The 60,772-nt window shown below is 46.7% G+C and overlaps 1 protein-coding gene across 2 annotated transcripts; it reads left to right on the forward strand.

The window, feature by feature from the left end:
* The first annotated feature begins 797 nt into the window (after positions 1 to 797).
* LOC135375163 (uncharacterized) lies at positions 798 to 43,072 on the forward strand. Of its 2 annotated transcripts, none has more exons than XM_064607889.1 (7): positions 798 to 888; positions 16,472 to 16,551; positions 30,691 to 30,783; positions 37,657 to 37,741; positions 39,770 to 39,816; positions 40,464 to 40,550; positions 42,905 to 43,072. In XM_064607889.1, the coding sequence occupies exons 1-7, from the start codon at positions 834 to 836 to the stop codon at positions 42,971 to 42,973; spliced, it is 516 nt and encodes a 171-aa protein (XP_064463959.1). In that variant the 5' UTR covers positions 798 to 833; the 3' UTR covers positions 42,974 to 43,072. The 2 variants fall into 2 exon arrangements, with proteins under 2 accessions (XP_064463959.1, XP_064463958.1); XM_064607888.1 differs by lacking the exons at positions 798 to 888; positions 16,472 to 16,551 and adding exons at positions 19,153 to 19,267; positions 28,682 to 28,761 and having other exon boundaries at positions 42,905 to 43,070.
* The last annotated feature ends 17,700 nt before the right edge of the window (positions 43,073 to 60,772 follow it).

The raw sequence follows: 60,772 nt of genomic DNA on the forward strand, positions 1-60,772 counted from the left end.
TTCGCATGCCACTCCTTCTACGACATTTTTAATGTCAGAAGTATTCTAAATAAACAAATAAAATAAATTTGCAGGTTAAACAGAACTGATTCACTCCTTCATGAAATGCAGTTGTCGGTCGACTGGAACAAGGTTGGGACAAGTAGGAAACCATTGTCAGTCAAGCGAGACCATTCCACTGAATGAAACCCCCGAGACACGGGATAGAAACGTGACACGGGGGTTTCATTCAGTAAAATGTTTCACGAAGTATCCTGTTCACCCCTGCCTCACCCCTATTGAAGTGAAACCACGTCACTCTGAAATGGTCCGCGTAGGACCACTTTCTTACTCAAATGGATCCACCTGCGGTTCCAGCTCAAATTTCTAATATTGTCTATATAATGTGCTAATGTCGTCTTCCACGTTAATTGGAATATTGCAGTTCTGCTCCGTAGAATATCAAACAGTAATGATACAACGTCTAGCAAGACATAAGAGACGTTCGAAGAATAGTGCATTAGGACTCGAATCTTACTTCTCCACTTACGAAAAAACCTGTCGCTCTCTATAATAAGACTGCCAAGAGATGTTTCTACGTTTCTGAGGAAATCAAGCAATCATTCTACGTAAGAGACCCGGGTGAGTGACAACCCTCATTGTACACCACATTTATGACGAAATAATATAACTCTAACGTCAAATCATGTATTTCCTTTTTTATGTGTCTCGGTTGGTGTTCGCAGAACTTAATATTTGATATTATGATATGTACTCCCATTATCAACGTAGTGTTGCTATATAAAACGCATGACGTGGTAAACTCACGTACACTTCCAACAGAGGCAGGAAAAATGAGTCCCACTTTCGTCCAGGGTTTGCTGGCCTTCCTCACGTGCTTGTGGTTCAGTAAGTAAAACCTCACTTAATCCTTAGTGGTGCCCACACATCTTTCACCTCAGTAAGCAGTTGCACGTAAAGAGCAAGTATATTAGGCAAAGCAAGTGACCATGTTATGCGTAAAAGCTGTTGGCAGACTAGACTACACAAAGGAAATCATCCTGGTCAACGGCGACTGCCGACTATCGTCAACGCATATGGTATGCATTACATCCCGGCAATGAGTAATGCTACTGCATAAGATTTTGCGGTGGTGTAACTAGTAATACAGCTGTAATGCCATTATACATTAACAAGTCTACTACGAGCATTGTGTTTGCGCTAGAACGCGTGTTATTTTTCCGGGACAACAACAACAACAACAATAAATGAAGAAGTGATGATGACATGGGATGTTTCCCCGTGGTAGCCACAGGACACTACCCCATTTCACAGTGGTTAATATGAGAGGATGAATTATGGTGAGAATGAAGCAACGACAGGTCGGAGTTCTGTTTAGAGCTCTTCAAGGAGTCCAGTGGCCTGCATGAAAACGAAAAGGGAGCGAAGAGCCCGGCACTGATGTTCAGGGGAGCTCCATGGGCCAAGTACTCCCGTATTTTTCCGGGAACTAATATGTATATATATATATATATATACGTATATGTGTGTGTGTGAGAGAGAGAGAGCTTGTTTGTTTCCAGGAACATACCGGTTCCAAAAATGAAAAGAAACAACTTTAGAGAGCCCTCTGACGGCTTTTTCATTTATTTTTGCTTACTCATAATCACATACTGCAGCTTACAATTGCAGGCCCTAGCAGGAGCGAGATAAAAAGCTTGCTTAACTGCAACTCTCGTATACAACCACCAATGATATTCCAGTCCCTAACACATTGTGGATAAAAGTTACTTGCAAGCAACAAACATTACGGGAGTTGCCTATACGTGATAGTATGCATGACGGGAGTTGCCTCAGGGCAGGAGCCGCCGATATTACGAACAGAGGCAGTTCTTCTTCTGGGCACCGTCCTCATTATTGGCATGATATTTAAAGGATTAGGTGTGACGTGTTAAAGGTTCATGCGAATTGTGGGTCAGCAGCCCGGAGGGAAGAAAGGTCCGTACGGGTTTCTACGGCCGGAGCGAATGGCCGCTTTGTTAGAGTGTGGAGGGATTATGTGAACGAAGTGATCTTGGCTTGGGAGGTTCACGTACACGGGGACGAAACGGGACAACAGGCAGGAATTGGTAGGCATTCCGGAAGATAAGGAGGTTAGTGGTTACGTGAGGAAAATTCCAGAGCGAGCAAAGCATTTTTTTAAAACATATATTTGTAATAAAAAGTTGTGGCATGCAATAAAGAAAGCAAAAAGCAGTGACCATGCAGAACACAACAGATGATAAAGGGGATAGAAGGGAAAGGTCTGAGCATATTTTATTTGTGAAGTGTTTCTAGGGTGCCTTGTGATTTGTGATACCAAACGGGTGACGAGCGCTGAACTTGTATATGAGATAAGACTCCCTATTACGTCTGTCACGTGTGGATCTGAACCCGGTTTCTAGAATATATAGTTTAATGCTGTCAAAGTTGTGACCAGGAACGTTTAACTGTTCGGCGACTGCTTTGGGGAGTTTGTTGGACGTGTCGGTTCTGTGTCCGGTAAGGCGGTTGTTCATTTGTTGGCCGGATTCACCAGTCATTGCATAGAGCAGTCGCCGCATTCAATGCAGTATATGACATTGGAGCTTGTGCATGTGAATGCGTGGTTAACGGGGTGGGTGTAATTGCTCGCAGTCCTTTTGATGGACCCGGCGTCGGGAAAGTGGCGCCCCCATCGCCCGGCAGCAGCCGCAGTAGCCCCCTCCTGCACCAACGGTTGGGTCGCCGCAGGAGGGAGACCCCCACGTATAGCTGTGCGTGGCTTTCCCGTGTCTGGGGAAAGGGGGATCCTGGCGGTTGAGTGGACCCTGAGGTTGTTTTGGACCCTTCGGGGCCCCTCTGGGAAAGCAACACACCGCTTTGGCCCCTGCTTCCCATAGTCGGGTGGTCCTGGAAGGCCCGGCTAGGATTATTCAGTTAGTCGCCATCTCCCTTTTCATTACTTTCTCTTCCTTGGTCTCCTTCTTTCTCTCCTTTTCCTCTTTTCACCATCCTTGGCGGCAAGGGTCAACCTTGGGCAGTCTTTCACTCTCCAGAAGCTGCACTTGGGTATAGTGCAGAGGCAAGTGTTAGCGTGTGGGACACGTTCCCTCGTTGGGCTCGTTGGTGGGCGACACACCTCCTGCACTGAATCAGTCTTCTCTTTTATGGATTCTTCCCGTACAAAAAAACATGATCAGCGCCAAAAGAGGCGCTGCACCGATGCACCAGCTATGCAAATCCTCGACTTGACTCCTGAACCTTGGTTTGCGAAGTTCCTCATAGTCCACTCGGAAGATGAGACCAAACCTATGGCTAAGGTATCACCATTCACGATTGCAAGAGAGTAAGAAAAGACAATAGGGAAATCTTATAATGCTCGAAAGCTGACCACAGGAGATCTACAAATTGAAGTGACCACAAGGCAACAAAGTTCCGCTCTCCTTTCACTTGACAAAATTGCTGATATATCAGTCACTGTGACCACACACCGAACACTTAACATCGTGAAGGGCGTCATCTCAGAGTCTCAACTCCTTGACTGCTCAGACACTGAGATCGAGGAAGGACTTAAAGACCAAGGCGTTGTGACAGCAAGGAGAATTGTGATGCGTCGGGATGGTAAAGACATCCCGACGAAACACATTGTCCTTTCCTTTCAATTGCACAGGCTTCCTCAGACCATCAAAGCAGGGTATCTTAATTGCCATGTACGTCCGTATATCCCGAATCCGCGACGCTGTTTCAAGTGCCAGCGTTTTGGACATGGGTCGCAGGTCTGTCGAGGACAGGCGATCTGTCCAAAATGTGCTGGCATGGACCACTCTGCAGAATCCTGTGCAAACGAAGTCCGCTGTTCGAACTGCAATGGGAGCCACCCTGTCTACTCCAGGTCCTGCCCCCGTTGGCAGGAAGAGAAGGAAGTACTCAAAGTAAAAGTGACGCAGAATATCTCGTATAAAGACGCAAAAACACAGGTAGAATTTGCCAAAAAAGGCACGTTCTCCGAAGTGGTGCGCCGGGGAGTGGCACCACTGCGGAAATCTGTGGAGACGCAGACTTCTGGGTCTCCACCCCACACTCCCTCCACACAAGAAAAGCCTGCGGAGAGCTTGCTTCCGCTGGCACCAGCTGCTCAGGTGGGCAGCCGGGAAGTAGCGGCCACAACCTCTACGGAGGTTGATGGCGAGCTGTCAGTTTGGGACGGGCTCACAGGGGGCTCATCCCAGGCTGCCACACACACGATGGATGTTGACGATGATGACTGCATGTCGCAGAAATCATCGTCAAGCCTTCCCCCCAATCCTTCCCCTTGGAAGGAACAAAGAACGAGAAAAGGAGGCCGAGGCAGGGGCAGTACGTCCCTAGGGAAACACAAGCAGCCCCCCCAAGGGTTACACCTCCTACATAATGTACCGACTCTCTTTGTTCTTATTCATCACTACTTTCATTATGGGACAGGTAATCTTTCAGTGGAACTGTCGAGGCCTCTACACTAACATAGATGATGTACACGATCTCTTTGAAAAATACACTGCAGCTTGCTTCTGTTTACAGGAAACCTACCTTCAGGAACAAAGTTTCAATCCCTTCCGCAGACATACTATTTTTAGGAAGGACCGTACAAATACCACACGTGCGTCTGGAGGTGTGGCTATAGTCCTTCCGCAATCTGTGTCTGTAAAACAAATCCCACTTGTTACAGGGTTGGAAGCAGTTGCTGTTCAAGTGTGCCTCGATAGGGTTTTCACTATATGTTCACTGTACCTTCCCCCATCAGAATTAATAGAACAAAGAGATTTTGAAAACTTGTGTAATCAACTCCCACAGCCATTCATGATTCTGGGCGACCTGAATGCCCACAATCCTTTATGGGGCAGCGCAAGACTGGATACGCGAGGAAAAATGTTGGAGAGAGTTCTTCTTTCAAAGTCCCTTTGCATTTTGAACACTGGGCTGCCTACATACGTCAACTCCTCAACACAAAGTTTTTCTTGCTTGGACATTTCACTGTGCAGTCCTTCCCTCTTCCATTGTCTGGACTGGACCGTGGACCAGAATCCTCGTGGAAGTGACCACTTCCCGGTAGTTTTGAAATTTCGTGGTCCTACAAATTCCATCTCGACGCGACCGCGAAGGTGGAAACTTCAAGAGGCTGACTGGAGCATTTTCCAGAACGAGGCAAAGCTTGTTTCTTCATATTTTGAACACATGTCTATTGAAGAGGCAAACGAGTTTGTCACAACGGCCATCATAAATGCCGCTGAACAGTCTGTCCCGCAGACATCTGGCCGGCTCCCCAAGCGTCCCAAACCTTGGTGGACGGATGAATGCACACAGACACGAAAGCAACAAAACAGAGCATGGGGTATCTTCCGCAGATACCCCACTCCTGAAAACCTCCTGACATTCAAGAGGGCACGAGCCAGGGCAAAATGGACCAGAAAACAAGCAAAACGGACGTCGTGGCGTAACTTTGTCTCTTCGTTAACGCGCACAACACCGTCAAAGGTTGTGTGGGATAGACTTCGAAAAATTAAGGGTGATTACACTAGTTTTTCCATTCCCCTGCTTCAGGTTAATGGCATACCGTGTCAGAGCCTAGAAGAGCAGGCTAACGTCCTTGGTCAACATTTCTCTGACGTATCGAGCTCCTCACATTATGATAGAAACTTCCTGCGTATCAAGGAGCAAGCCGAAAGGCAAACAATTCCAATTACGGGTGGTGACAACTACAAGTACAACCAGCCTTTTACCATGGTAGAACTCCAACGAGTGCTGGCTTCAGTAAAAGTCAGCGCTCCTGGACCAGACCGCATTGCATATCCAATGCTTAGTCATTTGTCCGATGATTCCAAAGAGCATCTATTGAAGTTCTTCAACACGGTCTGGGACAAGGGACAGATGCCATCAGCATGGAAAGTAGCCACAGTCATTCCTTTTTTAAAGCCCGGGAAAGATGCGTCCAGTCCAACAAGTTACCGACCTGTTGCGTTAACTAGCTGCCTCGGTAAGACATTCGAAAGAATGGTCAATAACCGGCTGACGTACTATCTAGAGGACAATAACTACTTTAATAACTACCAGTGTGGTTTTAGACCTGCACGTTCAACGTTGGACCATCTAGTTAGACTAGAATCCACAATTCGTGAGGCGTTTGTGAGACGGCATCACTGTGTGTCAGTGTTTTTTGACCTCCAAAAAGCGTATGATACCACCTGGCGCTACGGTATTATCAGGGATCTCTATGCGCTTGGCATTCGAGGGCGACTCCTACGTTGCCTGATGAATTTCCTCCAGGGAAGGACGTTTAGGGTCCGACTGGGGACAACTCTTTCACGTCCTTTCATCCAGGAAAATGGAGTTCCCCAAGGCTGTGTGCTTAGTGTTACTCTCTTTATTATAAAAATGAATTCAATAGCTGCTGCAATTCCCCCGTCCATTTCCTATTGCTTATATGTTGATGACGTCCAGATTTCTTATTCGTCAACAAACCTGAGTACATGCGAAAGGCAGCTCCAACTTACAATTAACAAATTGGTTAAATGGGCAAGTCAAAACGGATTTAGTTTCTCACCCGAGAAAACTGTTTGTGTTCTATTTTCATGGAGAAGGGGTCTGTACCCAGACCCGATACTATCCATCAATGGTCAAAACCTGCCCGTACGCACTGAACAGAAGTTCCTCGGTGTTGTGTTTGACAGAAAGCTTACTTTTGGGGCACACGTACATCAGGAACTTGAAAAACAAATGCTTAAAGTCCACAAATATACTCAAGGTAATATCCCACAGATCGTGGGGTGCTGATCGGGAAACACTCCTTCGCATTTACCGGTCTGTAGTCCGCTCTAAAATGGATTACGGATGCCCTGCTTATGGGTCAGCACAACCGTCCACGCTAAAGGTTCTCGACACAGTACACCACCTTGGTTTGCGACTGGCGCTGGGGGCTTTCCGAACCACCCCTGTTTATAGTCTGTACGCAGAGGCAAATGAGTGGTCGTTAGGGAGGCGAAGGTCTTATATTACCTTGTCCTATGGTTTGAGAATAAGAGGCCACCCTCAGCATCCTTCGTTTCCTTCAGTGACACGGAGCAACTTCAAACAGCTGTTTCTTAATAAACCCAGAGCTGTGCCACCTTTCAGCATTCGTGTACAACGAGACGTCGAATGTTATGGCTTTTTCAGTTACAACTCACCTTCCTTGGCTGCCAGTAAGTTGACTCCTCCCTGGCAACCACCAGTTGCATATGATGTTTCACTTGCAAAGTTTAATAAAAGGGAAACACCCACCACAGAAATCCAGCAGGAATTTCTGATTCTCAAGGAGAGCTTTGGAGACCACACCGAGATATATACTAACGCTTCAAAGTCTTCCACAGGAGTGTCATGTGCTATGGTATGTGGCTCGTGCACAAAGGCACATTGCCTAAACAATGTCTTTTCAATTTTTACTGCAGAACTCTATGGTATCATCATAGCACTGAACCATGTTTTACAAACACACATGACACACACATTAATCTACACAGACTCTTTGAGTTCGTTTCGTGCCATCTGCAGTATTCAATCACATAAAAACCTCCTGTCAAGACGCGCACAATTCCTGGCCAGCATTATACAAGAAAAAGGGTTCCAGCTGAGACTGTGCTGGGTACCCAGCCATGTCGGAATTTCCGGCAATGAGAAAGTAGACCGCGGTGCATCTGCTGCTATAGGCAACGATATAACTCCTTTTGAGATTCCACTTAATGACTTGCTGCAGCAACTGAAGGAAGCCATCCACACGGATTGGCAAGCTTTTGGGGATAAGCAGATAACAAACAAACTGCACACAGTAAAACCTCGCCTATGCAAACCTACACAAGATTTTGAAAACCGCCACCATGAAGTTTTATCGAGCCGTTTGAGGATTGGGCACAGTTTTTTAACTCATGGGCATTTGCTACGAAGGGACGACACGCCTCAGTGCCCTCACTGTGGAACAGACCTATCTATCATACATCTACTCATAACATGCCCACTTTTAGAACATCATCGCCACCTACACTTTCCATTCTTTTACAAATACAAGGTCCCTCTTCACCCTGCTCTTCTACTCGGTGATGAACCTCTAGTCGATTTTAGCCATATATACAAGTTTTTAAGAGACACTGGGTATTTAAAGCACATCTAGGCTCATATATATTGTTTTATTTTATTTTATTATTATTTTTTAATTGAAATAATCCTTTTAAACTACTAACCATCCATACCATTGTCTTGGCGCACTATGGCCTTCGTCGCTAATGCGCCAAAAAAACCTTAATCATCATCATCATCCTTTTGATGGAGTTAGCGTGTTGACCGTGCTTGCATGTTTTGCAGCGCGGGAGGTTGCAGGGGCGTGTTCCAGTGTACTGGGCGTTTGTTTTACTGATTTTTGTACTGATAATACATGAGAACTGCATAAAATTCCGTGTGCGAGAACAACTTGGCGACGAAGTACAGGTCCCGACAAAGGTTTACGGAACACTGGTGTGGCGTATATCGTCACCTGAGCGACATGGTCGCTGCAAACATTAGCAGATAGACTTACAAACAGGTGACCGGGTACTCGATGCACCTCTCAGTACGTGTGTCCACTCCCGTTCGCCGCTAGGGTGTCGCTGAGATCAAGAAATACGTCGCTCTGGTGTTCCGTAAACTTTTGTCGGGATCTGGTCCAGGGAAGGATACATATTGCCTGTTGTAATGTGGTGTCAAGATGGGAGAGTGCAGGGGATCATATCTAGATCAGATAACAACGGACATCATTTGCGTTCGCGGTCTCCGATTTAATGATGTGTGATTTGTTGAAATGTTTCTGTAACCTATATCCCTAGATTGGTCGCATGAAGGTTTTCAACGCAATTAAGTTATTTTCCCGGGTTCGAATCCAGGTGCCAGCTGTGCTGTCTAGGGTTTTCCCTGGGTTTTCCTCAGACGCTTTCAGACATATGTGGGCACAGTTCCCCTAGAAGTCGGCCCAGGACGCACATTCCCCCAGGGCGTCAGTCCCCAAGGGCCCCGAACACGGCGAGCCCTTTCACCATCTATATTTATCTAATGTGCCCCTACAGGGGGAGGGGCGAACACCCTCCGGGTTAGGTGCGTTCGGTCTCGTCAGTTGAAGGTCTTAATGTCCTTTAAAGGGACGGTCTCGTATCCCCTTTCATAAAGTGTACCATTTGATTGCCCTTTCTCGAAAATTGAATACTGCTAATTTACCCGACAAAACACGCCACAGTAAGCCGATTTCACCAGCCTCTGTGCGCATGCGCGCGCAATACGGGGGAATTCCACGGACGTCATATTTGTAGTTCTTTCCGCGCTGCTCCAACGTAAACATAGAGGTGCTCCGACTCGCACCTGTCTTGACTCGCTTTTGCATGCGGTGGGTTTGTTCATAATTTGCACAGGTTGACATTGTACGCTTGGCCCCAGTCCGTACCAGTAGACACCACTTGCGGCTGCACATTGGCGACATCAAGAAATCAGCTGTCACAGCCTGCGCGATGCTCAAACAGGTGTGTGCTTTGTTTGGGAGTGGTATTCGCATGATGTATGAATCTATTATTTTTTCATCGATGGTTTTATTAACAGCACTGTGCCGCCATATCAGGCAGGCAGACCTCTTGGCTATCCCATTACACACGCACACTGTCGATTCCGCGAGTAATAAACGCGAATACCTCGTTGCTGCTTCTGTTTGAAGAGAACGCGCCAGTTATACTAATCGGCATGATAGACTCTTTCAACCTCTACTTCTGCATTTTCCAGGTGCAGCGACGGAAGTCTACTTCACCCTCCCTTTGTAGGTCACTACGGCAGTGGGAAAACGAAGGAGGATGGACTTGTTCCACACGCAGCCTGAAACTGTTCTTTGGGAAGAAGCATATATACCAGTACGAGAACTGTTTTATTGTAATACACGATTATGAACCCTTGATACCCTACTATCAAACATTGGATTGGAAAACATTGGCTTTCTTGTAGGTAAACTGGAAAGCATGGAGCCGGAAAGCACAAGGATGATGGCTTGCGGCTCTTCACGTCTGATCACGTTCAGGAGCTGGAGCTTTTCGAAGACCATTGTAGCCCAGATACACTGGTCCGGACCGATATACTTGCAAGCATGCAGACCTCTGTTACCTACGGAGTGAGGCAGTGATTGACAAAGCAACTGGAAATATCCACTGGAGGGCCTGTAAGTGTAGTGCGGGTGGTCTCGGAGTCTGCAAACATGTTTGCTGTTGCCTCTATGCTCTAGTGTATGTCACAACACATGAAGGCTTTTCCCAAACGCAAGTCATGTACTGAAGGCCCAAGGCTGAAGTTACTCTTCTCTTCCTATGAGCTGTTCTCTGATGTTCCGCTGCCGAAGGAGCATTGTTCGGGGGTCATCATTTGTCTCTGGTGGAGGTCCGTAATTGTGATCCCTGCCCTGCTCTGGGTAGGATGTCACGTGATCTGTGAATGGATCAGGTTACGAAGTCCTTTCTTCAGCCTCGTTCATGGCCTCATCCTCAACCAACTCGGGCTCCTAATAATAAATGAGCGAGACTATGTGTTTATAGGTCACCACAAAAGCATATATGATATATCAAAATCCTATATTAAAAAAATATTACCAATTGCTGTGACTCTTTTTTTTTTCTGCAACCGTATCGAGAAACTCTGTCAACAAGGGCTATAGTGGAAACACTGTTGGGGTATGGGGTATGTCTTCGCGCCATTCTTGAAGTGAAGACTACAGACTCGATGACCATCTGTAGGTACGAACTCAGAGTACCTGCAAGCAGAAGAGTACCCCATAGAAGTACTATGACTATCTGCTTACACTATACAACAGCAAGTATTAACAGAATTACAAAACACAAACACGCAGCAATACAAATGTCAACTGAAACATAAGTCGGAGGAGTGCAAATATGGAGGCAATGCAATCACAAGAGGACAAAAAAAAAAAAGGTTATCTTGACAGGGGAATAATAAATCTGACTTCATACAGTACCTCCTGGATGACATGTAGGATGGCCTGTTCACAGTATTATCACAAGGGTGGCCAGCTGTGGTAGTTGGTTAAAGTTCAACGTGGTGTTCATTGCAGCCAAAACAGACACACACTCAGACAGAGAACGCACAACACAAACTGCAAACTCTCAACTAAACTTTAATCGCAGTGCAGAGACAAATTTAAACAGTCATAGACAGGAAGAAGCAGATAACAATCCGGAAAAGGTACCAAGGTAGAACAATATCTAAGGACATGAGTCAGACAAGTTCAGGTACACGTGCCCTCATGATATCAAGTCAAGAGCTACTAAGGGCAAGAGTGAACGAAAGGTTATTTTATAAACTGAGATATTCCAGCTCCGCTTGGGACAGGCCTATGGAAGGCTGGCTTACACAATTGTCTGCGCTCTACGCTGCGGAAAGCAGTGAAATGGCTAAAAAGAAAGCATCTTTCGCTGTAATAGTATCCTCCTGGTAGACGTTGGTCCTTCAACAGTTGACTTAGCCATGGGTAGGGCGCTCGGCACATTGTCGTGTTGTCCATTCTTTCACAGGGCCCCCGTCACTACAGGAGTGCACACACATACATAGGCGCCGAGTTTATATTTTGCCTGGGGGGGGGGGGGGGCGCAGTTGGCTTCGGTCCAAGAGCGAAGGTAAAACAACAATTTATTTCGGAATGATAGGAGATGATGCCAAGGTACAATGTGTATATCTGTAAGGGGAATGACAAGAACACAGATTCCCTGATGAGCCCTTCCTGGTTATGCGGGCGTATGCGGTATACCGTCGGTACGGTACGGTACGGTACGATAATGCGGTACGGTACTGTCTAGTATTTCTGTAACGCGTTTTGAGTATACTCATTCCAAAACTCGCAGTGATCTGTGTCTGATTCCATCGCCCAGAAAGAATAAATGTGGTTGTTGTAGGTAGGTTGCTGTAACTGTCCCTAGAAAGACTAGGGACTGGTGTGCGTCTCGCAGTTTTTGTTCGATTTCTACACTGAAATCACGAGTGAAACGAAATCAGACTGGGAACAATTTCAACGCCGTGTTGAAAATGTGTTCCTTCGCACTGCGGACCGTCCTATGAACTGACCTGCAATGGCATCAAGGATTAATTTGCAGGTTAGTTCTTTGTCGCTAGGCACTGGCCTTCCACAACGCTGGCGATGTCACAGTGTATCACGGCAAAGGAGACAAACGGACAAACTGCTTCGGAAACAAGCGGCGTCCCCCTAACCACCAACCACCAAGACGCCGACCGTTGCACGATGTGATGCAATCTGCAGAAATGACACAGCTGCGAACTTGGGAACATTGGTATCCGCCACGCTTCTATCCGCCACACTCTTTCGCAAGGCACTCAACGAACAAGACATACGTCCACTTTTCTTTCAGTGAACACGTGCGGGAATCTTGTTTTCTTTGTCTTGTTGTTGTCATTTGTTGTCTTTTTGTTGTTGTTAACGTTTCGGTGGTGTGGCCATGGAGGTAAGAAACTAAGGAGATGCCCTAAGCGCCTCTCCCAATGCAAGCGAGCGTGCTGTGACCCGCGCATGGCATTGTGGTTAGTTGCCCACACACGTGACCCATAAACGTCACGGCAAGACGTCATAAAACATGGCGTCCTCCATGTCCGCCGCGTATCTTACCTGAATACAGAGACGAGCTGCGGCCGAATAACTTGTTTCCGCTTTCATAACATCTTAGAAGTTATTACACCCGTTGAAACACAAGATAGATCATCTCAGTGTGGAAGCAATGGATCACTAAATCGCTAGAAGACGTACGTACGTCATCGTGACATTGCCTGCCTTCTCTTCTGTTTTGCTCAACTTTTGTTGTGATTTATCACGCGGCAAATGTTGAAACAACCCATAACCTTCAAAGTATTGTGCGAATGGACTCCTTGAAGGTAAGACGTTTGTTGAAGATGAGGTTTGCTAAACTTCCAATCCTCCGAGCAGACCGCCATAACGCCGGAACATGTGGGGATCACGTGACCGGGCAACTAGATGGGCGTGGTATTGCCAGGAGCGACCGCTAGAGGGGTCCCACGGCCCTCCGATCTTATAGCCCTCTCCTTAGTTTCTTACCTCCATGTGTGGCGGATAAGGCTGGCAGACAATTAACAACAGCAGCAAAATATGCGCCTCTTCTCCGTCCCTTATCCGCCTCGGGTCCTAGAGTGTAGTAACGAGAACCACTGTGAACGGCTTGGAACGAAATCGTTCGCTTCAACGCCGTTATCGCGTGAGTCCAGCATCACGGCTGGGAACGCTATGCATTAGTGTAGCGTTTATCTGTCGTCACGGCCGCGTATTATCAACCATTGGCAAGCTAGATGCTGCAGAAACTATAGTGTCTCAAGAGAAGTCAGTGAAAATGTTAGCCCGCTCCAGGGCTCCAGCCTCAGAACATAAATTTCCATCGTGTACGATAGTGTCGTTACAAGGGCTTTTCTTGACGCCTTCATGTCGCTGTCCTTCCCATGTACACAGGCCTCCCTGTTTCACAGCTCTTAAAGCGTTCAATGCAGTCCTGTGGAATTTTTTCGCTTCATGCGCTTGAAATCTCTCGAGAGCTTTCTTCCAGTTGGGGATCCCATTTGCCACAAAAGTCCGTTCGGGATCCTTGTCTCTTGGCGTGTTCGGAAAAGGCGCGTTCATCTGCGAAGCAGCGCGGCAAGCTGCACAGAACGCCTTTTCTTTGATGAAAGATGAAAGTCACTGAAAAGGTTAGCCAGCTGTAGGGATCGATTTCTTAGGCAATTTGAGGCTTTGTTTGTATCTGTCCCTTCTATGTCGTTCCAGCCTCAGAACATCAGTTTATCGCCTTTTCTTTGACGGTATCATATGAGAGCCACAGATAAAGAGTCTCCCAGCTGGGCTGGTAGCGTCGCCCTTTTCTTCCCCGAAGGCATTCATTTGGGGCAGTAGCTTGATTGGAAGAAGTCGTTACGGCACCGCCTGAAGAGCTGCCGCTATCCTCGGTGGTGCGAAGTCCGTACGTCCAAGCTTCCGGAGGAAGCACCGCTCTGTCCGCCACGGTCTTCACCCGAAGGTGCACGCTTCTTCATCAGATATCGTTCCATCGGCGTGCGACTTCTGGCACATGTAAAACCAAACAAGTCCCGGTTACACTACATCGTGTGTACCTCGTGTAGCTGAGTCTTGCTAGAAAGCGCCCTGTCTAATGACACCGTGTCGTGGCGATTCATAAAAACGCCCCGGGCGGTGGACCCCTGCCACAAAAGAAAAAGTCAATGACTTTCTGTTTTGGAACGTGGATGACAGGCACTTAATGAATTTGAAAAAGTAGAAAAATGTATGCTGCGCAAGATTCACACCATAGTGGTCAGTTATCTGGCGTGCAGACTGTTCAGTTAAACAACGACCACCACCAATACCGGGGTGACACCGCGCGAGTTGTAGGCCACGAAAAAAGCCTGGGAAAAATTTTAGACGCGGTAGAGCCGCGGAAAACGCGAGTCGTAGTGCAGCCCCTTTATATATGACACGGGTATGCTAGCGAGTTAACAAAAGATATCAAGTGAGACTAACCGCTAAATAATAAAAAAGCGCCGCGGTAAAGTCTCTCCACGACACTTGAAGTTTAACCCTACAGGGCATGGTGACCACGATGTAACCTCAAAACATCACCGAAACAATGCCTCACAGTTGTAAGGGAATGCAAGGGGGCGTGGTTCAACCTGCATTTGTCTACACAGGTTGAACCATGCAAGTCGGGGGCGGGGATGCTAATACTCACGCATTTCTGTCGCATGAATCCCATCGATCGCCCTAAATTTTTCATTTCTTTGGGTTGTTGACGGTATGCGAGCAAGAGTGCACGCAGTGTCATGAAGGAAGCCGGAAAGAGTCGGTTCCTTCGGAGACGCAATACGACATTAAGCGGAGATTTGTTTTAAAAAAATAACTTTTTGTTGCGTTAAATTGGGTTGCTGTTGCCTTTCGCGACGTGCGCTTTCTTTTTTGTTGTGCAGTAGTGTGATAGAGAGCGTCAAGTTAGGGTGCCTAACCACTCGGCGGGAGCATGGCCCTCAGAAGAGTTTCGAGGGGCTGAAGGCCCGCAGCCCCCGCGCAGTCGGCTCCTATACGCACACTACGTCGTTTGTGGGTGTCGTGGTGTGTCTCTCCCTTTGTGCTCATCGTGCGCGCAAAACTTTTTCAGTTATGTACCAGCCACCCCAAGTATCTACGTTAGTAACTACTACACTGTCCAGCTCCAACTCCAAGCCAGACATTTACCCCTTAGTGGACTGAAGCTCCAAGTCTTGAAACAGCAGCCACAGTGCAGCCAACAGCGCGCTCCGGGAGAATAGGAACCTACTTGCAAGAGTTTGACTGTCGATAAAATTCTTGGTGTTGAATGACCTTGTAGAAAAGTGGAGGTTTGTTGTAATTTGGAGTAAATGTAAAAGTGTTTCGGCGCGGGGAGTTCTATTTGTTAGACATGAAACGTTAGCCAGAAATGTCGGCTTATTTACTAGAGCTGTCTCTTTCGAAGTACAAAAAAAAAAAAAAAAAGTGGGGCAGGTTTTATATACCATTGCTGTACAGCGTTACCCTCATGTCACCCTCTTGTTATGGTACGGCGTCTTTACTCTTTCTTGAGACACACAAGGGGAGGACCTCGATATTCCCGGTTGTGAAATCCCCGATCTCGGAATTCCCGTTCTCGAAACAAGGAAAGTCAAGGAGAATGCTCGACTGCTTCGTAAGATGATATGCCGTGTTTAAAACATGCCATCACTGTTTGACCGCTCAAATTCACTGGTTTTCGATGTCTGTACAAGTCGTTTTAGCGAACGAACGAAATACACATTTTAGTAACCGTCCCAAGCAGCACAATGTACTGAAAGTCTAGTGCAATAGGGCTGCACGGTATGTGTCTTATCAGTGTTTTTTAGTTTCACGAGTTTGTTCAAGGCCTTCCACCTACCCGTCCACCCCTATTGCACTCGACTTGCGGTGGGGGACTGTGCTGCTTGGGGGTCGCTTACCAGGGTGGACACGACGGAGCAGCATGTTGGTTAGTTTACTATTAGGCTAGTCCAAGTTCGGTGTTTGAATTTTCATGTCCAGGTTAGTATAAGTTCGTCGTTGACAGATTCCACCGCGCGACTGGGCATTTTATAATCAGATAACGTGTATTTACAGTTGTTTATTCTGCAACGAGGATTTCGATCGCTTTATTTCGAGGTGCACCCCACGGAAGGAATGCGGGTGAAGCTGCGAAAAGCAGCGACGTGCTCGCCTTTATGTAAAGTTGTGTCCTAATAAAACAAGTACTGACAGCACTCCAAATACTGTAACAGCGAGCCCACACTTTCCCTTCGAGCACTTTGGCACTAAACGGCGACTAAGAGTTTGAATTTTAACTAAGTGAGATTTCATTCTCCGCAGCAACGGTTCCTGTGGACGCAAATGCGCAGTGCATCGGTTTGGACTGGTTGGGACTCTGCGCGGAGTACAAACATATCAGAGTAAGTACAGCTGCTACACTTACAACGAACACAATGGACAATGCGGAACACGAGAGACACGCTATGCTTTCAACTAGGTTTGTTACAGTAACAAAGTATGAAAATAATAGAATTTCGTTTAGCTTTTAATCGAAGGTGGTGCACCGTGTTGTTTATCTGTAAGGAGCGCTCCTTTGCTCACGCAGTTATCTCCTTATTGTGTTATCTTTTTTGTTTCAACTACGTGGCGTGTGAGCAAGTCCCATTAAGAATTATCTTCTCATCATCACTCATGTATAGTTGCTGTTGCTCCCATTAAGACGGCGTCCTGTCACTCCAACGTACATGTCTTGCCAGTTGCCACACGATAAAGGGATTCAGTATAGAGCTTCCGGCACACATTCTGCGCACTTATTTGTGTGTTTCGTTCTGTGTGTGTGTGTGTCTGTTCTGGGTAGCGAGCTGAGTCTACCAGCTTACTATATGGCTTCACACACGCGTTCTGTCATATGAATAATTAGTAGTAGTAAATTAGCAGTGTGACAATTAACTGGCTGGGAGTTGTGTTGTTCCGTTCTTGCACGTCTATTGGGCCGCCCTTATGTAATGTGTTCGGGCCTTTAAGGGGATCAATAAATGAAATCTTATAAAATATCCCCCTCTTGCGCGAACAGGCTACAACTCCCTTTACGTAGGGGTCCTTTAAAGCTTAATAACTGCGTTTGCATGGCTGACACTAGGCACCGTCGGTCTCCTTCGAGTGTTTCTCGCAGCGTACGCTGCCAGGATTGTGGCACTAGCGGTTCAGAGAGAAACTAGAGAACAATGCACATACACCGCACATTTGCTATATTTTAAATTGCTGATTTAATTGAATTTAATTTCAATACGAATTGTACACAATATGTACAATATGTAATGTACAATACAAATACACAAAAAATATATGTGTATTTCCATCACACCGTCCCGTGGGTACGTCTGGTAATAGTAATTGGGGGCTCTTCGTCACGAGAGAACTATATGGATGTATCTGACAGCGAAATTTACAATTAATTATTTCAAACTCTCATGCATGCGCTTCGGGCAGGATGTCACGATTTTCGCCTTCGGGGAATCGCGTTACTAAACAAGACACAGATTCAGCGTTTTTACGTGATACTCCTGAAAACTAGTAATTATATAGTTTTATAATTTTATCTTACTTTCGTGACGCATACAGAGAGATTATATTTTGCGAGAATGCGATCTGAGACGCGTAAACTGCAATGGCATGAATTACGTGGGAATCCCAAGACGTGAGATGGAGCCTGGCGATCCCCTTTAATACAATACATTAATGTGCGAGACTTGTGCTACATAGTTCCTCTTTTACAGTACAATGGATCATTGGCTACCTGCAGCCATATGTGCGCTCCACAGAAGCCATTATCGTGCTACCGTAATGAGTGGGAGCAAGAGCCATGTCTTGTACGTATGTGCTGTGGTGCTGTTACTTGTTTTACAGGGCGTGTGATCCACGATATGTCTACGGCATTCCTCGTGTAGGAAGGTGGAACACTGCTAAACGCTATGTGACGATACCTTTCTGTCTGTAAAATGCAGTGCGGAATTCAGATGGGGAATTAGTCAAGTAGAATCCCTTTGAACGGACCCATGTACACTTCTTTACAGTCCCATTTACTGGGAAAATGCGGTTTATAGTATTAAATGCTGTCTTGGATTGCTTCCTGAAGTGCACACCTTCTAAATAACCCTTACACACGTTGTTGTAGGAAACAAAGTTCACGCAGAAGAGGAAACGTATCCCGAAACATAAACTTGCTGCTTTTTTAACAGCGTTTTCTGAATGACACTGTCCATTCCTGAGAGACTGTGCAGGAAGACCTCAGAATCTTAGTGTTCAGCCCTCAGAATCTTTTCGTTCAGAATCAGAAGCGTTTCGTCCATCTGCTAGCCTCCCTTTTTTTTTACTTCGCATAGAACATTCCTCCACCTAGGCTGCGTTAGAGTTACTCTACCAATCACGAACGCAAAGCCTTTAGTGCATGATTTATATCTGTGGCGCAAGTATTCTTCGTTGTGCGCTGCAGAACGAAGGTTGTTTCCATTTAACCGTGTTGTCCTTAATAACATGTTTAGGTGTTTTTTTTTCTTCTAAATAGACACCACTTTCTTACTCAAATGGATCCACCTGCGGTTCCAGCTCAAATTTCTAATATCGTCTATATAATGGGCCAATGTCGTCTTCCACTTTAATTGGAATATTGCAGGTCTTCTCGGTAGAATATCAAACAGTAATGATACAACGTCTAGCAAGACCTAGGAGGCGTTCGAAGAATAGTGCATTAGGACTCGAATCTTACTTCTCCACTTACGAAAAAACCTGTCGCTCTCTATAATAAGACTGCCAAGAGATGTTTCTACGTTTCTGAGGAAATCAAGCAATCATTCTACGTAAGAGACCCGGGTGAGTGACAACCCTCTTTGTACATCACATCTATGACGAAATAATATAACTCTAACGTCAAATCATGTATTTCCTTTTTTATGTGTCTCGGTTGGTGTTCGCAGAACTTAATATTTGATATTATGATATGTACTCCCATTATCAACGTAGTGTTGCTATATAAAATGCATGACGTGGTAAACCCACGTACACTTCCAACAGAGGCAGGAAAAATGAGTCCCACTTTCGTCCAGGGTTTGCTGGCCTTCCTCACGTGCTTGTGGTTCAGTAAGTAAAACCTCTCTTAATCCTTAGTGGTGCCCACACATCTTTCACCTCAGTAAGCAGTTGCACGTAAAGAGCAAGTATATTAGGCAAAGCAAGTGACCATGTTATGCGTAAAAGCTGTCGCAGACTAGACTACACAAAGGAAATCATCCTGGTCAACGGCGACTGCCGACTATGGTCAATGCATATGGTATGCATTACATCCCGGTAATGAGTAATGCTACTGCATAAGATTTTGCGGTGGTGTAACTAGTAATACAGCTGTAATGCCATTATACATTAACAAGTCTACTACGAGCATTGTGTTTGCGCTAGAACGCGTGTTATTTTTCCGGGAACTAATATGTATATATATATATACGTATATGTGTGTGTGTGTGAGAGAGAGACAGCTTGTTTGTTTCCAGGAACATACCGGTTCCAAAAACGAAAAGAAACAACTTTAGAGAGCCCTCTGACGGCTTTTTCATTTATTTTTGCTTACTCATAATCACATACTGCAGCCTACAATTGCAGGCTGTAGCAGGAGCGAGATAAAAAGCTTGCTTAACTGCAACTCTCGTATACAACCACCAATGATATTCCAGTCACTAACACATTGTGGATAAAAGTTACTTGCAACAAACAACTCTATACATGACGGGAGTTGCCTCAGGACAGGAGCCGCCGATATTTCGAACCGAGGCTGTTCTTCTGCTGGGCACCGTCCTCATCATTGGCATGGTATTCAAAGGGTTAAGTGTGACGTGTTAAAGGTTCATGCCAATTGTGGGTAATCATCAGCAGCCCGGAGGGAACAAAGGTCCGTACGGGTTCCTACAGCCGGAGTGAATGGCCGCTTTGTTACAGTGTCGAGGGGATTATGCGAACGAAGTGATCTTGGCTTGGGAGGTTCACGTACACGGGGACGAAACGGGACAACAGGCAGGAATTGGCAGGCATTCCGAAAGATAAGGAGGTTAATGGTTCCGTGAGGAAAATTCCAGAGCGAGCAAAAAAAATTTTAAAACATATATTTGTAATAAAAAGTTGTGGCATGCAATAAAGAAAGCAAAAAGCAGTGACCATGCAGAACATAACAGATGATAAAGGGGATAGAAGGGAAAGGTCTGAGCATAATTTATTTGTGAAGTGTTTCTAGGGTGCCTTGTGATTTGTTGATACCAAACGGGTGAAGAGCGTTGAACTTGTATATGAGATAAGACTCCCTATCACGTCTGTCACGTGTGTATCTGAACCCGATTTCTAGAATATATAGTTTAACGTTGTCAAAGTTGTGACTAGGAATGTTCGGCGACTGCTTTGGGGAGTTTGTTGGACGTGTCGGTTCTGTGTCCGGTAAGGCGGTTGTTCATTTGTTGGCCGGTTTCACCGATGCATTGCATAGAGCAGCCGCCGCATTCAATGCAGTATATGACATTGGAGCTTGTGCATGTGAATGCTTGGTTAACGGGGTGGGTGTAACTGCTGGCAGTGTTTTTGATGGAGTTAGCGTGTTGAACGTGCTTGCATGTTTTGCAGCGCGGGAAGTTGCAGGGGCGTGTTCCGGTGTACTGAGTGTTTGTTTTACTGATTTTGGCACTGATAATACATGCGTACTGCATAAAATTCCGTGTGCGAAGAACAACTTGGTGACGAAGAACAACTTGGTGACGAAGAACAACTTGGTGACGAAGTACAGGTACCAACAAAGGTTTACGGAACACTGGAGGGGTGTATAACAGTCATCCGAGCGACACGATCGCTGCAAACAGGAGCAGATAGACTTGCAAACAGGTGACGGGGTACTCGATGCACCTCTCAGTAAGTGTGTCCGCTCCCGTTCGCCGCTAGGGTGTCGCTGAGATCAAGAAATACGTCGCTCTGGTGTTCCGTAAGCTTTTGTCGGGATCTGGTGCAGGAAAGGATACATATTGCCTGTTGTGATGTGGTGTCAAGATGGGAGAGTGCAGGGGATCATATCTAGATGAGACAAAACGGGCAGCATTTGCGTTCGCGGTCTCTGCTTTAATGATGTGTGATTTGTTGAAATGTTTCTGTAACATATATCCCTATATCCCTATGCTGGTCGCATGAAGGTTTTCAACGCAATTAAGTTATTTTCCCGCGTTCGAACCCCAGTGCCAGCTGTGCTGTCTAGGGTTTTCCTTGTGTTTTCCTCAGACGCTTTCAGACATATGTCGGCACAGTTCCCCTAGAAGTCGGCCCAGGACACACATTCCCCCAGGGCGTCAGTCCCCAAGGGCCCCGAACACGTTGAGCCCTTTCACAAGCACCACCACCACGTTATTTTTCATCTATATTTATCTAATGTGCCCCTACAGGAGGAGGGGCGAACACCCTTCGAGGTAGGGGCGTTCGGTCTCGACAGTTGAAGGTCCTAATGTCCTTTAAAGGGACGGTCTCGTACCCCCTTCCCCTTTCATAAAGTGTACCATTTGATTGCCCTTTCTCGAAAATTGAATACTGCTAATTTACCCGACAAAACACGCCACAGTAAGCCGATTTCACCAGCCTCTGTGCACATGCGCGCGCAATACGGGGGAATTCCACGGACGTCATATTTGTAGTTCTTTCCGCGCTGCTCCAACGTAAACATTGAGGTGCTCCGACCCGCACCTGTCTTGACTCGCTTTTGTATGCGGTGGGTTTGTTCATAATTTGCACAGGTTGACATTGTACGCTTGGCCCCAGTCCGTACCAGTAGACACCACTTGCGGCTGCACATTGGCGACATCAAGAAATCAGCTGTCACAGCCTGCGCGATGCTCAAACAGGTGTGTGCTTTGTTTGGGAGTGGTATTCGCATGATGTATGAATCTATTATTTTTTCATCGATGGTTTTATTAACACCACTGTGCCGCCATATCAGGCAGGCAGACCTCTTGGCTATCCCATTACACACGCACACTGTCGATTCCGCGAGCTTTCGGCTGTTTAGCCATCGCAAGATACATTCCGCTGCGCACTTGCGAATGTAGCAGTGACCGGCACATAAAAAATGCGGTGCTACACGACGAAATGGAGAAATAATAAACGCGAATACCTCGTTGCTGCTTCTGTTTGAAGAGAACGCGCCAGTTATACTAATCGGCATGATAAACTATTTCAACCTCTACTTCTGCATTTTCCAGGTGCAACGACACAAGCCTACTTCACCCTCCCTTTATAGGTCACTACGGCAGTGGGAAAACGAAGGAGGATGGACTTGTTCCACACGCAGCCTGAAACTGTTCTTTGGGAAGAAGCATGTATACCAGTACGAGAACTGTTTTATTGTAATACAGGATTATGGACCCTTAATACGTGCCATACTATCAAACATAGGAAAGTATCATTTTTAATATTTCAATGATGCGCTTTCTTGTAGGTAAACTGAAAAGCATGGAGCCGGAAAGCACAAGGATGATGGCTTGCGGCTCTTCACGTCTGATCACGTTCAGGAGCTGGAGTTTTTCGAAGACCATTGTAGCCCAGATACACTGGTCCGGACCGATATACTTGCAAGCATGCAGACCTCTGTTACCTACGGAGTGAGGCAGTGATTGACAAAGCAACTGGAAATATCCACTGGAGGGCCTGTAAGTGTAGTGCGGGTGGTCTCGGAGTCTGCAAACATGTTTGCTGTTGCCTCTATGCTCTAGTGTATGTCACAACACATGAAGGCTTTTCCCAAACGCAAGTCATGCACTGAAGGCCCAAGGCTGAAGTTACTCTTCTCTTCCTATGAGCTGTTCTCTGATGTTCCGCTGCCGAAGGAGCATTGTTCGGGGGTCATCATTTGTCTCTGGTGGAGGTCCGTAATTGTGATCCCTGCCCTGCTCTGGGTAGGATGTCACGTCATCTGTGAATGGATCAGGTTACGAAGTCCTTTCTTCAGCCTCGTTCATGGCCTCATCCTCAACCAACTCGGGCTCCTAATAATAAATGAGCGAGACTATGTGTTTATAGGTCACCACAAAAGCATATATGATATATCAAAATCCTATATTAAAAAATATTACCAATTGCTGTGACTCTTCTTTTTTCTGCAACCGTATCGAGAAACTCTGTCAACAAGGGCTTTAGTGGAAACACTGTTGGGGTATGGGGTATGTCTTCGCGCCATTCTTGAAGTGAAGACTACAGACTCGATGACCATCTGTAGGTACGAACTCACAGTACCTGCAAGCAAAAGTACTATGACTATCTATGACTATGACTATGTAAAATGTGGACTAGAAACTCTATACTAGACGGAGCGTGGACATTACGGCGGATGTGAACGGCGCGCTCGGTCCTGCGTTGTCGCGGTCGAGACGCTCACCCCGGTGAGCTTTTGCGGTGCGCTCGCACATTCTGTGGTGCAATCGTACCGTTTCCTTTCTTTTCTCTTTTCTGCTTTGGGGTGTACCGTCTTTCTTTTTTTGGGGGTAGCAGAATTCGCTTGCGCGAATTCAACCTCCCCTTGTTATTTTACCAACCACCACCACCACCACTATGACTATCTGCTTACACTATACAACAGCAAGTATTAACAGAATTACAAAACTCAAACATGCAGCAATACAAATGTCAACTGAAACATAAGTCGCAGGAGTGCAAATATGGAGGCAATGCAATCACAAGAGGACAAAAAAAAAGGTTATCTTGACAGGGGAATAATAAATCTGACTTCATACAGTACCTCCTGGATGACATGTAGGATGGCCTGTTCACAGTCTTATCACAAGGGTGGCAAGCTGTGGTAGTTGGTTAAAGTTCAACGTGGTGTTCATTGCAGCCAAAACGGACACACACTCAGACAGAGAACGCACAACACAAACTGCAAACTCTCAACTAAACTTTAATCGCAGTGCACAGACAAATTTAAACAGTCATAGACAGGAAGAAGCAGATAACAATCCGGAAAAGGCACCAAGGTAGAACAATATCTAAGGACATGAGTCAGACAAGTTCAGGTACACGCGCCCTCATGATATCAAGTCAAGAGCTACTAAGGGCAAGAGTGAACGAAAGGTTATTTTATAAACTGAGATATTCCAGTTCCGCTTGGGACAGGCCTATGGAAGGCTGGCTTACACAATTGTCTGCGCTCTACGCTGCGGAAAGCAGTGAAATGGCTAAAAAGAAAGCATCTTTCGCTGTAATAGTATCCTCCTGGTAGACGTTGGTCCTTCAACAGTTGACTTAGCCATGGGTAGGGCGCTCGGCACATTGTCGTGTTGTCCATTCTTTCACAGGGCCCCCGTCACTACAGGGGTGCACACACATACATAGGCGCCGAGTTTATATTTTGCCTGGGGGGGGGGGGGCGCAGTTGGCTCCGGTCCAAGAGCGAAGGTAAAACAACAATTTATTTCGGGATGATAGGAGATGATGCCAAGGTACAATGTGTATATCTGTAAGGGGAATGACAAGAACACAGATTCCCTGATGAGCCCTTCCTGGTTATGCGGGCGTATGCGGTATACTGTCGGTACGGTACGGTACGATAATGCGGTACGGTACTGTCTAGTATTTCTGTAACGCGTTTTGAGTATACTCATTCCAAAACTCGCAGTGATCTGTGTCTGATTGCATCGGCCAGAAAGAATAAATGTGGTTGTTGTAGGCAGGTTGCAGTAACTGTCCCTAGAAACACTAGGGACTGGTGTGCGTCTCGCAATTTTTATTCGATTTCTATACTGAAATCACGAGTGAAACGAAATCAGACTGGGAACAATTTCTACGCCGTGTTGAAAATGTGTTCCTTCGCACTGCGGACCGTCCTATGAACTCACCTGCAATGGCATCAAGGATAAATTTGCGGGTGAGTTCTTTGTCGCTAGACACTGGCCTTCCACAACGACGGCTATGTCACAGTCTATCACGGCCAAGGAGACAAACCGACAAACTGCTTCGGAAACAAGCGGCGTCCCCCTAACCACCAACCACCAAGACGCCGACCGTTGCACGATGTGATGCAATCTGCAGAAATGACACAGCTGCGAACTTGGGAACATTGGTATCCGCCACGCTTCTATCCGCCACACTCTTTCGCAAGGCACTCAACGAACAAGACATACGTCCACTTTTCTTTCAGTGAACACGTGCGGGAATCTTGTTTTCTTTGTCTTGTTGTTGTCATTTGTTGTCTTTTTGTTGTTGTTAACGTTTCGGTGGTGTGGCGGATAAGGCTGGCAGACAATTAACAACAGCAGCAAAATATGCGCCTCTTATCCGTCCCTTATCCGCCACGGGTCCTAGAGTGTAGTAACGAGAACCACTGTGAACGGCTTGGAACGAAATCGTTCGCTTCAACGCCGTTATCGCGTGAGTCCGGGATCACTCTCCTTGCGTCGGCAGTTTGACGTTGATGTTCAAATTGCTGCTGCACATTCGCGCTTGCTTTCTGGAACGTTATGCATTAGTGTAGCGTTTATCTGTCGTCACGGCCGCGTATTATCAACCATTGGCAAGCTAGATGCTGCAGAAACTATAGTGTCTCAAGAGAAGTCAGTGAAAAGGTTAGCCCGCTCCAGGGCTCCAGCCTCAGAACATAAATTTCCATCGTGTACGATAGTGTCGTTACAAGGGCTTTTCTTGACGCATTCATGTCGCTGCCCTTCCCTTGTCCACAGGCCAACACGACATTTGCTCCCTGTTTCACAGCTCTTAAAGCGTTCAATGCAGTCCTGTGGAAATTTTTCGCTTCATGCGCTTGAAATCTCTCGAGAGCTTTCTTCCAGTTGGAGATCCCACTTGCCACAAAAGTCCCGTTCAGGATCCTTGTCTCTTGGCGTGTTCGGAAAAGGCACGTTTATCTCCGAAGCAGTGCGGCAAGCTGCACAGAACGCATTTTCTTTGACGGTATCATATGAGAGCCACAGATAAAGAGTCTCCCAGCTGGGCTGGTAGCGTCGCCCTTTTCTTCCCCGAAGGCATTCATTTGGGGCAGTAGCTTGATTGGAAGAAGTCGTTACGGCACCGCCTGAAGAGCTGCCGCTATCCTCGGTGGTGCGAAGTCCGTAGGTCCAAGCTTCCGGAGGAAGCACCGCTCTGTCCGCCACGGTCTTCACCCGAAGGTGCACGCTTCTTCATCAGATATCGTTCCATCGACGTGCGACTTCTGGCACATGTAAAACCAAACAAGTCCCGGTTACACTACATCGTGTGTACCTCGTGTAGCTGAGTCTTGCTAGAAAGCGCCCTGTCTAATGACACCGTGTCGTGGCGATTCATAAAAACGCCCCGGGCAGTGGACCCCTGCCACAAAAGAAAAATAAATGACTTTCTGTTTTGGAACGTGGATGACAGACACTTAATGAATTTGAAAAAGTAGAAAAATGTATGCTGCGCAAGATTCACACCATCGCGGTCGGTTATCAGGCATGCAGACTGTTCAGTTGAACCACGACCACCACCACTACCGGGAGGTGACTCCGCGCGAGTTGTAGGCCACGAAAAAAGCCTGGGAAAATATTTTAGACACGGTAGTGCCACGGTGAAAACGCGAGTCGCAGTGCAGCCCCTTTATATATGACACGGGTATGCTAGCGAGCTAATAAAGATATCAAGTGAGACTAACCGCTAAATAATAAAAAAGCGCCGCGGTAAAGTCTCTCCACGACACTTGAAGTTTAACCCTACAGGGCATGGTGACCATGATGTAACCTCAAAACATTACCGAAACAATGCCTCACAGTTGTAAGGGAATGCAAGGGGGCGTGGTTCAACCTGCATTTGTCATACACAGGTTGAACCATGCAAGTCGGGGGCGGGGATGCTAATACTCACGCATTTCTGTCGCATGAATCCCATCGATCGCCCTAAATTTTTCATTTCTTTGGGTTGTTGACGGTATGCGAGCAAGAGTGCACGCAGTGTCATGAAGGAAGCCGGAAAGAGTCGGTTCCTTCGGAGACGCAATACGACATTAAGCGGAGATTTGTTTAAAAAAAATAACTTTTTGTTGCGTTAAATTGGGTTGCTGTTGCCTTTCGCGACGTGCGCTTTCTTTTTTGTTGTGCAGTAGTGTGATAGAGAGCGTCAAGTTAGGGTGCCTAACCACTCGGCGGGAGCATGGCCCTCAGAAGAGTTTCGAGGGGCTGAAGGCCCGCAACCCCCGCGCAGTCGGCTCCTATACGCACACTACGTCGTTTGTGGGTGTCGGGGTGTGTCTCTCCCTTTGTGCTCATCGTGCGCGCAAAACTTTTTCAGTTATGTACCAGCCAACCCTAGTATCTACGTTAGTAACTACTACACTGTCCAGCTCCAACTCCAAGCCAGACATTTACCCCTTAGCAGACTGAAGCTCCACGTCTTGAAACAGCAGCCACAGTGCAGCCAACAGCGCGCTCCGGGAGAATAGGAACCTACTTGCAAGAGTTTGACTGTCGATAAAATTCTTGGTGTTGAATGACCTTGTAGAAAAGTGGAGGTTTGTTGTAATTTGGAGTAAATGTAAAAGTGTTTCGGCGCGGGGAGTTCTATTTGTTAGACATGAAACGTTAGCCAGAAATGTCGGCTTATTTACTAGAGCTGTCTCTTTCGAAGTACAAAAAAAAAAAAAAAGTGGGGCAGGTTTTATATACCATTGCTGTACAGCGTTACCCTCATGTCACCCTCTTGTTATGGTACGGCGTCTTTACTCTTTCTTGAGACACACAAGGGGAGGACCTCGATATTCCCAGTTGTGAAATCCCCGATCTCGGAATTCCCGTTCTCGAAACAAGGAAAGTCAAGGAGAATGCTCGACTGCTTCGTAAGATGATATGCCGTGTTTAAAGCATGACATCACCGTTTGACCACTCAAATTCACTGGTTTTCGATGTCTGTACAAGTCGTTTTAGCGAACGAACGAAATACACATTTTAGTAACCGTCCCAAGCAGCACAATGTACTGAAAGTCTAGTGCAATAGGGCTGCACGGTATGTGTCTTATCAGTGTTTTTTAGTTTCACGAGTTTGTTCAAGGCCTTCCACCTACCCGTCCACCCCTATTGCACTCGACTTGCGGTGGGGGACTGTGCTGCTTGGGGGTCGCTTAGCAGGGTGGACACGACGGAGCAGCATGTTGGTTAGTTTACTATTAGGCTAGTCCAAGTTCGGTGTTTGAATTTTCATGTCCAGGTTAGTATAAGTTCGTCGTTGACAGATTCCACCGCGCGACTGCGCATTTTATAATCAGATAACGTGTATTTACAGTTGTTTATTCTGCAACGAGGATTTCGATCGCTTTATTTCGAGGTGCACCCCACGGAAGGAATGCGGGTGAGGGTGCGAACAGCAGCGACTTGCTCGCCTTTACATGCAGTTGCGTCATAACAAAACAAGCACTGACAACACTACAAATACTGTGACAGCGATCCCACACTTTCCCTTCGAGCACTTTGGCACTAAACGGCGACTAAGAGTTTGAATTTTAACTAAGTGAGATTTCATTCTCCGCAGCAACGGTTCCTGTGGACGCAAATGTGCAGTGCATCGGTTTCGACGCGTTGGGACTCTGCGCGGAGTACAAACATATCAGAGTAAGTACAGCTGCTACACTTACAACGAACACAATGGACAATGCGGAACACGAGAGACACGCTATGCTTTCAACTAGGTTTGTTACAGTAACAAAGTATGAAAATAATAGAATTTCGTTTAGCTTTTAATCGAAGGTGGTGCACCGTGTTGTTTATCTGTAAGGAGCGCTCCTTTGCTCACGCAGTTATCTCCTTATTGTGTTATCTTTTTTGTTTCAACTACGTGGCGTGTGTGCAAGTCCCATTAAGAATTATCTTCTCATCATCACTCATGTATAGTTGCTGTTGCTCCCATTAAGACAGCGTCCTGTCACTCCAACGTACATGTCTTGCCAGTTGCCACACGATAAAGGGATTCAGTATAGAGCTTCCGGCACACACTCTGCGCACTTATTTGTGTGTTTCGTTCTGTGTGTGTGTGTGTCTGTTCTGGGTAGCGAGCTTAGTCTACCAGCTTACTATATAGCTTCACACACGCGTTCTGTCATATGAGTAATTAGTAGTAGTAAATTAGCAGTGTGACAATTAACTGGCTGGGAGTTGTGTTGTTCCGTTCTTGCACGTCTATTGGGCCGCCCTTATGTAATGTGTTCGGGCCTTTAAGGGGATCAATAAATGAAATCTAATAAAATATCCCCCTCTTGCGCGAACAGGCTACAACTCCCTTTACGTAGGGGTCCTTTAAAGCTTAATAACTTCGTTTGCATGGCTGACACTAGGCACCGTCGGTCTCCTTCGAGTGTTTCTCGCAGCGTACGCTGCCAGGATTGTGGCACTAGCGGTTCAGAGAGAAACTAGAGAACAATGCACATACACCGCACATTTGCTATATTTTAAATTGCTGATTTAATTGAATTTAATTTCAATACGAATTGTACACAATATGTACAATATGTAATGTACAATACAAATACCGTAATTTCACGCGTATTAGCCGCGGCTTATGCGTGATTTTTTTTTCTCACGGGCGCTCTGCGGCTTATCCACCGGTGCGGCTTATCTGATGACTATTTTTTCCTGGTATTTTCCCCATACGCCGGTTTTAACGAAAGGGCCGACAGTGTCTCTGGAACAGCACTGCCCTGCAGATGCACGAACAGTGCGTAACAGGGACGGGTCCACATTCGAGTAGACTGATCTTCCTGGTGCATTCCCCCAAGCAGTTTTAACGGAAGTGGTGACAGTGATTCACGTCTTCTGGAAGACCACTGACCCATCAATCCATAAAAAACTCCCAACAAGGGCACAATCCGATCTTGGTAGAACTCTAGAGCTGACCTCCTTTGCTGTACACTATGCCGACCCTGTAGTATGGACCACAAGGTTTATGGCCTTCTCTATGGTCTCCTTTGTCTCACAAATCAGTCGTCACGTATTGCCCGCGGCTTATCTGCGAGTGCGGCTTATCTGCCAGAAAATTTTCAAAACGTTCCTAAAAACGAGTCCTGCGGCTTATCTGCGGTGCGGCTTATACACATGAAATTACGGTACACAAAAAATATATGTGTATTTCCATCACATTGTCCCGTGGGTACGTCTGGTACTAGTAATTGGGGGCTCTTCGTCACGAGAGAACTATATGGATGTATCTGACAGCGAAATTTACAATTAATTATTTCAAACTTTCATGCATGCGCTTCGGGCAGGATGTCACGATTTTCGCCTTCGGGGAATCGCGTTACTAAACAAGACACAGATTCAGCGTTTTTACGTGATACTCCTGAAAACTAGTAATTAGTTTTATAATTTTATCTTACTTTCGTGACGCATACAGAGAGATTATATTTTGCGAGAATGCGATCTGAGACGCGTCAACTGCAATGGCATGAATTACGTGGGAATCCCAAGACGTGAGACGGAGCCTGGCGATCCCCTTTACTACAATACATGAATGTGCGAGACTTGTGCTACATAGTTCCTCTTTTACAGCACAATGGATCATTGGCTACCTGCAGCCACATGTGCGCTCCACAGAAGCCAACATCGTGCTACCGCAATGAATGGGACAAAGAGCCATGTCTTGTACGTATGTGCTGCATAGGTGGGGAAGTTCCTTTTATTTTGTAGTGCACTACCGTTACTCACTACTTTTTCAAAAAGTAACGCGTTACGTTATTCGTTACTGTTGCGGTAGTAGGTAACGCGTTACTAACGCCGTTACTTCTGATAAGTAATGCCGTTACTTTTGCATTACTTTCACCAGTTGTCCTTATTATATGTACCATTTCTGGTTGAGTCACATAAGTGCATTCCGCAAATCACTAGAAGCAGTGTTGGGCACAAACAAGGGTCACGCATGAACACAACTTACATATACGATTTATTGCAACGCAGAAGTAGTTGATGTTCAAAATATTCATCTGTTTGCTTCGCCCGTTGGCCTGAGAGGACGCCTAATGACAAGTGAGTGCTCCTTGTCAAGGTTGATAGAGACGGTGACCTTTTAAATCACACAGTACAAATCCAAACAGCCAATCCCTTGGTACTTTGTTACTTGTTCAGGTAGAGTCTATTTTTCTGCCGCTTTTGCCCAATTCGTCCGTAAAATACCAGAGAGAGTGAAAAACAGAGGTGATAAACAAAGGTGACATCTCAACCAGGGTAGGTCAATAACCCTTCTTTTGCGTTCTTCGTGGGTGGATGTGACCTTCTTGTCATTGTTGAAGATGAATAGAAAAAATCGAGGATTTTCCCGGATTCTGCACGCACGGTCCTCGCTCAAGCTTTTCAAGTTTAGACGATGAAGCAATGTTCCCCAACACGCAGTAACGCGTAACGCCGTTACGCGTTATTTATTAAAAATGTAATGACGTTACGTTACTCATTACTTTTCTCCCAAATGTAATGCGTTACCATATCTCACTACTCGAATGTAACGCGTTACCGGTAACGCACTACTTTGTAACGCGTTACTCCCCACCTATGGCTGTGGTGCTGTTACTTGTTTTACAGGGCGTGTGATCCATGATATGTCTACGGCATTCCTCGTGTAGGAAGGTGGAACACTGCTAAACGCTATGTGACGATACGTTTCTGTCTGGTGTAAAATACAGTGCGGAATTGAGATGGGGAATTAGTCAAGTAGAATCCCTTTGAACGGACCCATGTACACTTCTTTACAGTCCCATTTACTGGGAAAATGCGGTTATAGTATTAAATGCTGTCTTGGATTGCTTCCTGAAGTGCACACCTTCTAAATAACCCTTACACACGTTGTTGTAGGAAACAAAGTTCACGCAGAAGAGGAAACGTATCCCGAAACATAAACTTGCTGCTTTTTTAACAGCGTTTTCTGAATGACACTGTCCATTCCTGAGAGACTGTGCAGGAAGACCTCAGAATCTTAGTGTTCAGCCCTCAGAATCTTTTCGTTCAGAATCAGAAGCGTTTCGTCCATTTGCTAGCCTCCCTTTTTTTTTTTTTTTACTTTGCATAAAACATTCCCCCCCCCCCCCCCCCCCCCCCCCCCCCCCCCCCTAGGCTGCGTTAGAGTTACTCTACCAATCACGAACGCAAAGCCTTGAGTGCATGATTTATATCTGTGGCGCAAGTATTCTTCGTTGTGCGCTGCAGAACGAAGGTTGTTTCCATTTAACCGTGTTGTCCTTAATAACATGTTTACGTGTTTTTTTTCTTCTAAATAGACATTTGGTGTGTCGTGACGACGATGCCGACGCAACGCGGCCAGCCTCATCATCATCGCAACCGCGCGCCACGCTCGGCAATCAGTTCCGTTGAGCGCACAGTCCAGACCAGCCGGTCGCGCTGATCCCGAAATAAAACCCGTCTCCTCTTACGTCGGCCAGGCCTCATTCTTCTCCCTCAATTGGTGACCCGGATTTCGAACATCTCGCACAGCCGCTACCACCTCGTCATGGAAAACACCAGTTCAGGTGACTCTTCTGCATCTCGTCTCAGCGCAGTTTCCATGAAGCTTCCCCCATACTGGCCCGCCGACCCTGCTCTGTGGTTTGCCCACATTGAGTCACAATTCGCAACCCGTGGAATCGTCAGCCAGCTCACCAAATTCCATTACGTCGTGTCAGCTTTGTCCCCCAATGAGGCCGCAGAAGTTCGCGACATTATTATGACCCCTCCCACGTCAGGCCCGTACGACAGACTCAAAGAGGAGCTTATCCGCAGGACAACAGCCTCTGAACAACGACGCCTTCAGCAACTGATTACTTCGGAAGAATTAGGCGATCGAAAACCGTCGCAGCTCCTTAGGCGCATGCAACAACTTCTGGGCGATCGCGCGACATCTCTCGATGCTTCCATCGTGCGCGAGCTTTTCTTGCAACGACTCCCATCCAACGTTCGATTGATACTGACCAGCTCCGAAGGCATTACCCTAGAAGCCTTGGCACAGTTGGCCGACAAAATTATGGACAACATGTCCTTGCCCATGTCAGCTCCGGCATTGTCGTCTATATCCAGCGAGCAGTCCGAGCTGGCAAAGTTGCGTGCGGATCTCGAAAAGCTCACCGATCTTGTCACAACCAGCCTTCGAAATCCCCGCTCCCGCAGCCCAAGTCCTGCACGCACACGCAATTGGACCCCGCAGTTCCGCCGCCGCCGCAGTCGTTCAAGGCCGTCCGATCCCAACAGCAACTTCTGCTGGTACCACGCTACCTTTGGCAACCGTGCTCGCAAGTGCACCCCACCATGTTCGTTTGCGGGAAACGGACCGGCCAACAACTGATGGCGACCAGCTCTGTTGGCACCCCTTGTCGCCGCCCATCCCTCTTTTTCATCATGGACCGACTCACAGGCGTCCGGTATCTCGTCGATACCGGCGCCGAAGTTAGCGTCGTTCCTCCTGCACCCGGCGACAAGAAACGATGCCTCGCATCCACCCTCGAAGCCGCAAACGGCTGTCCCATCCCCACATACGGCGAGCGCTTGGGTACCCTTGACCTTGGTCTCCGTCGAAACTTTCGATGGGTGTTTCTCGTTGCTCAGGTCAAGCATCCCATCATTGGCGCCGATTTTTTGGCACATTTTTGCCTTCTCGTCGATATGAACCGACGCCGCCTTTTGGACACTCAGACGAACCTTACAGTGTATGGCATTCCGTCTTCCCCATCTATGCTAAGTCCCGTACTGGTCCGCCCAGCTCCCAAATCTAGATTTGAAGCTATCGTCCGAAGTTTTCCAAACCTCGCACCGTCCCCCAACACCGAACGCCCAGTCAAGCACGACGTCCAGCATTACATTGCCACGACAGGGCCTCCGGTATACGCTCGAGCTCGCCGCCTCGCTCCTGAGAAGCTTCGCGTCGCTCGACAGGAATTTCAACATATGCTGGACCGCGGACTGATTCGACCGTCATCCAGCACTTGGGCATCTCCACTCCACCTCGTTCCGAAAAAGACCGGAGATTGGCGCCCGTGTGGCGATTATAGAGCCCTGAACAAAGTAACCATCCCAGACCGTTACCCGCTGCCCAATCTCCGAGACTTTGCAGCCAACCTACATGGTGCAACCTGCTTCTCAAAAATCGATCTTGTGCGCGCGTATCATCAAATCCCTGTAGCTCCCGAAGACATCCCAAAAACGGCGATCATCACCCCATTTGGGCTATTTGAGTTCGTTCGCATGCCATTCGGACTCCGCAACGCCGCCCAATCATTTCAGCGTTTTGTCGACCAAGTACTTCGCGGCCTGGATTTCTGCTTCGCATATTTGGACGACATTCTCATCGCAAGCACATCCGAAGCAGAGCATGAACAGCACCTCCGGTTGCTCTGCGAACGACTCGATGCTCATGGCATTGTCATTAACATGGCCAAGAGTGAATTTGCTGTCTCACAACTCGACTTTCTCGGCCACCACGTCGACAGGCACGGTATCACCCCTCTCCAGTGCAAAGTGGAAGCCATCCAGAAGTTCCCCGCCCCAACCAACCTTCGGCAGCTGCGGGAATTTCTAGGGCTGGTAAATTTTTACCGCCGGTTTATTCCTGGATGTGCGCAGATTTTACAGCCATTGCACGACCTTCTTCGTCACAAACGCGCTGCAGCCCCTACTTTCGCCTGGACGGACTCTGCCGCCGCTGCATTCGCTGAACTCAAGGACAAGCTATCTCGTGCCACGCTTCTCGTCCACCCGAAACCGGACGCTCCCACAAGCATCATGGTTGATGCGTCGAACACCGCTGTAGGCGCTGTCCTGCAACAACACCTCGCAGGTCAATGGTCCCCGCTCGAGTTCTTCTCTAAATCACTATCACCACGAGAAACCCGCTACAGTACCTTCGGCAGGGAACTCCTCGCTATCTACCTCGCCATCAAGCAGTTCAGATTCTTCGTTGAAGGCCGCCCATTTTTCGTGCTCACAGATCACAAACCGCTCACCTTCGCTCTGTCAACTAATGCAGTTGGTTACTCTCCTCGTGAACTCCGACAACTCGCCTTTATTTCCGAGTTCACTTCAGACATCCGTCACGTTCATGGACGGGACAATGCTGTCGCCGACGCTCTCTCTCGCGTCCACATCAACAGCCTCCACGTTCCTGGCCTCCTCCGAGTCGATTTCGCTGTCATGGCTACCCATCAGGAATGTCAGGAGCTCGCTGACCTACGTTCGTCATCCTCCTTACGTTTCGAAGAACGTTCCGTCCCATATTCAGACACCCGTCTCGTCTGCGACACGTCCACCGGCTCTCCACGACCATTTGTCCCGCACAATTTTCGTCGTCTCATTTTCGACGCCCTTCATGGTCTGTCTCACCCAGGAGTTCGGGCCACTCAAAAGCTCATCACCGCACGATTTGTTTGGTCCAAGATGAACGCCGACATCAGAGCCTGGACACGAGCATGCATTCACTGTCAGCAAACGAAAATTCAGCGCCACACCATCACACCTGTGTCAAGCATACCACTTCCCACACGTCGTTTTGACCACATTCATCTGGACCTTGTGGGCCCCCTACCACCATCCAACGGGTTCACGTACCTGCTTACTTGCGTAGACAGGTTCACCCGTTGGCCCGAAGCGTTCCCCATACAGGACATCACTGCAGCAGTCGTCGCTCAAGCTTTCGTCGCCGGTTGGATAGCGCGTTTCGGCGTCCCCACCACCATCACTACAGATCGCGGACGCCAGTTCGAGTCTCGCCTATTCGCCGACCTCATGAAGACCCTAGGAATAACTCGAGTACGCACGACTGCCTACCACCCTGCAGCCAACGGGATGGTGGAACGTTTTCACCGTCAGTTGAAAACCTCTCTCCGCGCACACCACTCAACTCGTTGGACCGAGACCTTGCCAATGGTCCTCCTTGGTATTCGGTCCGCCTTGAAGACCGACCTCCAATGCTCGTCAGCCGAATTAGTGTACGGTGACACCCTACGTTTACCCGGCGAATTCTTGCAAAGCTCTTCATCGCGACTCTGCACCGGCCTTCCCGACCCGCAGCAGTACGCCGAGGCCCTCCGCGACATCATGGCCAAACTACGCCCTGTACCCCCCCGGACACCACCTACCACCCACGTTTTCGTCAGTCAAGACCTGAAGACGTGCACCCATGTCTTTGTGCGCCGCGATGCCCTCCGGAAGCCCCTCGATCCTCGCTACGATGGCCCTTACCTCGTCGTCAAGCGTAACATCAAGACCTACGTCGTCGACGTCGGACGACGTCACGACGTCATCACTATCGACAGGCTGAAGCCAGCTTACATCGCGGACCCACCACCTCTGGCTACTGTGACCTCGTCAGCCCCTCTGCACCACCCGGTTCCCCCTGCCGCTCCCACCCTACCATGCAAATCCAGGCGACCTCACGTGCACTGGTCGACCCACCTGGTGACCAGCCACTTTTATCCCACGGACTCCGTCCACTCAGAGGGGGGGAGCCATGTCGTGACGACGATGCCGACGCAACGCGGCCAGCCTCATCATCATCGCAACCGCGCGCCACGCTCGGCAATCAGTTCCGTTGAGCGCACAGTCCAGACCAGCCGGTCGCGCTGATCCCGAAATAAAACCCGTCTCCTCTTACGTCGGCCAGGCCTCATTCTTCTCCCTCAGGTGTATTGATTCCGTACAAAGAACAATGATAATTCTTGGTACTGAAAATGGTACGGTTGAAATGACTGTACATGTTCATCACACATTGCATCTTATGTTTTAGATAGTCGTCAAACAACATCTTGCCTAACATCTAAATTTCACTCATTTTCGTGCGTTGAATAAATTATCCTTAAAAAGCAATGAAAAACAGGTAAATGTAATGAGGATTTTAACCGCATGTTTCGAGGAGTTTCAGTGCACAGTTGCATATTTCGGGAGTTTATAGCGCATACTTGTCCGCCCTCTACATATCAGTATGGTGTTCGAGCCCCAGGTCATTGCCAGATCGTAATATTCAGTACCACTGTACTGTAATGAACACTCGCGTTCTCTTGCAACTTCTCAGGAATGGAGTGGAGTTCATAACTCGAAATCATACCATCATGTCAGACGAACAAATTGCTTATGTTACAGTGCCTGCCGTGTGCACTCTTAAAAAAAGGGTGCAATTTAACTCCTTTTTTTGCCACATATATGACACCCTTTTGGAGAGTACAATTACGCTCAAAAGGGTATCTCCTCATTCCCTCAAGGGAGTAGCATTACACCTTTCTCCCTACTGGAGAGTAATATTACTCCCCGGTAGGGAGAAGGTGTTATGCTACTCCCTTGAGGGAGTGAGGAGACACCTTTTTGAGTGTAATTGTACTCTCCAAAAGAGCGTTATATATGTGGCAAGGAAATGAGTTAAAGTACACCCTTTTTTAAGAGTGTGGCCTGTGCGTTTAGCCTTACATATCCCCCAAAGTTCACTGTAATTGTGTAATTGTATTGATCAATATACGACGTTATCATCATTTCATCATCGCTATTTTCTTTTAGGTTTTTGACAAAGCTACTTTAGGCAAGTGCTACGATGGGGTATGCTACAATACCTCAGTGTATGATAGGTTGGCCAAGCTAAGAGGTAAGTGTATACTTCACTGGCTCAGGATGTTGTAATATCAACAGAATCGCCCCACAGTGCGAAGACGGACCACGTACTTTTTGCCCTCACTACCACAGCAGTAGTAGTGAAAAAGAAAGGTGCACTGTGCTTGTCACCAAAGATTTTGCACAAGAGGAAAAGTCAGACCTGTTGTGAGAAATCGGGTAGATTACAAATGGGACTTGTCACCAAAGAAAAAAAAGATTAGCAGCCATAAAATTATGCCAGTAATGGCGCACTATAGTGCAGAAATCTCACCTCACGGGAATCAAAGATAACGTTAAAAGATAATATGGCGTAGACGCAGGCAGGCCGATCGCTCTACAAGCTGGACAAACTCCGTTTTGAGGAAGCCAGAGCGATGGCCGAAAGAGGAAAACAAATATGGCACTGCGGCTTTTACCCTCTAATGACTTGTGGTTGAATCATAACGCGACTTCGAATGGTGTGCGAGACAACCTAGGTTATAATCATTCGCAAAAACGAGACACACACCAAACTGATCAGACAAGGCCTTCAAAGTATGACAAAGTATGTATTTTTGACAAAGCTACTTTAGGCAAGTGCTACGATGACTCAGTGTATGATAGGTTGGCCAAGCTAAAACGTAAGTATATAATTCACTGGCTCGGGATGGTGTAGTATCAACAGAATCACCCCACTGTGCGGAGACGGACCACGTGTTTTTTGCCCTCACTACCATAGCAGAAGTAGTGAAAAAGAAAGGTGCTCTATACGCTCGTCACCAAAAGATTTTGCAGAAATACGCTACAGGCTGCGCGGATGACGCGGAGGAGGAAAAGTAGGACCTGTTGTGAGAAATCGGGTAGATCACAGAATGGGACTCGTCACCAAAGAAAGCAGCCATAAAATTATGCCACTAATGGCGCACTACAGTGCCCAAATTTCTCCTCACGGGAATCAAAGATTACGTTAAAAGATAATCTACGCTCTTAAAAAAAGGGTGCACTTTAACTCCTCCCCTTGCCACATATATAACACGCTTTTGGAGAGCACAATTACGCTGAAAAGGGTGTCTCCTCACTCCCTCAAGGGAGTAGCATAACACCTTCTCCCTGCCGGGGAGTAACATTACTCTCCAGTAGGGAGAAAGGTGTTATGCTACTCCCTTGAGGGAGGGAGGAGACATCCTTTTCAGCGTAATTGTACTCTCCAAAAGGGTGTTATATATGTGGCAAAAAAGAGAGAGAAAGAGAGAGAGAAATACATGATGACGATGATATGGGGATGATGGGGCAAAAAAAAAAAAAAGGAGTTAAAGTACACCCTTTTTTTAAGAGTGTACCCAGTGGTGACTTGTGGTTGAATCGGAACGCGATTTCGAAACGGGTGTGAGACAACCTAGGTTATTATCGTTCCCCAAAACGAGACACACACCAAACTGATCAGACAAGGCCTTCAAAGTATGAGAAAATTAGGTACAGTGCTGGACAAAAGTATACGGAACATGCTCCGGCCCATTCCTTCTTGACAGTGACACGCTATAGCAGCGAATCGGACCGTACGGGCTTAGAGACAAGTGCCTAGGTAACCCAGTCACCTGTCTGCAAGTCCGTGCCGTACCAGTCGCTGCTAACATGTTACACTGAGGAAAGAATGCGCCGGAACGTGTTCCGTAGACTTTTGTCCAGCACTGCACCACTTTCCCTTTGCAGTGAATTCTTTCTCTGCAATAAAACGAGATCCAGACTGTGCATTTCGCTTCCGCTTCCCTGGAGATCAATAGTCACTCACCTGTGCCGGGTTAAGTAACTGGGGAACTTTCGATACATGGAAATATTCCAGATGAGATTATAAAGACGTGCGTCACAAAAGGCACCGTGCAAATGATAACCAGGGACGTGCCCTGAGAGCGGTTTCTCTCCTCCGATTACTTATCCGTGAATGTCGTCCTGCTCTCTCGACCCCCATAGTTTACATTCTGTTTAAAAAACACCACCAGCAGTAGGAGCGTCATCCTTATACGAACGTCAATTTATTCTGCAGCGCCTAAGACTTGGATGCCATGCGGACACGGGCACGACTATTTATATGTAAGTATTGAGACGTAAAATGCTAGTTATTTCCCGTTGGTCAAGCGCAGTCGCGCAACATGAAAGAGAACTGCGCGCGTGAGCACATAAATTTAAGACACTTTGCGGCTATAAATCGTTTCTATTGCTCGCTAAACAGAAAAAAAAAAGAAAAAAAGAAAGAAAAGAAAAGAAAGGCTCTTGGGAGGATTTACATGTAAAACCTCAGATAAGTACATCACTTCGGGAACGATTTACTTCGAGTGCTACGGGATCGATATAACTATACCACGGTAATCCCATGTCCTGTGTTCCACTGTATTCAGTCTTTGTTCTTTGGGAAGCATTTACCACTCAGGAATAGTGAAGTCCAAAACTAAAGCAGCCGCAAATGCGGAAGTGGTGGAAACAGTATACTAGACAGTTCGCCGTTCTTTTCTGCGCGCTATCCTATGCTCATTGATTGATTGATTATTTAAAAGAAAACCAGGGAGAAATTGAACTTGTCTCCTGACTAGTTCTGCTACTCCCAAAACAAAACAACAACCTACAAACAACCAAAAACAAACAAAGTACAAAGTATGCTCATATATCACATCCAAGCATCTCTTTCTGCGGATCACCGTAGTATGACATGTTACAAGTAACCGTAATTCACTTGCATGCAGAATTCCAGGGGACCATTCGGCTGCCATTTTTACTGCTTCGAATATCCCCACAAGATCGCAAGACGTCCCGATGGCAAAGTCTGTCTGGTAAGGAAAGTAGGAGCAAACCTTTTCAAACATTTGCACGTTCGTCAAATCCATTCTCAGTGCTCTATGACGTAAAAATTAGACGTGAGATAAAGATAAAGACACAAGCCCAAAGAAAATTTTCATTCGCACAAACAGGCAGAATCTCTTTTGCGGGGCAGCTACAGGCGTGCTTCATTGGCCTTTCTCTATACGGCAGTGCTTCGCCGACTCTGCTACCCAGTCACCCATAAAGATATGAAATATGGGGTGGCGACAACCAACCCTCAGCTTCACTTCACGAACAGTAACATACGAAGCTGACGCTGAAATTTCACTTGACAGTAAATATTGTCAGCGTGAGTCAGCTAAACTGAAATGATCTCAAACAGATACAGAGCTCATGCCAACATGGATGGCTCTTCCTGACGGTTAAGGCGAGTTTGTCTATTGCAGCTCCGTTTATCAACAACTACGACTTCATTTTGAGATGATGAATGGGAGTTTCACCGCAGGGGCGATACGTTGCTCCAGTTGAGGTGGTTGAGAACGAACAAATGGGCCCCTTCACAATAAGTGTCGAAGTCCGATGGCTTCTCAAAACGGTGAACAGAATATGAAAACTGTAACGGCCAGTTTCATAAAGTGAAAACTGGGTCGGATAGGTGTGTCATACTAGAAAGTAGAAACCTTCAGTGCCTGGTCACAAAGGAAAAAAGCTACAGTGAAGTTTTTTCTCGTTTTCTTTTAGTTTTTTTTTTATCAATCGGGATGTCAGTTTGAAAGGTGACTACACGTCAACCTCTGACTTGTTCGGGACCACAGCAAGTGACCCCAATGCAATGGTGCATGGAAGACCATCGCGCAAGGTACGCGCGTAACTTGCCAAATTCCTGCGGGTCCGCTGAAAAGCGAAAGCGTCTCACAATACCGGCGCGAACGCTCTCGATAAAGGGCTGTAAACTTACGTTGTACAGCTCTAAGTGAACGACACGCCTTTGGCCTAGTGTCTTCTCTCCTCAGAGGGATGACAGACCCGACGACGTTTGAGAATCACGACAAAAGCTCTCGTCCTAGACATAGGAACTCGCACGGAAATTAACGCGTATGCTAGAGTGTTGGGCAGCCACGCGGACGGTGCAGGTCTGGAAGTTGGGGGCGAAACAGCAGTCACCCTATGCGTGTGGCGTTCGGCATGGCTCAGATAAGTGGTCAAGTTTCCCAATAAAGTATTCCGAAGGAAACGGAGCTAATTAAAAAGGCACAAGCAGGCTGACGCGCTGCATATTGAGGCAGCATTTCAGTGAAACTGACGACTAAACTAAAAAAAAAAAAAAAAACGACGAGGGCTTAACGGAAATGGGGACGAAAACTAATTTTGTGGCTACTAGCTCGGCTATCGTCGACTGGAGTTGATCGGGCGTAGAAAATCAGGGGAATACAGCCGTGCCTCGTTAATATGGACAACTCGAATTATGGACGATTTTTGTGGGGACCTAACTTTTTCAATGCATATTCGTCTCGTTAATAAGGAGACTCGCTTTTCGGACAATGGACGGTCCAGCACTGTACAGACTATGTGCAGTCCATGTATTTTTGTCTCGTTATTATGTACGGTATCGGTATGGAGGGCAACCCTCTCCCCACATTCTACACGATAATTTTTGAAAGTAGGACGTTGCCCTGCTTAGGGAGCTATGCCCTCTCCTTCGCAACCGTCTACAAGAACTATAAGAGGAAAGGGGGTTATTTGCACCAACCAAGAGCCCGGAAAACCCTGTATGGCGTCATGGCTGTTGTGAACACGTCCACGGGCGATTGTTCCTCGTGCAAGGAGTTGTGCCTTTAATTAAACATAGCGCAGTCGCTCGGCAGCTTACGAGAACAGAGGCGGTACAGTTGTCAAGGCAAGTCGTCATGAGCAACGCCAAACGAACGGTCACGTCTGCTACGGCTCGAGCGGGACTGGAGACGACCCTTAAATTATTTGAGGACAATGAGGAGCAGGCTCTACGTGTTGCCGACGTTTTGCTGATGCGCAACGGAGTATACATTCAAGCAGGCGCTGATTCGGAAACTCTTTTCAATAATCCTTCAGCGTTGTTCTTTTTATTTCCTCGGCATTCGATAATATGGAGGATGCGCATTATGGATGACTTTGGTCGGGGACGAAAGTGTCCGTATTAACGATGGACGACGCTATCTTTTGTATGGTTGTGTAATGAAATCCTCAGCTGACGGTAGCGTGCTGCGCACTCTAGTTCTCCTCTCTGTCCCTGTGTTTGCCCTCGTTGTTTCGCAATACATCTCTGCCAACCAGTGGACCTCTGCACGAATTTTCGTAACGAGCAATTCCATAAACTGTTCTGTTTCAGAACCCGAGGACTGCGCTCAAGGGCGGATGTAAAAGCGGCTACTGCGTAGCTGGTTACCAGCGAACTTGAGCGGAGACGAGTAAAAGAATGGCATTCGTATGCAAAGCACTGTCTTCCCCTATGCTATTAAACGCAACATTCATCCTAGAAGTTGTCTTTTCCTGTAACATGGGTGCTCCTTCCCAGCGGTGAGACAACCCGTGTCATAGTCATATGGTTCACCGTGGTATGAAAGATGCAACAATTAATAGACTTAAACTGAAAACAGATAGTGGAAGAAGTCGTCATCTATAGTTATAATAGTAATTGGGAGTGGATTTACATGTAAGGTGGCAGTTATAACAGTGGCATATTCGTGCATTGCTTGATCGTGCTTGTCACGGAGCTCGTCGTTGGGGGACGACACTGACTAAAATCTGGAGCTCCGTGGCTAATTAAGATTCGGACTCGGCGGGTCAAACAGATTACGGTCAGTGGCTGAACGATTGGACTCAAACACAGAGCTACATCCAAAACACTTACTCTCGCTCACACGTAGGTTGCGAAAAGTAAAGATTAGCACACAGCTACAGCTTACGGTACTCCGAGAAAAAATGGTGACGCCGCAACTCCTTTAGGGGAGTAAATGACTTGTTCCTTAGAACACTCCTACTTGGAGCAAAACCTACACCCTCCAGGAGGGAATTCCACTTTACTCCATTTCTCAGGAGTAACCATGACACCAGTTACAGGTATCACGCTGACACCATGAAACAGATTTATGCCAGTGCCCCTGCAGCTGCTTTAGAATCAACCGTGAAATTGCTGACTTCCGAATATCTGCGTATCCGCTAATAAGTAACTCGTCGTAGTACATACTCGACGGGCATAGGAAAAGTTCTGCGTGAAAAAGGAAGGGAAGTGTCATGATGGTGTACAAGAAGTAGCGGATGTGATACCTCCATCTAAGATAGTTCAGTAGTCCCACGGAACTATTCGTTAGAAAAAAAAAAAAAAACATCCGAGCTTCCCTCAGTAACCGTCATTGGGAAGCCCCCTCGAACGCTGCAAACTCGGGGGTAAGTATTCGAAGTAATTAGTGCGTCAGAAGGTCACATTTCACGATGTGCTCTCTGTAACGGTGAGAACTTCACCAACTGAGAGTCTTAGCCCAAAATCATGGAATATACAACAAAACGTGATGCAATATATGTATGGCTGCACTGTAGTACACATGTTTACCGAAAATTATCGAAAGTTACCGTACGAGAAGGAGGATGATGTCACGCATCACTTGTCCATTAAAATTCGCCCTGCAGGAGGGAGTACCTGTTTGCAGTGATGGAGTTACATGGGAAATGCGGGAAGAAAGAGGTAGTAAGCGACTGACAGGGGGAGTGGAAATGGAGTAAATGTGGCAAGTTACTCCCCTGTTACTCCTTTTTCTTCTGAGAGTGATAGACAGAACTTCCACAGAACATTAAAATTACAGAGGAGTTCAGGGCAAAAACAGTCTCGTAGATGCAATGTTCCGTCTTTCCCCCTACGTTGCCATCACTCCATCACTCATCAGCACGACGGGCGCACAGGCGCCTCAATCTTCGTGCACGGCAATGTGACTCACTCACGCATCGATCTCCCACCTCTGCTCCTCTGCTGTCGAATTCGCCGCTTGCATGCCTGAAATTTCTCGCAAACAAGTTACTACCATCTCTTTCTATACCGGTACGGAAACCGCTGCTTTTCACCCAGCACCTTCTCAAAGCTTCTTCTGTCCTGGCTTTGTCCCATCATCATAGGCGGAGATCACTCTGGACACAGCCTCTGGGGCAATGCAAACGATTGTCACTATGGCGACAGTTTTGATTAAACTCCACCAATCTGGTACTTCTTAATGACAGTAGTCCCACTTTCTTCAGATCTCCCAGTTACAGAAGCGCCATCGACGTAAGCGCCGTCTCCCCTGACATTTCTCTTCTATAGCAGACAAATCTGGGCCACTGGTCCTCTGATAATTTTCCCATCTTCATCTCACCTATTCCTCAACCATCCCCCTGTGGCGTACATACTGCGTCACTAACTGGGACGCCGTCGGAAGAGCCACAAACTCTGCCTGTAACTCCCTCAACACCAATGAAGCAATCCCTCAGGGTGCTGCCTGTTCAACCAAACCCGTCACATTCTCTCCCACCGAGCCACGCCAGGACCTCAAATTCCTCTATATACGCGCTTCTCGCAGAAGAGCTCTGAGACGAGCGCAACGGAGAGGCTTCTCAGCTAAATAGATCTCCTATAAAAAGTTTACGCTTCCTTCCAAAAGTTTCTGCTTCAACGCCCGCCAACTCCGACACACTCAATGGCATAATTTCACTACCTCCCTCACTGCTCATTCATCCTCCTCTGCTGTCTCGAACATCATCAGATCACTTCAGGGTGCCCCATTGCCCAAGCGACCGCTAGCTGCCCTTGCTCTCGCTTCAAACTGCACTCCAGTTTGAACTGCAATCCGGCCATGCTGTCACCTTCGCCGACAATATTTCTATAACCTCTCCAGCTACTGCACTTCTACAACTCTGTTTGCACCTCCGGTGATCAACCTGACTCATGCAAACACGGTACCGTCATTCCCATTCCCAAACGTGGCGAACCAACCACAAAGCCTTGAGAACTTCCACCCCATTACACTCGCTCCTCGCGTAGTAGTAGTGGAAGGGTGTGCGGACATTTGAAATAGGCCGGGGTTCACCAACGCCGGTAACGAGATTGAACGCTCATCCGAGATTGAGGATCCTTTACTCTATTTTATTAATAAGGTTAATTCGCGACGCAAGATTTATTTTAGAAATGCTTGACAGTGCTGTCAAAAGACAGCTGAGTCGCAATTCCAAGTCGAGGGACCATTGATCTCGTTTAACCGACGTTGATCGAATGAGGCCATTCTGTACGCCCGTAGATAATATAATTTTTAAGTGCGCTATTCATGAGGCAAATATCAATGCTCTGTATCGAATGCATGAAACAACCATGTGGATAAAACAGTAGCAGAAATGTTGGTAAAAGCGTTGGCGAGACGTATTTTCCCTTGTCCCGTATACACGAGAGTATATCTTCGTTGTTAGCACTAAAAGCGTTCGACGACGTCGGCTAATATAAACGGGTATCAAGTTAGGGCACCGCACTGATGGCACACCAGCAAGAAGAGCCCGCTTTGAATGGCAAGAATAACGATTGCGCGTCTCTGAGTTTAACGAAAATCTGACGAAGGGTAGCGACACTATTGTGACACGCTTCGTTAGCTGAACGGTGTTTGCACGTAGGAGGGGATTCATTGCAGGGAGATGTCTCCACCGATTGTTTTGTGTTGGGCACAAGACGTCCCGATACACCAGGCTAGAATGGTATTGCATGTGAGGTTCATTACCATTTGAAGAGCGCTACGCGAGTCCGTGAGGATGACAGCCTTGGTGATTCCCTTGATCTGCACCGCAGCTGCTGCATGTAATATTGAGAGAAGCTCAGCCGTCGTAGAGGACATTGGGTATCGAGCTGATTTTTCTTGCCATTCCACATTTAATGATGGAATATAAAAGAAGGAAGCAGCGCTCCTACACTCTGCGTCAGCGGAGCCATCTGTGGACGCCAGAGTGTGAGTGTGAAAAGTGTCACTAATGAGGACCTCAGCAGCTGTCTTGTCTTCCAGTGAGCTGGATTGACCCTTCTTTATTAGCCCTGGAATGTGCAACGTGATATTGGGCATTACTTCATGACATGGCATAGCAGGTCGTGAGATACATTCGTCGTACGGTAGGGCGCAATTGGCGTGCGACCTAGCCAGGCGGCCTAGGGACGTGGTGAGATTGCCTTGATGACCGGTGATGAGTATAGTTTCTTGCCCAGAAGGGCTGCGTTGTCTATGAACTGAAACCATCTGAGTTTTTAATGGGTGCTGACGGGCTTGTCTTTTGACTCCAGATAGATAAGGTAGTGCTGGAGAAGACCAAGACCAAGACCTAGACCAAGCGCTGTTCGTATACCGGCCTGATGAAGACGCTCAAGGTTCAACCATTGTGTTGGCGACAGGTCAACGTACGGCGTCGCATACAGAATCCGAGATAGAATACGAGCTCTGTGCAGAGTGACCATGGATCGTGCATTACAGCCCCATGCTTTGCTACTGATTAGTCTGAGCAAATTTAGCGATTTCTTCCCTTGAGCAATGGTTTCTTTCACCTGCTTCGTCCAGTGTAAGGAGCTGTGACAATAGTGGCACCAAGGTATCTGCATGCTTTACATCTGGGAACAGGGATGTTATTGATGCTTAGATATGGGAAGTCCCTACCAACGTGCTTCCTTAGAGGGATACAGACAAGACAGACATCTCCAGGCCTCATTGATGGCTTTTAGTGCTACGTCGGCTAAGTCGCGAATCTTCTACTTGTTCGTTCCTGCTATGCGGAGACAGATATCATCGGCGTATATGGTCAGTTGTAGCGCATATGGTGTAGGGCGCATTCGTTTGTGGATCCCAACCATATCGGTTAAGTTGAACAGCGTGGGGGACAGTACACTGCCTTGCGGGACCCCTCGCTGAAAATATTTTGTGGAACCAATGTAGCCACTAACAGACACGTCGAACTTTCTGTCTGACAAAAAGTCTACAATGAATCTCAGGAGGCGCCCAGTGATCCTTGCTTCAGTTAGCGCCAATAAACAGGCTGAGTGTTTTACAGAATCGTTCGCTTTCTTCACATCTAAGAACAGGGCAAGGGCGAATGCATTTGACTCCCTCGCCTGCCTTAGCCCTGTGGCCACTTCAGCAACTGCGTCCGATGTACCTCTGCCTTTCCTGAAGGCTGCAACATGTCCAGGGAAATGGTGGCCTTGCTCTAAAGCCCATGACAGCGTCCTTCGAACAATTCTTTTAAGTAGCTTGCTAACACACGAAGTAAGACCACTGGGACGATTCGAGGACAACTGATCAGGCGGTCTGCCCTACCTTAATATAGGGGTGAGACGGGCGTGTTTCCATTCAGGGGATATGCTTCCCGAACAGCATACCTTGTTGAATTGCTGGAGGGGAGGTAGTTGTTCGTCGCCTAGGTTGTTCATTTCCTGATTCGATATTCCTTCTGGTCCAACGGCGCAGAGTCGTTTTAGGGCCATGACAGCTTCTTGTAGCTCAGTCGTCGGAACGGTGAGTCCTTAAGCGATGGACGAGGATCGTTGCAGCTCGCTAGTTCTGTGGCAAACTCTTCTGCCCGAAATAAAGTTTTGTTTTGTTCTTCTTAGGCTCTCTCTTGGGTGAGACGGACAGCGTGACCAACGGGTTTGACGATTGTGGGAGGCATTCAATGGCTTTCAGAGTACTCCATACTTTTGTGACAGGGGTGTGAGCATTAAGAGACTCACTAAACCGCTTCCACTGTGTGCACCTCAGTTTTAATATGCGTTTCTATGCGCAGCTGAGATTCGCTTGTACGAGATCCAGTCGACCTCGAGCTCAGTGCCGTTCGAGACCGGAAGCAACGCCAGCACACGATTCTCGGCAGTCAGTAAAAAGTGATCGACTGATTTAACATCACAAGAGAAGCCCGTGAAGATGGCCTCAACTGTGCGCATTTTTGTATTTCGTGTGAAAGCTCTTGAAATGCGTTCACATCATGCAGTAAAAAGAAATACTTTTCAAGTGCTCTCTATGCTCTTTGCAGACGGACCCGCTCTTCAGAGATTTAAGCGGAAAACTTCACTTGCAAAGGACGCGCAAGCCACTCTATCTTTATGAAGCAGGTACGGGCGTGTTACTGTTCCTTTTCTGCAGGGAATGGTAAGGTTTCTGAAAGACAGGAACGAGCCATATATTTTGCAGGAACTAAAATATGCGTAAATTTGAGTTCCACAGTAAACAAGCTGCATCCAACATTTTTACATGCAGGCATTTATAGCGATATCACCACGTTGTCTTTTCCAGTTCAGTGTATCTCGGAAACATTTCTTCCTACTACCCACAGCTGTTTACCACCCCACACGTGTGTAAGGCACTCGTTGCCTTCGGATCAATCAAGGTCAGAGCATGGACCTGAAATGAGAAGCATTGCTTGCAGTTATCAGTGATACAAGTACTGCGATTTGTGTACATGTATATTATTATCTACTTTGGAAGAGTATGTTGATATGTCACTGTGCAAAGATCGGAAATACTCACGATGTCCGGTAACTTGTCCATATGTTTGGAAGTCAGTGTTTACCCAGTATGTTAATAGAAATAAATTTTGTACCAACATCCATGCTGCCTTTGTATAGATATACCATGCATAAAGAACACATACCTGCATGTGAGGGACATATACCTGGATGAAAAATACATGGGCCACTAGTGCCAAAATTTAGGTATAAATTATGTATAACTTTAGACATCATGGCTACTACATGTCGATATGACGGCTCACCGAATAGATAAGTACTGTCACATTTAGACGTTTGGTCTAAAAAATGTCTAAATGGATGCTACAATTACCTGGCTATTAGCTGTACTTTAGCGTCACGTTAGCTGGACTAGTGGACGGATACGGAGCAATACAGCAGCAGTCTAGAGTCTAGCAGTCTACATTTAGACATCTTTTAGATGTATACTAACGCACCTTGCGTTGCCTGGGTAGTTGTGTCAACTGAACTCCGAAGTCTGTAAAGTGAACTTAACGTTTTTTCTGATAGACCAAAAGCGCATCTCACCTTTATCTCATTCTACTAGACGATACATTCCGGACTATACCCTGATACAATGGGTATCGCTGAACAAAATCGCTGGGTACAGAGGGATACTCGCATATTTGGTAAATATAAGTAGTAAGCACAGACCACGAGTATTCAGAAACACACAGGGAACCTAGACGACATTAGATTATCAATTAATTAGCAGTTGGGACCCCCCACAGTAGTTAGCATCCTCCAGTGAGTCACCACACTAATTGGGGAGCACCTAACTCGTGTCCAGTCCACACTGCATGTTTCCCGATACTCGTGGTCATAAAAAAGAATAGATAGAAATAGAGTGGAAAGAAACAATCCATTTAAAAATCAACAATGCTGTGTCGAAGAAACCGCTCCGGAACAGCCGAGTGACCAGCGACCTTCATGTTGATTGTTGATGCCCGGTAGTTGCAGAGATCAACGACGGCTTGTCACATAGTTGCAAGAAACCACACCAGATGGTGCCACCATCACGGCTCTATGTGTGAAAGAGAGCGAACAATAAAATGACAACAACAAAATGGCGGATAAAAATGTCAACAAGAAAGACACTGCCACACGAGTCTAAACACGCAAGAGCGCGTACGAAACATCGGGGAAAAGGCCTGAACGCTACGGCAAATGCTAAACATGCGACAGCACGCAGAAAATGCTTAAGACAAGCGTTTAGCCATGTGTTACCACACATCGCTACGAAGCTTGACGGCTAACACAAGAAGAAAACAGCAACAAAAATACTAGGAAGGCACTCCTAAACAAGCCCAGAGATGCGACGGCACGGAGAAAACACATTGGGGGAAAAGGCCTAAGGCGAGCGATAACGCCTAACCGCAGAATCAACGCACAACAGCTAACACAAGATGACAACCACAAGGCACCAGAGCGTCCGCTTTCGTTGACAGCCAGGTCTCAACTGACGTGGCGACCGAGGAGCGACTGACTGCACGTCCTCTCGCCACGAGAGCCAGCGCTGGACTAACGGAAGTGCCGCTTTACGGATGCTACGCATGCATGCACATGCTGCTAGCGCCCCCTGCGCCTACGCGGTCGGCAGCCAGTGGTCCTCCCCATGTGGACGTGCTCCTTGCACCGCCGAGTTTCCATTTCGCTGTCTCTTTTCTCTGCACGAGCTCCTACTGACAACGGGTTGCTTCTCCATTTCGGTTTTGCTCTCGTTTCTTTGCGTGGATTTATTTGAAAACGCTCTACAAAGGGAGCACACACTGTGCTCGCTCATCATTCTGACCAATATGTAGAAAACGTCATGTGTCGTTCATTCTCCTGCGTTTCTCGTTGTCGTCACCAGGTAAAGACAAAAAGCAAAGAACCTTGCAAATTTATTTGCGATATCGTGGAGGAAGCCTTTCAAGTCCACCACCTGGAATGATTTCAAGCACATCAAGAAATGTGCCAGGACAAGATAAAGACGCTCAACCACATCTTAGCGGCGGCGGCCAACTTTAGTCTGGATAATCTGTATTGGGAACGCAGTTCGGATCTAGAGGACGACGTATAAATAAAAGAGATGCATTTCTCAATGAGACTCTGTATCTTCTTTTTCTTCACGCAACATGTACATACGAGCAGGTTTTCCCCGAACCTTTTTATTTCCGTCATTCTTTTAGTTCCATGTTCGTAGCGAACGTGTTGAGGACCCTGAATGACGTCGTGGGCAAGCCACCGTCGCAAATATTCTACATGCAGAAATATGCTTAGCCAAGCGTGCAGGAAGAATTTGGCGACTGTAAAATTTACCAAGGAGCTACCACGAGAGAGGGACACATCATGCGCTACGCTCATCATAGTCGACGATCACATGACCGACGCCGATTCCTTGAAGAAGGTTACCCTGATCTTTTCTTTCTGGGTTCTCACCAAGTCAACACGCCGACCTTCTTACTCATTGAAAACATCTTTTTCAAGGCTAGCCATTTTAGTACTATATCCTACAACGCCAGTTACATGGTCCTGTGGCGCCCCATGTGCAGCATCCACCAGATCGAACATTTTGGGCAACAGCTAGTTGGCAGAAAAAGATTGGAGTATTTTCTGAATGCATATAAACAAGCGATGTCGTCGCCCCATGCTTAAATGGGAACCGCATAGGACGTTTTCTTGATGCAGATATGCAGAGCTTTGAGGTCGTTACCTCATTCCTGATGGAGAAACGTTGAGCTCACCCGCAAATGGTGTTTTCTCAGCGCAGCCTATGAGCCAGCACAAAGCTTGTGCTCGTGGGCCCCTTGCGGTATTTCTGAGCTATTATAGGCTGGCATAACACACGAGAGATATCCATTGAAAAACAATATCTGATAAACAAAGGTAACAAACAAGGTGTGCCGACCATCAATGTGGAAATCTCTTGCTTGCACTTCCGCTTTGGTCTGCTGTTCTCCTGCATCTCCCAGTGTGGACGAAAGGCGAAATTCGATGCTGCAACAAAAAGGGAGGAACTGTTGTGTTCTTGTAGACGCGCGCGATCTAGGGAAGTGCTGATACGAATAGATATTTTCCTGTTACCCTAAAATTACTGAATATTCTGTCGCACAATATCTTTATGAGTCATTCGGCTTGTGAAGCTTTGATTACAGGAGAGAAGGTGGAATACATGAAGACCTCCCTTCGTGCTAGGTACTCTTTGATGGTCTTGTTGTAGAATTCCCCTCCTTTGTCGCAAAAGATGCCTGTAGGAACGTTACCTCCCCGAAAAGGTCGTATCAACACCTTTTTCATTTCGGCAGGACATTTCTTCTATAGCAGGAGGATGCGCAGAACATGGGAGAGAGAATCTATCGCCACGATAATGTAGTGGTAGCCACCATTGAACTTCCTGTACTTTGAAAAGTCGTCGAGATTCATTTGCCACACGTCGTTTATCTTGAGGGCAATGATGTGGCTCCTGTTAAACTTTCTTCTAACCGGATTGTGGGGCGAGGGCGACGGCCTTCTTTTTGCCCCAGTGACGCGCTTTTCTATAGCGGTCCACTCCCCGAGGCCACCCTCTACTTTCTCATATTCCTCCATAAGTCACCAACGCTATCGAGGCTTGCTGCTGCTGAGGCTCGCGAGATTTGAGAAGGGAAATCAGGCGCAATAGTTTCGAGACTTTGGGGAACCAGAAAGATTTCTTCCCTGTGTTACGTTGCAACAAATAATTGATGAGTTCGTAAACAGAGGAGTGCCTGTTGGGCTTGCCCGTAACGCAGACATAAGCCTCGTGGTCCCAGGAAACAACCGTTTTAATTCCGAGACGACCCTTTTCGCTTCCTCCTCGTCATCGTCTGGAGACAAGAGTGAATAGACAAAGTCATTTATAGCGTCAGACGTATTGTTTTTATTGTCGTAGGGATCGAATCTGTACTGGTTGAGTATGCAATAGAGTGCCTCCAGTATGACTTTCACTTCGACATCGTCACTCTCCTTCGAGGAAAGAATGTTTCCGATGGAACCAGTTACTTCAATTCACTTTGCCACTGGAGGGTGCATCGAAAAGGTTCAAAACAGCGAAAGCAGGAGAGGAACAACTGATGAAAGAACGCCCTGCGCTCGCTGCTGAGGCAGATAGCGTTGCAGATGTTGTGGATTCTTGTGAATCTTCTTGTAGGCGAGCCGACGTAAGAAGCGTTTGTGCTTCTTCAAACACACAAACGTATCTGGACGTTGCCACGTCACCTTTCCATTCAATACATTCAGACAAATTTAAGAGAGGTGTTTCATGTCGGACGAGGAAGAACGTCTCAAGATGTCGCGACGGTGCTGAGAGGGTAGAGAGGAGAGCACGTTAAGTAAAGTGAGGTACCTCACTTTACTTAAAGTCCGTTTTACTTGCCGTCCTTTTACTCCGTCCTCACGTGAGGACGGAGATTCATTTCGGAGCGCAGATATATTAACATACTCCTGGAAGGATATTGCTATGCAACCTGTGATCTTCGTGTGTATAGTTGTGAAGATCCACGAGTAAATATACGTGTGGCGACGTTATCGCTTGTTTATATGCGGCCAGAAAATACTGTAATCTTTTTTTGCAAACTAGCTGTTGCCCAAAATGTTCTATGTGGTGGACACCGCGGATGGTGCGCCGCAGGACGACGTAACTGGTGTTGTAGGGTATAGTTCTAAAATGGCTACTATTGAAAAAGATGTTTCGAACAAGCAAGATAGGCGCGCTGGCACGGTGAGAACCCCAAATAAAAATATTGGTAACCTCCTTCAAGGAATTGGTCATGCGATCGTCGACGATAATGAGCGTAGCGTGTTCCAGTCTCGTGGTAGCTTCTGGGTAAATTTTACAGTGTCCCCAAATTCGTCCTGCATATGCTCGGTGAATCATATTTCTCCACGTAGAATATGTGCGACGGTGGCTTGTTCCCAGACAGAACACTATCTCCTGCGGACGTTCGAAACAGATCCCAATGTCCATGTCCTGAAATGAATATCAGATGGACATCTCTGGGAGCTACATGAATGAACGTCCTTAATTGTACATCCGCAGGATGTACCGTAACGGGCGTTCGAAGAATTGTCCGTATGGGGTCCCTGATGGGATGTTGCAGGGAGCATTATCAGAGGAGAGAGAGAAACATGGCAATTTGTGTCGCGTCGTGAGTTCGACTTTCGCTGAACCAGCTAAATGCCTCAAATCAAGAGCAGTGAGAAACACAGACGTTATCGTTGGAGTGAGTTAATACGCCAAGCAGTTCTTCAGTCCCCACCCCCTCATCATCCTCAGTCCTTCAGTCATCGATATACGCAATCGCATTAAAATTAAGCGCCTCACCCTTTAGTTTGACTCGCAGGCAAACGGGACTCTAGGTTTGGTGGAAGCTCGCGAGACAAGCAATATATAGTATCTGTTTTCGCTTTGGAAAGGTATGCCACTGTCGTTCTAAGTTCATGGTTCTAAGACCTGTTTTTGCTTTTAATACTTCACGCTTAGAGCCTGAAGTTTTCTGGAAATATTTTTTTCTAAATTCGGGAGGTAAAAATCGGGTAAATAAACATGTGCACTAAATTCATGCGAATTCGGGTGAAAAAACTTCTAGCATGCTAAATTCGGGGTGAAATCGGGGTCAGTTACTCAACTAACTGTAGTGGTATGGTACAAACGGTGATGTAACTGAATTTTTCTGCCAAACAAGTAAATTAATGCATTCCTACAGACATCCCAGTGAGGGCAATTTGCCGGGTAAAAATCGGGTTTCATCCTAAAGAGGCAACCTTCAATTCGGGGTGCAAATTCGGGGAAGAATCGGGTAAAACCCTAAAACTTCAGGCTCTATTCACGCTCAATGTCTGTAACAGAAATACTAGATAGAAACAAAGAGGACCAACTGAGAAAGAAATATGCAGTGGCCAAAGCTGAAACAAAATGGCAGAAAAAAACGTCTAGTAGGAGTCTGTCCACCCACGCAGCAGCTCAATAAACAGTATCAATAATAATGAGAAAATGCCGGAGCCTGAGCTCATACGCAAGTAAGCCCGTGCAACGTCCCGGCATCTCCGTGTAACTTCCTGTGAGGACAAACGACGGATATTTGTGGGAAGTCCAAACCATGTCCAGTTGGAGATGTGGGGGATGTCTGTCGGAAAAATGTCTGTCTCCCAGGGAGATCGGAATTGCCGGGAAAGGATATCCCCAGGAGCACCTCGGGAAGTTTTGTTTCGTTCGGATTCATGATGTCATTCAGCTTCCTCAACACGTTCGCTACGAACGTGGATTTACGGCTCATGGAGAGACCACTCAAAATACAACGAAACCTATGGGGAAACGAAAAAATTCGGGGAAGACATCGCGCATGTGTATACTAGCACAAAGAAAAAGAAGAGACTGAGTGTTGGAGAGAAAGGCACCTTTTTTATTTATTCATCGTCCTCTAGATCAGAACTGCGTTCTCACTACAGATTATCCAGGCTAAAGTTGGTCTTCTTTTTCGTCAGTCTGTCCACCGCTAACATGCGGTCTACCGTCTCCACCTTGTCCTCACACATTTCTTGACGGCACTGCAACCATTCCAGGTGGTGGACTTGAAAGGTTCCTCCATGATACCGTGAATAAATTCGCGAAGTTCTCGTTTTTTGTCTTTTCCTGGCCACGACGAAAAACGCAGAATAAAGCACACATGACGTTTTCGACATATAGGGACGCTCCCTTTATAGTGCGTTTTCAAATAAACACGCGCAAAGAAACAAGAGTAAAACCAAAATGGAGAAGCAACCAGGGAGAGCGCGCGAGAGAGGGGATGACTGCTGGCTGCTGTCCGCGTCGGCGCAGAGGGCGCTGGGAGCACGCGCACTGATGCAGAGCGTCTGTGAAGAGGCGCTTTTGGTTGTCGAGTGCCGGCTCTCGTGGAGAGATGACGTGTGGTCTGTCGGTCCACCGTCGCCGCGTCAGTTGAGGCTCTGCTGTCGACACAAGCAGACTTGCCCTACTAGAAAACATTTATATATAGATCCATACCAGAACGCATTAGAGGTATCAGCCAATTTGTTTTGAATATCTGTAATACTAGACTCTTACCAGTAGTATACCAGCTGTACCAGACACTGACATAAAGTTCACTATACATATCAGGTACCGGTATACTTGTAGTAGCTACTGGTAGCATACTTGTAGTACTCACTGACAGCACAAAGTACACCAGTAATATTAGCTCAGTTATATATTTTTAACCTTTAATTAGCCTCATTTACTTCCAACTACCATTTCATTTCCGAAGGTAAGCGCAGGTTACATGAGGTAATCTTGATTTCATTTCATTCCCTTTAATTATGTTTCTTGCCTTAATTACATCTAGTTACTTTCGGTAATCTTAATTTCATTTAATCTTTCTCTTAATTGCATATACATTACATTCATTACCTCTAAACTTAACTTTCTTGCTTTATTTTTCTTTCACTACTCTTGTACCTTTTACTCTTAATTATCTTCAAGTATTTCAATTCCAAATCAGTTACCTCCATTTACATTTCCCTCTTACATCCTCTTTACATGTCCACTTATACCTATGCCTCGGTGAGACTTCACCATCTCAAACACAGACACACACAGCCATACACACGCGCATACATAGTGTTAGTACATAGTAAAAACACATGACGAAGCGATTCACCAGTGTGATATTAACCTCTCTTAAGTGGATCCTGTGGCTGCCACGAAGAAACATCCCAGGTCATTATCACTTTTCCATCATTTATTCTTGTTATGTTCACGTTACGTGTTCACGTTTGAACCGATTCATATGAACCGGTATCTGAAATCACATTTTTCGGTTAATTTTCGATAATGAATTGTGGTTACGTTCCGGGTTCCAAGCTGTTTTCGATTACATTCCGGTTTCAGTCTCTTCTATAATGTTCCCACAAGAAAACCACTTGCTAGTGGGATGAACCTTAGTTGGAACCAGTTGACAACCATTTGAACATCACAACCATACTCAAAACAAACACACTAAATTCATTGAGCCTCATCATTTTCATTCGAATTGTTTAAAGAACTCGCTTTTTCCTCTTACGATCACCACCTGGAATTGTTTGCCACACCAAGCTGTTGCTTGTGACTCACTAGCATCATTTATTGACCTTGTTCAAAGTGTTGTGTGTTGAATTTTGTTCGATGTGCGCGAATTTTTACAACCTGGCTAATCAAATTGCAGTCACAATTATGTAGTCTCACTGTTCAGTGTATTACCTGCTACTTTGCATGCCACTCCTTCTATGACATTTTGAATGTCAGAAGTTTTGTAAATAAATAAAAAAATAAATTTGCTTTTAAAATAGGACCAATCCCCTTCATGAAATACATTGGTAGCGTTTTGTCCCGCCGCCTCCACTTTGTGGAAATAAATAAATAAATAAATAAATAAATATAGCCTTGTTATTCCAACCCTGTTACAATGGGCCGACAGTGTTGGCCAATTGTAACAGGGTTGGAATAAGAAGGAAACCATTGCCAGTCAAGTGAGACCATTCCACTGAGTGAAACCCCCGAGACATGTGATGGAAAGGTGACTCGGGTGTTTCACTCAGTAAAATGTTTCATCAGCTATTCTGCGCCCTCATCCCTATTGTGTAGTGGAACCACGTCACTCTGAAACGGTCCCAGTAGCACCATTTTGTTACTCAGATGGATCCACCTGCGGTTCCAGCTTAAATTTCTACGTGGGCTAATATCGTCTTCCCGTTTAATTGGGATATAGCACTGCTCCGTAGAATATCAAACAGTAATGATACAACATCTAGCAAGACTTATGAGGCGTTCGAAGAACAGCGCATTAGAACACGAATCTTACTCCTCCACTTACGAAGAAACGTGTCACTCTCTATAATAAGATTGCCAAGGGATGTTTCTACGTTTCCGAGGAAATCAAGTAATCACGATACGTAAGAGACCCGGGTGAGTGATACCCCACTTTGTACATCACATCTAAGACGAAATAATATAACTCTAACGTCAAATCATGTATTTCCTTTTTTATGTGTCTCTGTTGGTGTTCGTAGAACTTAATATTTGATATTATGATATGTACTCCCATTATCAACGTAGTTTTCCTATATAAAATGCATGACGCGGTAAACTCACGTACACTTCCAACAGAGGCAGGAAAAATGAGTCCCACTTTCGTCCAGGGCTTGCTGGCCTTCCTCACATGCTTGTGGTTCAGTAAGTAAAACCTCTTTTAGTCCTTATTTGTGCCCCCACACCTTTCACCTCGTAAAGGAGTTGCACGTAAAGAGCAAGTAGGCAAGGCAAGTGACAATGTTATGCGTAAAAGCTGTAGCAGACAAGACTACACAAATGATATCATCCTGGTCAATGGCGACTGCCGACTATGGTGAATGTCAGAGGTAGGGTGTAATGCATTAGAAAGTATGCAGTACGTCCCGGTAATGAGTAATGCTAGTGCATAACATTTTGCGGTGGCGTAATTAGTAATACAACTGTAATGCTATTATACATTAACAAGTCTACTACGAGCATCATTGTGTTTGCGCTAGAACGCCTGTTATTTTTCCTGGAACTAATATATACAGGGTGTCTCAGTTAAATCCCCGGGCTAAATAATTCGCGAATGGGTGCACCAATCGAAGAACTTTCTTTTTTACAAGTATCTGTCCGATACCACCTACAAGCTGCGAACCGCGTGAATGAGTGGGAGGCGCTCATTATTTAGATAAAAATTCAAATGAGTTGCTTGAAAAACATAACTTCTAAAGCAGGGCGCGGTCGGCATTAAAATGGGTACTGCGCCTTTTGGGACCTTCAGTGGACACCATTTACAGAAAAATCTGCTACCGAAGGGGGTCATTTGTTGCAGTAATTAATTGGTTTCGGTTTACATATTTTTAAGAAATTAATATAATTATTTTTAGTTATAAGAAAAATAAATGACTTTCTGTTTGGGGGACTGTGTTCCTCGTGTAGCTGAGCCTTGCTAGAAAGCGCCATGTCTAATGACACCGTGTCGTGGCGATTCGTAAGAACGCCCCGGGCAATGGACCCCTGCCACAAAAGAAAAAAAAAACTACTTTCTGCTTAGGGACGTGGATAACAGACACCTAATGAATTTGAAAAAGTAGTAAAATGTATGCTGCCCAAGATTCACACCATCGCGGTCGGTTATCAGGCATGCAGAGTGTTCAGTTAAACAATGACCACAACCACTAATGGGGGTCACTCCGCGTGAGTTGTAGGCCACGAAAAAAGCCAGGAAAAAAATTTTAGACACGGTAGTGCCACGGTGAAAACGCGAGTCGCAGTGCAGCCCCTTTATATATGACATGGGTACGCTAGAGAGAGTTAATAAGGAAATATATCAAGTGAGACTAACCGCGAAATAATAACAAAGCGCCGCGGTAAGGTCTTTCCACGACACTCGAAGTTTAACCCTACAGGGCACGGTGACCACGATGTATCTCAAAGCACCACCGAAACAATGCATGACGGTTGCAAGGGAATGCAAGGGGGCGCACTCAGGTTGAAACATGCAAGTAGGAGGAGGAGGAGGAGGAGGAATGTCGTTGGGAGGAACCCGAGAGGTCTGCCTGCCTGATTAGGCGGCATGTTTCTCGGGAAGGGAAAGGTGGTGGAGAGGAGGAGAGGAAAGGGTGAAGTGGAAGACCGAGCGGAATCCGTTCGGGGGGAGGATAGCTGCGTCCATGGGCCGACTTCAGGGGAACTGTGCCGGCATACGCCTATTACACATCTGAGGGAAACCCAGGAAAAACCCCAGACGGCACAGCCGGCCCGCGGATTCGAACCGCGGACCTCCCAGTCTCCAAGCGCACGCGTTACCGCTGCGCCACCGGAGCAAGTAGGGAGCGGGGATACTCACGCATTTCTGTCGCATGAATCCCATTGATCGCCCTCAATTTTTCATTTCCTTCGGGTCGTTGACGGTATGCGAGCAAGAGTGCACGCAGTGACATGAAGGAAAGCGGAAAGAGTCGGTTCCTTTGGAGACGCAATGCGACATGAAGTGGAGATTTGTTTTAAAAAAAATAACGTTTTGTTGCGTTAAACTGGGTTGCTGTTGCCTTTCGCGACGTGAGCTTTCCTCTTTGTTGTGCAGTAGTGTGACAGAGAGCGTCAAGTTAGGGTGCTTAACCACTTAGCGGGGGCATGGCCCTCAGAAAGGTTTCGAGGGGCTGAAGGCCCGTAGCCCCCGCGCAGTCGGCGCCTGTACGCACACCACGTCGTTGGTGGGTGTAGTCGTGTGTGTGTCTCTCCCTTTGTGCTCATCGTGCGCGCAAAACTTTTTCAGTTATGTACCAACCACCCCTAGTATCTACGTTAGCAACTACTACACTGTCCAGCTAAAACTCCAAGCGAGACATTTATCCCTCAGCAGATTGAAGCTCAAAGCCCTGAAACAGCAGCCACATTGCAGCCAACAGCGCACTCAGGGAGAATAGTGCGACCACCAACCTACTTTCTAGAGTTTGACTGTGGGTAAATTCTTGATGTTGAATGACCTTGTAGGAATCAGGGCTTTTGTTTTATTTTGGAGTAAATGTAGAAGTATGGTACGGCGCCTATACACATTCTTGCGACACACAAGGGGAGGGCCCCGATATTCCCGGTTGTGAAATCCCTGACCTCGGAATTCCCGTTCTCGAAACAAGGAAAATCAAGGAGAATGCTCG

This window comes from Ornithodoros turicata, unplaced genomic scaffold, assembly GCF_037126465.1.
Source record: "Ornithodoros turicata isolate Travis unplaced genomic scaffold, ASM3712646v1 ctg00000829.1, whole genome shotgun sequence".
In the NCBI taxonomy this organism is placed as follows: Eukaryota; Metazoa; Arthropoda; class Arachnida; order Ixodida; family Argasidae; genus Ornithodoros; species Ornithodoros turicata.

What these genes read in the sequence shown, in the direction of transcription:
- LOC135375163 (XM_064607888.1), top strand. Translation starts at nt 19,165, where the DNA reads ATGCATGACGTGGTAAACCCACGTACACTTCCAACAGAGGCAGGAAAA. An exon ending in CCTCACGTGCTTGTGGTTCA is followed by an intron (nt 19,268 to 28,681) that starts GTAAGTAAAACC and finishes CATTCTCCGCAG; the next exon opens with CAACGGTTCCTGTGGACGCA. An exon ending in CCGATGGCAAAGTCTGTCTG is followed by an intron (nt 40,551 to 42,904) that starts GTAAGGAAAGTA and finishes GTTCTGTTTCAG; the next exon opens with AACCCGAGGACTGCGCTCAA.